At 33.4% G+C, this 72,089-nt stretch overlaps 5 protein-coding genes and 1 long non-coding RNA gene across 7 annotated transcripts in view; 5 read left to right on the top strand and 1 right to left on the bottom strand.

Moving 5' to 3' along the window:
* LOC138347730 (uncharacterized) overlaps positions 1-558 on the top strand; it is a 1,320-nt gene extending 762 nt beyond the window's left edge. The window contains exon 2 of the long non-coding RNA XR_011220269.1: positions 305-558. This is a non-coding gene — a long non-coding RNA (uncharacterized lncRNA). The remainder of the gene's footprint in view (positions 1-304) is intronic.
* A 28,337-nt stretch (positions 559-28,895) lies between these two features.
* Positions 28,896-36,322, top strand: LOC101257637 (uncharacterized). Its single transcript, XM_004234523.5, has 10 exons — positions 28,896-29,303; positions 31,132-31,227; positions 34,119-34,203; positions 34,378-34,499; positions 34,696-34,720; positions 34,812-34,895; positions 34,980-35,009; positions 35,082-35,187; positions 35,290-35,354; positions 36,101-36,322. Exons 1-9 carry the CDS (start codon positions 29,211-29,213, stop codon positions 35,351-35,353), a joined length of 705 nt encoding a protein of 234 aa, XP_004234571.1. The 5' UTR covers positions 28,896-29,210; the 3' UTR covers position 35,354; positions 36,101-36,322.
* Positions 36,323-37,779: 1,457 nt separating this feature from the next.
* Positions 37,780-42,676, top strand: LOC101257339 (protein ABA DEFICIENT 4, chloroplastic-like). 2 transcript variants are annotated; one of them, XM_004234522.5, is made up of 6 exons: positions 37,780-37,999; positions 38,511-38,664; positions 39,353-39,453; positions 39,626-39,757; positions 40,835-40,923; positions 42,406-42,676. In XM_004234522.5, exons 1-6 carry the CDS (start codon positions 37,952-37,954, stop codon positions 42,545-42,547), a joined length of 666 nt encoding a protein of 221 aa, XP_004234570.1. In that variant the 5' UTR covers positions 37,780-37,951; the 3' UTR covers positions 42,548-42,676. The 2 variants fall into 2 exon arrangements, with proteins under 2 accessions (XP_004234570.1, XP_010317724.1); XM_010319422.4 differs by having other exon boundaries at positions 37,824-37,999; positions 38,517-38,664.
* An 805-nt stretch (positions 42,677-43,481) lies between these two features.
* On the top strand, positions 43,482-46,596 carry LOC101256848 (uncharacterized). The gene is made up of 3 exons (XM_004234521.5): positions 43,482-43,742; positions 43,864-43,927; positions 45,988-46,596. Exons 1-3 carry the CDS (start codon positions 43,669-43,671, stop codon positions 46,273-46,275), a joined length of 426 nt encoding a protein of 141 aa, XP_004234569.1. The 5' UTR covers positions 43,482-43,668; the 3' UTR covers positions 46,276-46,596.
* A 311-nt stretch (positions 46,597-46,907) lies between these two features.
* LOC543974 (ribulose bisphosphate carboxylase small chain 2A, chloroplastic) lies at positions 46,908-49,297 on the bottom strand. Its single transcript, NM_001308944.1, has 4 exons — positions 49,030-49,297; positions 47,896-48,030; positions 47,745-47,797; positions 46,908-47,309 (listed from the first exon to the last, which is right to left on the bottom strand). Exons 1-4 carry the CDS (start codon positions 49,204-49,206, stop codon positions 47,132-47,134), a joined length of 543 nt encoding a protein of 180 aa, NP_001295873.1. The 5' UTR covers positions 49,207-49,297; the 3' UTR covers positions 46,908-47,131.
* Positions 49,298-65,662: 16,365 nt separating this feature from the next.
* On the top strand, positions 65,663-68,087 carry LOC138347344 (intracellular protein transport protein USO1-like). The gene is made up of 3 exons (XM_069295464.1): positions 65,663-66,799; positions 66,890-67,414; positions 67,935-68,087. The coding sequence occupies exons 1-3, from the start codon at positions 65,663-65,665 to the stop codon at positions 68,085-68,087; spliced, it is 1,815 nt and encodes a 604-aa protein (XP_069151565.1).
* Positions 68,088-72,089: the final 4,002 nt, after the last annotated feature.

Genomic DNA, 72,089 nt, shown 5'->3' with positions numbered 1-72,089 from the left:
TCACGTACCGACACGAGAGGAATAAAGATAATGAATCTTGAAAGATGTTAATATACTCAATCTAATGAACCTAATTCCCAAATGAGTATGATGAGGAGGCGTGAGTCCTCATTGATGTGCTTGGTGTTGTAACCAAGGGTTATGGTAATTGTAAATGCTGCATGCTAAGGATATTAGTTGATTTTATGATGTTATCTGATATATACTGTTTTCTATTTTAAGTTGGCCGATGATACCTACTCAATACTTGTGTTTGTACTGACCCCTACTTGTATTTGTTTTCTTTGTAAATTGTCAAGTGCAGCAAACGTACCGTCTCTTCAACTCAACCGCAACTCTAGCCAGTCTTCATTACTCCGGATATCAGGGTGAGCTAATGCTTCTAGCTTGGACTGGATCCTCCTCTTCATGTCTTGATGCCTTGAAGTTCCGGCATAGACTAGCTGTTTATGTATTTTAGCTTCTTAGATACTCTTAGATTTAGTAATTTGAAGTAGATGTTCTTGTGATGATGACTTCCAGATTTTGGTGATAATAATAGTTGTTGAGTTTTTAGAAGTTATTGAATTGGTTTTTATTAATGAGTTTAAAGCTTCCGCATTACTTTCTGTTGATATTATATTGAAATGTTAAGGTTTAGATTGGTTGGTTCGCTCACATAGGAGGGTAAGTGTAGGTGCCAGTCACGGCCCGATTTGGGTCGTGATATCATATGTACGATTAGTATTAGAAGAATTTATTTGAGAAACACCAATACTAAATGATGGATCCTAATCCATATGTATCAACAAAAAACACGAAAAAGTCAACAATGGAGAATAAAATTTCTACTTATTCCGAACTTAGAAGTTGATAAATTTGAGAGAGACTCTTGAAAATCAAAATGAATTAAAAATTTGTAATTGCAAAAAAAATGGAGAAAATTTAGGAACTAAATTGAAAAGTGAAATGGATAGTGGAAAATGTGAGTGTTGGCTGAAAAAAAGGAATGAAATCTTTATGTATCCTGAAGATTTTCTTTGAAGTAGGATAAGTGGAAATTAAGGATTTAAGGTAAGTAAATGAGTGTATATATTTTTGCTCCCTATTTAATATCATTAAAATAGTCTTCTATCTATCCATAATTGGAGAAAAAAAGTTTCACATGTCATCACACAAAACTCTCTATTTTTTAGATTTAAAACTAAAATTTTAAAATAATTTTGAACTACATTAGTTTTTAAATTTTAAAATATCATTAGTTATTTAAAAGGATTTAATTTTTTTTAGAAGATTACCACATTTAATATAATTTTTTTCTATTCTTATTTAAAAAAACGGATTCTACGTATAGTTTAAAAAAATTGGACTCTTATTTTTATTTTCTGATTAGAATATTTTATTTTTATCTTATGTTTATGCGATTATAAGTAGGCAAATGGGGTAATGTGTGTAATTTAAAAATTGCCGATTGACCAAGAAAATCTGCTATTTGCCAAAAAAAAAAAATTGCACAAATGTAGAATAGGTCAATTAATTGATTAACAAATATATAGTTTTAAACAAAGTAAATAAAAATATCTATTGATAATGGTTCATCAATATTATCTAATTTTTTTTATATGTTAGCATGTTAGAATTTCATTTTAATTTTTGAATTTGAGTAAAATGACATGTTTTTTTTAAAAATTAAATGAAAATATCTATTGATAATGGTTCATAAATATTATCTAATTTTTTATATGTTCGTATGTTATAATTTCATTTTAATTTTTGAATTTGAGTAAAGCGACATGTTTTTTAATATTAGAGAATAATTATTTATTTAAATAACTAATCCGATAAAAATTAAGTAATATGAAATATTTTGAAAACTACTAATTTGTATTGCATTTTTATATGAGAAGTGTACCACGAATCATTCAATTAGTGAATAATAAATGATTAAGGATAATAAATGATATCATTGATTTCAAAATTTTGAATTAGAATTTATTTGAGATGAATTATCATATATATTTTTTCACGTTATATTCATAATAGCATATTGATGGTGTTTATGATGTTTAAAGTTTATTTAATTAGTATTATAAAAATATTAATTATTTATATAAAATTAGATTATATTTTTAAAATTATATCCTAATATTATCTATCACTATTATGATATATTTATTACTAAAGAAAATAAATCTAAAACTTATTTAAAAATTACTAAATAAATTTAAGTATTCATAAAATAAAAGAACAGACTTATAGTAAATCAATGGAATAGAGGATAATTTGTTTTTTTCTTCTTTCAATTTTTTTCACTGCAAATAATTTCTTTTTATGTTGTGTAATATTAATTTGATTATAGTATTATTTTTTTTATATTGATCACTGATGCTTTCTCATTTATAAAATTATATTTGATTAAATTAGAATAGTTTTATTTTGCAAGATTGAACAAGAGAGCGGAGTGTTAAAAAGGTTTCAACATGCTTTGCAAGTTACATTTATATTTTAGCTAAATGTAGAATCAATTTTATTTGAATACTAGATTGCAGATTGATCTATGAATTTAAAATTTAATTAACTAAAATAAATATTAATTCAACACACGCTACATATGTTTATTAATTTTTATTGTACTGAAAGAAGAAAAAGTTGTTAGAATGATATTTTGTGTCTTTGAAGAACATATCTTTATAGCACATAGATTAAGGTAAATTTTTGTTAGAATTAAGTGTATCTATAAAGTCAAAACATTATATATGATCGATCTCAAACTTGCACCTTTTATTATTCAATAATAATTTGTATTAATTATCTTTAAGTTATGCAAGAGTAATCCATTTATTGTAGATATAATGAAGCACATTTGCAAATGTATATAAGTTATTTAAAGTAAATAGGTTCAGTTAAAAAATAATCTTCTAACATATTTGATAATAATCAGCAACAAAAAAAAAAAATAACAGTGTATGCAAGAATAATACATTTATTGTAAATAGAAAAGATTTGGAAATTTCTTAATGTTCTGATACTAAATAAGTGAAATTAATTAGAAGATAGAAAAGAGTCATTATAAGTGTATCAACATTAATAAAACAATTTAAATTTTAAATTGAGATAAGTAGCTATTAAATTTCCTTAATACTATTTACTCTTCTGTATATAACATTTCTATTTGTTTTTTAACTTTTCTTTCAAAAAAATATAAGCATAATAATATTTTAAAAAAATGTTATATTTTCCATTCAAAATTAGCGGTAATATGTGAAAAATTGTATACACTAATAGTACTATAAACTTAATATTATTAAGATTAATATGAATTTCAGATTTTTTTTTAAAAAAAATATTCCATTATATAATACTATTCTTAAGAATTTTATAATCATTTGATATTTGAAATTGTGTAGACTTACTAATTGAGATTTACGTTTTGTACTACCCATTCAATAAAGAATTATTTTATTTACCATGAATTTTTCTTTACAAAAGTTTAAATTTTGAGAAATATAATTAAAAATAAATAAATTTGGTAAAAAAATGATCTCATTTCTATAATTTCATCTTTTATTCTCATCCATCCCTTTCTTTAATATTTTAAATCAACAAACAACTAATATACAAAAGGAGAAAAGGTATACTAAAGCATTTTTAGATAAAGCATATATTAATATAGAAAATCATACAAAATACATACTTGTAGCATTACTGAAACAAACTAAAACAAAGCATAAAATAAAGCATATTGCGAAATTCTAAAATAATATTAATTTGAAATGATAATAACTTGGGGTGATATCACTTATGAAGTTCCACGTGCATTTTTCAATGATGAAGCCTCATTTTCCAACTTCTCCAAACGATAATTCTCCATAGCATCTAGGCGATTGTTGAGTTGATTCACCTTATTTCATGCTTGATCTGCATCTAGGCGAGTTTTTTCACTTAATTGTGAATCGGGATTCAAAAAACGTTCAATGACTGCTTCACTTGTTGGGTGAAAAAAGGAGAAAGGGTGGTTTGATGGTGAAAATAGTACTATTCCAATATCAACATCACAGAAATCAACAAGTTCGTTTGCCATTCTGTATAGACTCGAGCGACGGTTGAAAAATGTTACATCGCTAACACGTTGATTTTCTATTTTTGAAATTGGAAATGTTTGTCTCACTCTTGTCTTCTTGCTATCCATTGCTAAAATTTTAAAGAACAAGAATAAAATAAAAGTTTATCTAAGGACGTTTTTTTTTTTGCTTGGAAAAGAAGAAGAAGAAATGACACTTGTGAGAAATAGAATACAGAGGCACTATATATATATATACATCAAAAACTTCTATACAATAAATTTATCATCAAATCGTGTGATTGAAAATAGTCAAAGAAATCTGACATTTTAAGCTAAAAAGGTAAATATTTTAAAATATATTATAACATTGCCATCTGTGGTTAGATATTATAAAGATAATTAAAAAGAATACCAATTATGCACAATTTTCTTTAAAAATTTATAGTCAAAGTCAAAGTCAAAATCAAAATCAAATATAATTTATATAAAAATTTGAATAGATATGTTTCAATGAATTAAGATAATAAAAAATTCAAACTTTTCATGTTCACTAATGTTAATCAAATAAAAAATTTTAACTTTAAATTTAATTTGAATAGGTAAATATTTATGTACTTACTAAGTTTAGCACACTTTATTGACTTTTGTAAAGTGACTAGTTTTCATTCTTCTTGCCTTATTTTTAGACATCCAAGTATGAAGTTCAACAGTTCTTCCTCTAATATTTATAGTTCATTCTTTTTCATTTCATCATTTTGTTGTGTTTGTATAACCTTGTTGTTCTCCACTTTTCTTACCATATTTGTTGAGTAGTTGTCTTCTTTAAGAGAATTTCTTTCTTCAACACTCATTATGAATCAACTAATATTTTCACTATACTTTTTTCATTATTAGGATGTGTCATATCAGGATCTATTGCATAAATGAATTATATACATTACAACTATATTGGGTACAGTTGTAATTTTGATACATTTTTCCTTAATAGTGTTTTCGTTCAATTTAATAGTTTGTTATGATTTGCTTGTTGATGTATATGATTATCATATACATTTATATAATTCATGTGAATTATACATATATGTAATTGAGATATGTAAATAAAATTCATGTATCATATACATTAAAATTTATGTATTATTGTAATGACCCGGAAGGTCATTTTTGAAAATTCTTGAATATTTGCTTAACTTGAGTTAATTAATCGATAGTTTATGGGCTAAAGTGATAATTTATTTAAGACCTATACTCTTTAGCCTATATTTAATTAAATATGTGGGTAAAACCTATCACTTTTAGTACTTAAATAATTCAAAAAAAAAGGAGGCGAAGGGTTTCTCTACACTTACGGCTGCGAACTGCTTAAGGTAAGTTTCGTTTTCTTTAGTTTCTTATTTTCTGCACATACATGTGCATACATATCAATATTATATATTAAATTATATATGTGTGTGTGTGTGTGTGTGTGTGTGTGTGTGTGTGTGTGTGTGTGTGTGTATAACAATGAAAGCAGATTGCATGTTAAAAAAGAAAAAAGAAAAAGTCACGTGAACAGTAAAGAAAAAAAATCATTTGGATCAATGATTGGTTCATGATGAGCCAATCATTAGTGGGTCAATGATTGGTTCATAATGAGCCAATCATTAGTGGGTTGAAAGGGGGAAAAAATATAGTGCAGAATACGTTAATGGCATCATTATGCGTAAATTTCAGAATATTAGTTATTATATTACGGTTCAAGTTTTGATATATTGTTATGTAATTTAAATATTAGATGAATAAGATTTTGTGAGTACCATTTAAATTATGACGTTGGAAAAATTTGGGATGCAATCCTATATTTAAAACTTGAAAACTATGATAGTGAAAATTTTAATTAACATCAAGAATTATAAACTTGATTATAAATTTGGGGTGTATTTTTAGTTCAAGGTTAAACACATAAAAGGTGAGCGTTATTAGTTCTGAAACCTTATTGTGAATATATACTTGAATAGATTCCATTGGTTCAGAAGCTCAACGGAAAGGGAAGGCTCAAGTCCAAGAGTAATTATTCGATTGGCTAAGGCAAGTGGATTTCTAAAATCTTGTTAAGCGTACTAAATTCGTGTATTTCCTTGTGTGATGTTGAGAATGATCTGGAGACTTGTTGCTTATTTGTTGGTGTTGTATTCCTTGTTGCAAATTGTGCTTTGATATCAAAATGGCTATCTCCTCATTGTTATTTTAGTATGTAATTCAAACTGCATTTGAAACATGGTTGTGATAAGAGTTATGTGATAAGAGGATGTACCATTTCGAGGGTCGTATCGCGCGCCGCGATGGATATTATATTTCGAGGGACGTATCGCGCGCCGCAATGGTTACTATTATCGAGGGTCGTGTCGTGCGCCGCGACAGATGCATGGACATATATGTCCCCCATGGGTCCCGTACTGAGAGACAGCGGGTGTGTATCGTTAAGAAAGACATGCATCACGATATTTGACATTGCATCTCATGGCATTGCACATTTTTATTATTGATGAACTTGAACATGTGTTTTGCTGATCTTGCGATTGTTTCTCTGTGAAGCTTGTGACTGTTGAATGTTGAGTTGTTATTGAGAAGGTGTAAACTGATAGAGTGTGGTTATTGAGTGGTGTGTTTGGTAAACTATTAGGCTGTAGCGTTGAGGCTTAGATAGGGCGTAAAAAGTACCCGTATTTTGTTCCCTTAACTTGTGTTTAGAGGTTTGCTTGTTGGGTACTGCGTGGTTTGGTACTCACCCCTTGCTTCTACAAATTTTTTTGTAGGTTACGAGCTCAGATTTTTGTGATACCTTCCATTCTCTTCGTTTCCGAGGCATCTTGTAGAGGTTTGTGAGGTAGCTGCTTGTCATCTCAGCGAACTTTCCTACTCCAGTTTATGACTTTGTTTTTACTCGAAAGACAAATTCATTTTAGACTTCTATTTTGTTCCAATTCTAATATTTACATTAGAGGCTTGTGCACGTGATAACCTAGTTTTGGGGATTGGATTAATATGACTTGGTTTCATAATAGGAATTGTTGTTGGATTGTCATTTACTTCCGCACTTTGTTAGATATTGGATTTTAGGCTGACTTGTCTTGGTGGGATAAGACGAGTGTCATCACACTCATTTTTTGGGTCGTGACAAAATGGTATCAGAGCCCTAGGTTTATAGGTCTTACGTGTACACAAGCCGAGTCTACGTAGAGTCTCAAGGATCTGTACGGAGACGTCTGTACTCATCTCTGAGAGGCTATAAAGATTACTAGGTTACTTCCTTTTGTTCACTCTTTCTCTTCGTGCGTAGTTACCTTCGTTAGTACTGAGTTGTTGTATACTCTTTTGACAGATGACGAGGACTAGAAATAATGTTAGTGGTGGTAGAGGGGAGGCACTTCCCGAGGCAGTTGTTGAGGCCCCAGCTAGAGGTAGGGGTAGATCTCGAGCTAGAGGTCGTTATAGTAGTACGACAGTAACCAGAGGTCGTGGACGTGGAGCAGCACCAGTGAGAGGTCGTGCTAGAGAGGTCTCTACAGAACCTCAAATTGATGGCAGAGAGGACCAGGTTTCTCCAGATCCTGTAGTCACACTTTTGTTTCAGGATACACTATTGAGGGTGTTAAGTGTGCTAGAGGGCTATTCTCAGGGTGGTGGGGCGACTACCACACCACATGACTCTCGTACTAGAGGGGGCTCAGACCCAAGAGTAGCAACAAGCTCCAGTTGTTCAGGATGCGGTGGGGCAACTACCAGTAGATCCCACGGTTCAGAATGATGTTGCAACAGCAGTTGGGGGTCAAGTTGCATCGATGGTTGTTCTGACAGAGGATGAGCAGCGTAGGTATGAGAGATTTCGAAAGATGGACCCAACTCAGTTTCAGGGTGGGAAAAGCGAGGACGCTCATGAGTTTCTAACTACCTGCCGAGAGTTACTGGAGGTGGTTGGATTAGCTGAGTCACATGGGGTTCCATATGCTACACTCCAGCTTCGTGGACCAGCGACAGACTGGTGGAGGACTTATTCGGGGTGTTTTCCAGTTGGATCTCCTCCAGTGACTTGGGAGCAGTTTGCTAGTGCATTCCAAGATCATTTTATCCCATGGAGCGTGAGAGAGGAGAGTCGCTTGAGGTGTGAGATTCTGAGACAGGATGGTTTATCGGTTACAGAGTATGAGGCGCATTTTTGCCAGTTGTCTAGGCATGCATTGGCCATTATTCCAAATGAGACAGAGAGGATCCGCAGATTTGTGAGGGGATTGACTTTCTCTATTAGGTCAGCTGTGTTTCGGACATCTAGGGAGGGGACTTCTTTCCAGTCCATTGTGAGCGCCGCCAAAGAGGTGGAATTGATGGAGAGAGAGGAGTTTGGGGACCCTAAAAGAGCTCGTATATCAGGTCAGTTTCAGGGTGCCTCATCTGGAGGTAGGGGATCACAGAGAGTGAGTGGTTCTTTCAGCAGCGGGGACCTATTCATGCATCTATGCCGACATTTGAGGCTGGCCAGACATCTAGGGGTTCTTATGGCCCGGGTCAGGGCTCGTACGGTTCACAGCAGCGACCTACAGGGCGAGGCAATTATAGTGGGTTTTCGGGGTCCACACAGCAGTTTCCAGGTCAGAAATTTTGTTTTACTTATGGAGATCCCGATCATCTAATGCGGCAGTGTACTTCTCAAAGGGGTCGTGGTGGGCCTCGACCTAATTCTTCATTCCAGACTAGACCACCAGCACCACAGGGTAGAGGTCGTGGCAGAGTTCAGTCAGGTAGAGGTACCACCCAGGATGGAGGTGGACGAGGAGGCCACTGCTATGCTTTCCCCGGGAGACCTGAGGCAGAGACCTCCGATGCTGTTATTACAGGTATCATCTCAGTATGCCATCGACCTGCGTCTCTGTTGTTTGATCCAGTTTCTACATTCTCTTATGTGTCTACGTATTTTGCTGCTAAATTTGAATTGATATGTGATAGCATGACTGTAACTATTCATGTTTCTACACCCGTGGGTAAGCCCTTAGTGGTGGATCGAGTATATCGATCCTGTCTTATTTCATTGGCTGGGTATGACACTTGGGTAGACTTAATCATTCTGGGGATGGTAGAATTTGATGTTATCTTGGGTATGGATTGGCTTTCTCCTTATCATGTTGTCCTTGATTGTAATGCTAAGACTGTGACTTTAGCAATGCCTGGTATTCCGAGGGTTGAGTGGAAGAGTGCTAGTGGTTCTTATCCTAGCAAGGTCATCTCTTTTATCCGTGCTCAGAAATTGGTGGAGAGGGGGTGTTTGTCTTACTCAGCGTTTATTCGGGATACTAGTGTTGAACCACCTTCCATGGACTTTGTTCCTGTGGTTCAGGAGTTTCTCGATGTATTTCCTTCAGATCTTCCAGGTGTTCCTCCTGATAGGGATATCGATTTTGCTATTGATTTGGAGCCGAGCACTAAGCCTATTTCTATACCTCCATATCGTATGGGCCCATCAGAGTTGAAAGAATTGAAGGATCAGTTGCAAGATTTATTGAGTAAGGGTTTTATTCGCCCTAGTTTATCACCTTGGGGTGCCCCTATATTATTTGTGAAGAAGAAGGATGGGACTATGAGAATGTGTATTGATTACAGATAGTTGAACAAGGTAACAGTGAAGAATAAGTATCCTCTTCCGCGTATTGATGACTTATTTGATCAGTTACAGGGAGCATCATTGTTCTCTAAGATTGATTTGAGGTCTGGGTATCATCAGTTGAAGATTAGGGCATCAGATATCCCTAAGACAACTTTTCGAACTCGGTATGGGCATTATGAGTTCCTAGTGATGTCCTTCGGATTGACTAATGCCCCTGCAGCATTCATGGAGTTGATGAATAGGGTGTTTCTACCATACCTTGATTCTTTTGTGATTGTTTTCATCGATGACATCTTGGTTTACTCCAAGACTAAGGAGGACCATGTCCGACACTTGAGAATTGTACTTCAGAGGTTGAGAGAAGAGAAGTTGTATGCAAAGTTCTCAAAGTGTGAGTTTTGGCTTACTTCTGTGGCATTCTTAGGACATGTGGTGTCTAAGGAGGGTATTAGAGTAGATTCGGCCAAGATTGAGGCAGTTTGAGGCTGGACGCAACCTACTTCACCTACTGAGATTAGGAGTTTTGTGGGATTAGCAGGCTATTATCGACGGTTTGTTCAGAGTTTCTCTACTATTGCAGCTCCATTGACTAGATTGACTCGACATGATGTGAGTTTTCAGTGGTGTGAGGAGAGCTTTCAAAAGCTCAAGACTTTGTTAACTTCTGCTCCTGTGTTGACTCTACCTGAGGAGGGTGTAGACTTTACTGTGTATTGTGATGCTTCAGGAGTTGGTTTGGGTGGTGTGTTGATGCAGAAGGGGAAAGTGATTGCTTATGCTTCTAGGCAGTTGAAATCCCATGAGAAGAACTACCTTACTCATGATTTGGAGTTGGTGGCTGTGGTATTTGTACTTAAGTTATGGCGTCATTATTTGTATGGAGTGCATTGTGAGATCTTCACTGATCATCGGAGTCTTCAGTATATCTTTAGCCAGAGGGATTTGAACTTGAGGCAACGAAGATGGCTTGAGTTGCTGAAGGACTATGATGTGACCATTCAGTATCATCTGGGGAAGGCCAATGTTGTGGCCGATGCTTTGAGTAGAAAGACTCATAGCATGGGGAGTCTTGCATATCTTAGTGTTGAGGAGAGACCATTGGCTAGAGATGTTCAATTGTTAGCTAACAGTCTTGTCCGATTACAGATCTCAGAGGAGAGTGATGGGATGATTGCTTTTATTCAGGCTCGATCTTCTTTAGTCGAGCAGATTTGTGCACACTAGTTTGATGATGAAAAATTATGTCTCATTCGAGACAAAGTATTGAGAGGGGAATCTAAGGAGGCTGTCCTTGATTCTAATGGTGTCTTGAGGATCGGAGGCAGGATTTGTGTGCCCAAGACAGGTGGGCGATTTGATTAGATTGATCCTTGAGGAGGCCCATTGTTCTCGATATTCTATCCATCCGGGAGCGGCGAAAATGTATCATGATCTGAGTCAGCATTACTGGTGGTGTGAGATGAAGAGAGATATTACAGACTTTGTTTTGAGGTGTTTGACTTGCCAGCAGGTCAAGTGTGAGCACCAGCGGCCTGGGGGTGTATCTCAAAGGATGCCTATTCCTACTTGGAAGTGGGAGCGGATTACTATGGACTTTGTTGTGGGTTTGCCTACCACAGTGGGTGGTTATGACTCTATTTGGGTTGTTGTTGATAGGCTGACCAAGTCTGCCCACTTCATCCCGGTTCGGGTGAAGTATACGGCAGAAAAGTTAGCCGAGCTATATATCAGTCAGATTGTGCGACTACATGGAGTTTCGATTTCTATCATATCAGATCGGGGTTCATTATTTACTTCTCTTTTCTGGAAGGCATTACAACATGGTATGGGTACTCAGTTAGATATGAGTACGGCATTTCACCCTCAAACAGATGGTCAATCTGAGCGGACCATTCAGGTATTGGAAGATATGCTTCGAGCGTGTGTGATCGATTTTGGTGCTAGATGGGATCACATTTACCATTAACGGAGTTTGCTTATAATAACAGTTATCACTCTAGTATCCAGATGGCCCCATTTGAGGCGTTGTATGGAAGGCGATGTAGGTCTCCGATTGGTTGGTTTGATTCGGCGGAGATGGACTCTTTGGATACAGACTTGTTGAGAGATGCTATGGAGCAAGTCCGTATGATTCAGTATAGATTATTGACAGCTCAGAGTCGACAGAAGAGTTATGCAGACCAGAGAGTTAGAGCCTTGGTGTTTATGGAGGGTGATCATGTTTGGCTCCGAGTATCACCCATGAAGGGTGTGATGAGGTTCGGAAAGAAGGGCAAGCTTAGTCCTAGATTCATTGGCCCTTTTGAGATTTTAAGCCGAGTGGGAGAGGTGGCCTATAAGTTGGCCTTGCCACCTAGTTTGTCAGTAGTACATCCTGTTTTTCATGTCTCTATGCTTCGGAAGTATATTCCGGACGAATCTCATGTGCTTTCACTTGACTCTGTGGAGTTGGGTCCAGACTTGGCATTTGAGGAGGAGCCTATAGCTATTTTGGATAGGCAAATTCGAAAGCTTAGGACCAAAGAGATTGCTTTAGTGAAGGTGCAATGGAAGCACCGATCAATGGGAGAGGAAAACTTGGGAGACTGAGTCTGACATGCGTGCCAGATATCCTCAACTTTTTGAAGCTTCAGGTAATTACTTTTACTCTATGTTCGAGGACGAACATGTTTCTTAGTGGTGGATAATGTAATGACCCGGAAGGTCATTTTTGGAAATTCTTGAATATTTGCTTAACTTGAGTTAATTAATCGATAGTTTATGGGCTAAAGTGATAATTTATTTAAGACCCTATACTCTTTAGCCTATATTTAATTAAATATGTGGGTAAAACCTATCACTTTTAGTAAAAAGATTTGGTAAAAAGATGATCTCACTTCTATAATTTTCATCTTTTATTCTCGTCCAACCCTTTCTTTAATATTTTAAATCAACAAACAACTAATATACAAAAGGAGAAAAGGTATACTAAAGCATTTTTTAGAAAAAAACATATATTAATATAGAAAATCATAACAAAATACATACTTGTAGCATTACTGAAACAAACTAAAACAAAACATAAAATAAAGCATATTGCGAAATTCTAAAATAATATTAATTTGAAATGATAATAACTTGGGGTGACATCACTTATGAAGTTCCACGTGCATTTTTCAATGATGAAGCCTCATTTTCCAACTTCTCCAAACGATAATTCATTTTAGAGACGGTGGTTCTTAACCATGCTTCAAATGTTGGTATTTCATTTGCATTTAATTGATCAATCGATTTCCACTTACTTCTTTCGCCATTTTCTTCCGTTTGGCTAAGTTGAAGTAGAGTTTGAGCATGTTCAATTTCTTCTATTTGCTCAATCCTTTTCTCCATAGCATCTAGGCGATTGTTGAGTTGATTCACCTTATTTCGTGCTTGCTCCGCATCTAGGCGAGTTTTCTCACTTAGTTGTGAATCGGGATTGAAAAAACGTTCAATGACTGCTTCACTTGTTGGGTGAAAAAAGGAGAAAGGGTGGTTTGATGGTGAAAATAGTACTATTCCAATATCAACATCACAGAAATCAACAAGTTCGTTTGCCATTCTGTATAGACTAGAGCGACGGTTGAAAAATGTTACATCGCTAACACGTTGATTTTCTATTTTTGAAATTGGAAATGTTTGTCTCACTCTTGTCTTCTTGCTATCCATTGCTAAAATTTTAAAGAACAAGAATAAAATAAAAGTTTATCTAAGGACTTTTTTTTTTGCTTGAAAAAGAAGAAGAAGAAATGACACTTGTGAGAAATAGAATACAGAGGCACTATATATACATCAAAAACTTCTATACAATAAATTTATCACCAAAACGTGTGATTGAAAATAGTCAAAGAAATCTGGCATTTTAAGCTAAAAAGGTAAATATTTTAAAACACATTATAACATTGCCAATTGTGGTTAGATATTATAAAGATAATTAAAAAGAATACCAATTATGCACAATTTTTTTAAAAAAATTTATAGTCAAAGTCAAAGTCAAAATCAAATATAATTTATATAAAAATTTGAATAGATATGTTTCAATGAATTAAGACAATAAAAAAATTCAAACTTTTCATGTTCACTAATGTTAATCAAATACAAAATTTTAACTTTAGTTAAATACTGAAAAAAAGCATTATAAGTGAACTAACTATAGTAAAAATCTAAATTTAATTTGAATAGGTAAATATTTAATGTACTTACTAACTTTAGCACACTTTATTGACTTTTGTAAAGTGACTAGTTTTCATTCTTCTTGCCTTATTTTTAGACATCCTAGTAAGAAGTTCGACAGTTCTTCCTCTAATATTTATCGTTCATTCTTTTTCATTTCATCATTTTGTTGTTCTCCACTTTTCTTACCATATTTGTTGAGTAGTTGTCTTCTTAAGAGAATTTCTTTCTTCAACACTCATTATGAATCAAATAATATTTTCACCATACTTTTTACATTATTAGGATGTGTCATATCAGGATCTATTGCATAAATGAATCACGATAACATTTATGAAAGTTCCTAGATAGTGTAAAATAAATCTTATACAATAACAATAAAAAATCTATGTGAAAAAAGATTTCACAAGCAAATATTATTGTGAAAATTAAGGAAGAGTGTTCTTTAAGAAAAAATATAATAATTTATTATTCCCCGAGCTTCGGGTTCAATTAAAGTGGTAGCTAATAGATCAACTGGCACCCAAGAAGCATTGTTGGCCCCAAACGAATCCTTGGCCTGACTTAACTCTTAGCGGAAGACTTACTCATGATAAAATACTTTATAAAGCAAATTGAACGGCTCAGTAGATAACTTAGAATGTATTAAATAACATTCAACTTAGCCAAAGTGGCAACTCAAGATTCAACATAAGACAGTAACAAGATAGTGACAAATGAACTAACTAATTGTCTATGAAGTCTCCAACAACTGATATGGATGTTGGAACAAGACCTACGACATCGTAATGAACTAAAATACTGAAAAACAATAAAAGGGGATCCTCTGGAGGCAAAGAGGCTCACCATTAACAAACTCTGAAGCTCAATTAGAATCAACCATGCGCTGGATGGTGATTCTGGTTACTTGTATCTGCATCATAACACGATGCTGGCCAAAAGACATCGATACATCAAATATACAAGCATGTGAGGGGAATCATAAAACAATACATAAACTGAAAAGAGAAGTGAAAGAACAAACACGGCCTCAACTCAACTTAATTGAACTGTACTAATTTCAATATAAAGCAATGTTCTATAGAGAAAAACTTTTAAAACAGGTATAACAACTCTGTGCATTTAGAAATACAATAGTAACTATGTATGTATGCAAAGATACATTATAAACTATAGAGTGTATATATAATACAATTTACTTTTGTGTATATAAGAATACATAATACTTCTGTGGGAATTTCTCTGGTCGATAACCATCACTTAAAAGATATTGTGATGATACAATATTTTTTCTCACACTATCAGGATCGTCTCATACCTTACCGAAGGGTATAGAACCTAACTACTAATTGGATCCACTAGTATATGCTAAAAAACACTAAGAGATCTTCTAAAAAGTATGAGTCTTTTTTACCTATAATGGTTACATAGTTTATGGGGGCTGGAATTTTCTGAACTCTCTACTTATCGATGCTCAATACTACTCCCAAAATATAATAGTACCTCATATGTTTAAAAACATAACTCTTTCTGTGGTTTGAGATAATTGCTCAAAACTTAGCTTAAAGGCTCTCTTGGAAATCAAAGTTTCCTCTCTTGCTTAAAAATGAAAGCATTTACATCCTTACTAAAAACTAGCTCAAAGGCTCTATTAAAAATCAAAGTTTCCTTTATTGATTAAATGTGAAAAAATTTACTCTTTTTTCGGAATATGTAGTCCTGATATACTTTTTTGAAGAAATGAACTTTAATACTTACTCTTTACTCAACTAAAAACTCAAGTCTTAAAACAAAGTTAAAACATTTGTAAAAGTCTTTTGAAAAGTCCGTAAGAACTCTTTGGACTTGTGTCACGACCCGAGTGTACACCCTAGACATGACTAGCACTCAAGAACCATTTAATGATCCCCAAGTAAACCTGTTAGGACGGGAAATAAGCAGGTGTAAATGCGAAAGCTAGCAAAGCAAATCTCGAAAGACCACGAGTAAGAAGACAACGAGATATATACCAAAAGACACAAAGATTTAACGTGGTTCAGTCAGTCAACCTACATCCACAAAGGAGATGAGCAATCCACTATAAATATGAGAGTACAAAATACAGAGGGAAACAACCTCAACCAATTCACTCAGAATACATGGGAGGTTCACACAAGTGATAACGTATCAAGCTTGTGACCCATAAATTCTCCCCCTAACCAAAACTCTCAAAGCCCTTAAGACTACATTGTGAATGTTGATTAAGTTAGAAGGAATATTCCTTTATTTATAGAGTCCTAAACCTTTTCCTACCAGAAAAAGGATTAGTCAATCCAAAACCTTTTCCTAAAAGGAAAACCTATTTATGGAGAGAAATCATGACAAATAAAACACAACAAATCTCCCTCTTAGCCTGAATTTCTGACAAAATAAATTTGTCCACCTTCTTCATTAATCTTTAACAACTTGATTCTCCTCTCCATAATCTACTTTGCAAAATTTATGTCTCAACATAGAGAACCTCTCTGAAACAATTTCTCCAACAAAATCTTCATTACTGTCAAAAAGATTTCGGCTAGAACTACACCCGTCAAGATGAACACCTCTTTCTAACCTGATTCAATAATCGATTATCGAACCACTGAACCTGACTTCATCATTGAACCTGGCTCTGATACCACTTGTTAGGACCGTAAATAAGCATGTGTAAATGCGGAAGCTAGCAAAGCAAACCTCGAAAGCCCACGAGTAAGAAGACAACGAGAAATATACCAAAAGACTCAAAGATTTAACGTGGTTCGGTCAGTCGACCTACGTCCACAAAGGAGATGAGCAATCCACTATAAATATGAGAGTACAAAATACAGAGGGAAACAACCTCAACCAATTTACTCGGAATACATGGGAGGTTCACACAAGTGATAACGTATGAAGCTTGTGAACCATAAATTCTCCCCCTAACCAAAACTCTCAAAGCCCTTAAGACTACATTGTGAATGCTGATTAAGTTAGAAGGAATATTCCTCTATTTATAGAGTCCTAAACCTTTCCCTACCAGAAAAAGGATTAGTCAATCCAAAACATTTTCCTAAAAGGAAAACCTATTTATGGTAAGAAATCAGGACAAATAAAACACAACAGAACCATCATCCTGGCTGACTGCAAACGAAAGACTAACTTAAGCAAAAGCTTAAAAAGTAATAAAATTCATAAAACTGAAATACAAAACTTTAACTCAAATCAAAAATTCTGAATAAAAATAATTTATATTCAACTAGGCATAAAATAGGCAACTTAACTCTTTAAAATATTTCATAAAATACATGAATAATATAAACTTCTCAACTATACAGATTGTATATGAAGCTTCTAACTAATAATGATGGAAGTCGAGACAAGACTGTCACGCCCAAAGCCTACATCTTGGACGTGGCCGGTACTTGAGAACCATTGTTGGCCCCAAGAGAACCCTTGGTCTGGCTTACTTAACTCAGCGGAAGACTCAAAGAATTAATACAAAGAATAATATGCACTTACTCAACTGTTTAAAAGATGACGTAGAATATTTTTTTTCTTTAAAAAAATAAACATTTAACATAGCCAAATGGAAACTTCAAGTCTTAGTACATATTAAATGACAATGTAAAGACAACAGACTTCTAACTGACTATCTATGAAGTCTTTAATAACTAAGATGAATATTGGGACAAATCCTACAACATCCTAATAAACTACAACTGATACTGAAAGCAATAAAAGTGGATCCTCCGGAAAGCAAAGAGGCTTAGCAACAGACTATGAACTACTTACTGGATCCTAGTTACATGTGTCTGCATCATAATATAATGCAAACCAACTAGCGTTAGTACACTGTATGTATGAGTATACGAGTTGGAATGTTAAATACAACATAGGCTTGAAAATATTCTGAAAGAAACACTTACCTTCACTCTTCTCAACTATGAATACTTGACTGAAACTTTTTCATTATAAAGCAATTTAAAACAAATGTCATATAAAGAAAAGGAAAGTTGTTTAAAACATGATGACAACTCATGATCATAACATCATAAAAGACATACCATGTGCTCTCTGTCAAAGTCTACTTGTGTAATGTATGAATGAAGTCTCATACCCCCATTCATACTAAGCAGAACCCCTTGAGAAACCATGAAATTACTGGTTGGGAGTTTCACTAACAGAAAATCATCACTTAAGAGCTATAATGATGATACATCATTTTACCTTATGCTTTCAAGGACTATCCTATACCTTACCAGGGGGTATAGGAAGTTAACTCACTAAGTGGATCCACTAGCTTAATTTATGTGATCATATAAAAAGTAGGTACCATTAATACACATGACGACTAATTGGTTTATGAGAAGTTGAGTTAATATGAACTCGCATCCCCATATTAGTGCTCAATACTAATCACAAAAATATACTTAGCTCATATATTTTAAAAACAATTTCTTTCTTTGGTTTGAGATAATTATTCAAAACTTAGCTTAAAAACTCTCTTGGAATTGATGTTCTCTTTTTTTTTTGCTTAAAGACTCTTTTGAAAATCTCAGTTTTCTCTTATCTTAAATGTGAAAACATTTATAAACTTCTTTGGGAATACTTAGTTCGTTAATAGCTTATGAGAAATGAGCTCAACTCTTTAATCTTTTCTTAACTTGAAACTTTTAGTCTTAAAACAAAGTTAAAACATTGCTAAAGACTCTTGAAAACTTTTAATAACGTTGTTTTTACTTGCTTCTTAACTTTTAGACTCGACTCTTAACTTTTTTAACTTTGATCTTAACTTTCCTTGAATTGGATTATAGTTCAAGGTTCATTATATCATGTTTATGGATGATTTCATGATGTCTATATGTACCTTGGAGTGTTAGAATCAACTAGGAAAGATAGGTACATCACTTAGGAACTAGTACGAAAAGATGGGGAAGAATGGGGAAAATTAGCGTCCCTGGCGCTCTGAGAAGTGTGGGGTGCCAGCCCTCATCTTACAGAGAGAAGGCTGGGGCACTCTGGCTGGGGCACTCTGGCTGGCGCGGAACCCCAAGGCCCTACGGACAAAGACTATCCTTTGGGGGCTATGAGAGGGTCAGCGCCCCAACCCCTATCCCTATGTGTTCTCGGCTTTTGTCCTTTGTTTTCTATATCTAAACCCTCTAATTTCCATGGTTCTTTTCCCAAATACTTAGGATTATTAGTTCTATAAATACCCAACGGATCTAGATCAAAAATTCACCCGGGGACACGAATCAAATCAACAAGAGACTTCAACGACACAACCCTCAGGAATGTAATAAATTTTCAACAATGCTCTTGAAGAACTCACTTTCTTAACATTCAATAACTTAAATTCGCAGAATTGAAACAAGATTGGCGTGTGATTGAACTATCCCAACACTATGTATCTCACATATGTTGTAGGATCACCCCAACGAAATCCACAAGCTAAGTGCGACGATCTTGACTGTTCTTCTCCTTCTCCTCTTCTTTTCTTTTCTCAACCCTGACTTGTTTCTCTAAAAGCGTAAATTGAATAAGATCCATTTAGACCCCAATTTATTAGCCAAAATGAAATAAAATAATTGGGTAAGAAAAGACAAATTTGCCTTTCCCGAATCTGGATTGGACTATCCTTAATTCAATAGCTCAACTTCCAAAAGGCATAACTCATGCATATGAACTCCAAATTTCCCAAATTTAGCGGTGTTCGAAAGTTTATTCCAATAGATTTTCAACCATATCTTAAACTACACCTAACTCATCGTGAGCTAGGAGTTATGATCATTCGAAGTTTACCAAAAACACATTTTTTAACTTAGATAAATTTTTCAAAATTTTCTTATTCTTTCCAAAAATAAGTATTTTCAGATTTTAAACCTTTTTGTAGTGCCTTGTAGTTTCGAGATGTTACAAAGACCCACAACATTTTTACTAAACTGAAAATAAATGAAATACACTGAAAGCAAGGAGATTAGATACTCAATGATAATATATGAGACTCAACACTGTGTACTCGACTCAATATAAAGCAACAATACACATGCAATATATGGAAAACTTTATAAAACAGTAACAACAACAACTTAGTTTGTTAAAGAAAATGCAATAATGAACTCAACTATACTTATATAATAAAGTAATATAGTTAGTGTGTGAGTTTCTCTAATCGACAACCACCACTATGAGCCTAAGTGGTGATATTGCACGTCACCTCATGTTGCGAAGTACCATCCAAAACTTTGTCATCAGTATAAGACCTAACTTAACTTAGCTGATCCACTAACTTATCTTAAGGGATCAACTAAAAAGTATGATCCTTTAATACCCATAATGGCTATATGTTTATGGAGACTTGAGCTAATATAAACTCACGTTTTCATATTGGTGCTCAATACTACTACCAAAAATACACTTTAACTCATATGTTTTTTAAAACAACTTCTTTCTTTGGTTTGAGATAATTACTCAAAACTTAGCTTAAAATCTCTCATTTGGAATCGATGTTTCCTTTCTTGCTCAAAACTCTTTTGAAAATTTCAGTTTTCCCTCATCCTAAATCTGAAAATATTTACTCTTGGCAATACTCAGTTCTCATATATCATTTTAAAGAAAATGAACTTTAATCTTACTCTTTACTCAACTTCGCAGCCTAAGTTGTAAAACAAAGTTAAAACATTTAAAAAGAACTTATTAAAATATGGTTCATGCCAAATTATGGACGTGAACGACTCAATACAGGATTTTCAATAACCATAGATAAAACTCAATAATTGGAACTCAAGAACTTCAATGATATTGCTCATTTCAAGAATGTTCAACTCAGACGGGTTCATGCGGAATTATGAGCATGAACTGCTCAAGCTCAATTCAAGGACTTCAAGAAAACATATTGTGGAATCATGATTAAGAATATAATCTCAAAAGACTTAGAAACTCAATACTCAAGACTTAGAACTTGAAGATACTACTCATCTCCATGTACTCAAATTTATGGAGTCCATCCGAAATTTATGGACATGAACAACTCGGATCAAAGGTCTACATAACTACATGTAACTCATCTATACAACTATTTTCATTCTCTTAGTTACTTCCTAAATCTTAACTCAAATCAATAGTTGATCTAAAAGGACTCACAATTGAACTCAAAGGCTTTCTTGAACTCTAATTTTAATCTCTCTTAAATGTGAATTACAAATTCAAGAGTTATGGTTCATTATATGAAAGATCTCGTGATGACAAAGTAGACTCATGAACATTTTTTACTCATCCTCTTACTCACTTACTCGATCCTTGAAACAAATTATTAGAAGTTGCAGAAGACTCCTTAAAATGGCTCAAAGAGACTTTCTTAGAATACCCGAATGAATTTTCAAAACTTAACTCTTTACTCTACCTTGAGTGTAATTTATGAATTCAAGGTTGTGATTTGTGGTAGGAAAGATCTCGTGATGTTTAGGAGTATTTTTAGATAGCTAAACATGAGAAGCGGTCACAAAATTACCGTCTTGGAACAAGTCTGCAACATAGAGTTGCATTAAAATCTTTGATCGTGAAATAAATTTTGAGACAGAGGAATCCATGTTCTAATCATGATGCGGAGTAAATTTTATATCACTGGTGGATCAAGTCCACGACATGGACTTGCGTGCCAAAATCTAATCAACTTTTCCTTCTTCATTTTCTAGCCACAATTCGCCTCAATTCTCTTTCTCAATCTCTCTTTAGATTTAGATACCCAACACATGAACACAAGGACCTAGTCATAAAAAACTTTAAAATCGACATGCTTTCATCAAGAACTCAATAATCTTATCTAAACTCAAGAACTAAAGTCAATTTCAAGAACATCATACTTTAAACTTTCTAGAACGAATTTAACATTGAAATTAACATGATTGGCGTGTCGGTGAACAAATCCAAAACTATGGAAGCTTGCATACATGAAGAAATCATCTTTTTAAGAACTTGAAGGAAAAACTTGAAAGATGAACCCTAGCCTTAACGTTTCTTGATTTTCTTGAGCGTAGAATCTTTGGAGTGAATGAGAGGGTTTGATTTATGAAAACTAATATTCTATACGTTTAGGGAAATTTAGATGATCTCGTAAGCGTTTTTAAGACAAAAATACCCTTATATAAATAAATAAAACAAGCTGGGAGTCGAAATTATTTTTCACCGGGCAGTGAGGTTCGTATTGACTCCGCGTCGCTAAGCCATTGCAAAGTTGTTGCCAGGTTTGTGCGTCGTTAGTAAATCAACCATAATTTTTTACTCATAATTGAGAAAACTAGTGGCGTTGGAAAAAGGACTCAAAGGGATTCAGTTTAATATCTTATGGTCTCCTAACTCAATTTGTACTAAAAGTTATGACCATTCGAAGTTGACCCAAAACTTAAGAAAACTTAGGAATGACTTGAATGCTTTTGACTTTGGTTCTTCTTGGACTTAAGGTGCTACATCTTGTGACCTTAACACTCAAAAAAATTTAAATTCCTTACAAATAACTCACTCACTACGACGGATGATTCAAATCTTAGTTCGAAAAATTTTCTGAGGTGTTACAACTTGGCTCTTAACTTTCCTTAAATTTGAAATTAAAGGATTACGGGTTGTGATTTGTGATAGGAAAGATCTTGTGATGTTAGTGTTTTTAGATAGTTAAACACGAGAAACGATCAAGAAATCACTGACTGGATGCAAGTTCGCGATGCAGAGATACATTTTAATATTTGATCGCGAAATAAATTTTGAGGCAAAAGGGTCCATGACCTATCCGCTTTGCCGAGAAATTTTTTTACAATCCTAACAGGTTCGCGACGCGGACCTGGCAGATTTGCTCGAATTTTTCCATCTTCATTTCTAATCCCGATTCTCTTAAATTTGATTCTTTTTCTCAATTCCTTTTTAGATTCAAATACCCACTATATGTACACAAAATTCTAATCAAACACAATTCTAAAACCAACACGATTTCATCAAGAACTCAACAATCTCAACTTAACTTAAGAACGAAACTCTATATTCAAGAACACAATTCAAAATCATCACCTTTCAATTTTCAAGAACGAATTTCATTGAAATAAACATGATTGGTGTGTGAGTGAATGATCCCAACGCTATGAAAGTGTCACATACCTCGTAAGGTCAAATCCTTGATGAAATCCACGTTCCATTACTCATGAAGACGACGAATATTGAGGAGTAATTACTAAAATAAAATAAATAAAAAGACAATCATACCCTCCTAAAATTTGATTTTGACTTTCCTTATCTAGACAACCCAACTTCAAATTGGCATATCTCCCTCATACGACTTTGAAATCACGCAAACTTTGCAGCGTTGAAAAGATATTTCAGAAAACTTCCATACGGTATCTTGTATCACACCTAAATCATCCTGATCTAGGATTTATGATCAATTGAAGTTGACCCAAAACTCATATTTAACTTAACTTCGTCAAACTTTCCAAATTTGACTATTTTGAACAACGGTTTCTTTCAAATTCCCATTCTTTCTAGTAACCTGTCTATCAAACATTATCGACTTACAATAGAGTTTTACGTTTCAATAAATCAAGAAATTAACGAATCACATTGATCATAACAATTTTATCAAGATTAAGAGTATAAATATATGTAATAATCTAGAAAGTTGTTTTTGTTAATATTCAAAACATAAACAATCATCTTTACTCAGTCCATTCAATATATACACACAATATATGCATGTGTTTATATAACTAATTGAGACTTGTTAACCTGATAAAGATGGAAATTCAAGGACTTGGTGGTATTTTGGTTGCTTTCACTTTTTAGCCTCTTTCTAGCACTTTCGTGAAGTTCACAGTTGCGACCAATTTCAGGTGAACATACTTTACAGTGGTATTTTTGTTGCTTTGATTTTGATTCCCCAACTATACTTCTACTATTTGGTACTCTAAGAAAATTCATGGTTGTGACAACTATGGTGTACTATTTATGCTTTTCATGGGGTTTCTGTATTTTGTTATGGTACTTGGAGTTACTTCACATAAAGGGGTTGTTGTTGTCGGTGGCAGATCAAGAATTTTCATAAAGTGAGTTCAAGATATAAAAAATAAAATTAAAATGTGCCAATAGGGATTCAAACGTGGGTTAACGGGGAAAATTGAACCTCTTCACCACTCGACAAAAGGTCACATTTATGTTAGTAATGTCAGAGTTAATATATATATATATATATATATATATATATATATATATATATATATATATATATATATATATATATATATATATATATATATATATATATATAATTTAAAAAATGAATTAAATACATATATATGTGGGGTGTTATTTTTCAACGAAGTCTGTAGGTCCGTGTTGGGTTTTATTTGCCCTGATTTCTTACCATAAATAGGTTTTCCTTTTAGGAAAAGGTTTTGGATTGACTAATCTTTTTTTCCGGTAGGAAAAGGTTTAGGACTCTATAAATAGAGGCATGTTCCTTCTAACTTAATCAGCATTCACAATATAGTCTTAAGGGCTTTGAGAGTTTTGGTTAGAGGGAGAATTTGTGGGTCACAAGCTTGATACGTTATCACTTGTGTGAACCTCCCATGTATTCTGAGTGAATTGGTTGAGGTTGTTTCCCTCTGTATTTTGTACTCTCATATTTATAGTGGATTGCTCATCTCCTTTGTGGACGTAGGTCGATTGACCGAACCACGTTAAATCTTTGTGTCTTTTGGTATATTTCTCGTTGTCTTCTTACTCGTGGTCTTTCGATGTTTGATTTGCTAGCTTCCGCATTTACACCTGCTTATTTTCGGTCCTAACAAGTGGTATCATAGCCAGATTCAATGACGGAGTCAGGTTTAGTGGTTCGATAATCGATGATTGAACCATGTTAGAAAGAGGTGTTTATCTTGACGGATGTAGTTCTAGCCGCAACCTTTTTTGACAGTATTGAAGATTTTGTTGGAGAAATTATTTCAGAGAGGTTCTTTGTGTTGAGACATAAATTTTGGAAAGGAGATTATGGAGAGGAGAAGCAAGTTGTTGAAGATTAAGTGAAGAAGGTGGACAAATTTATTTTGTTAGAAATTCAGGCCAAGGGGGAGATTTGTTGGGTTTTATTTGCCTTGATTTCTTATCATAAATAGGTTTTCCTTTTAGGAAAAGGTTTTGGATTGACTAATCTTTTTTCTGGTAGGAAAAGGTTTAGGACTCTATAAATAGAGGCATGTTCCTTCTAACTTAATCAGCATTCATAATGTAGTCTTAAGGGCTTTGAGAGTTTTGGTTAGAGGCAGAATTTGTGGGTCACAAGTTTGATACGTTATCACTTGTGTGAACCTCCCATATATTCTGAGTGAATTGGTTGAGGTTGTTTCCCTCTGTATTTTGTACTCTCATATTTATAGTGGATTACTCATCTCCTTGGTGGACGTAGGTCGATTGACCGAACCACGTTAAATCTTTGTGTCTTTTGGTATATTTCTCGTTGTCTTCTTACTCGTGGTCTTTCGATGTCTACGTTACTAGCTTCCGCGTTTACACCTGCTTATTTTCGGTCCTAACAATCCGCCCCTAGTTGTTGTTATTCAATTCTTCCAGTGATATTTTCATGGCGATATAGATATTCAGTTCTCTTCTTCTACTTCTGTATATATAATCGCATGCATATATATATATATATATATCAACATATACAATATTATCAACATGAAGAATCAACAACACATTTCACATTATCATCACATCGTTTGTCCTCTCACAGAATCCAAACTCAAATAGTTAGCATGCCGGAATGTGGCAATTCAATCTCATACTTATGCCAAAAACGTGGCAATTCGATCCAATATTATATTTGAACGTGGCAATCCGATCCAATATTATGTCAAAAACGTGGCAAACCGATCTCATTCACACACCACAAGTACATCATCAAGATCATACATTCAAGTCATGATTTCATGGCAATGATATTTCATCTATCTCATTTACAACAAGTTTGATCGATATTCCAATATTCATACATATACAAGTATTATAATGAAAAAAGAACATCCATACTTCACACAAACATAGATCGCAAACATCAGATTCACCTGCCTCATAACAAGCTTGAAACTCTAAGAAACTTGATCCTTCCCTTTGCAGATTTGTTTTGCTTGTTCTTGTTCTACAAATAATCATAGTAACACGGGAAACAAACAATCGCTAATTACCCAAAGCTATAATAATTCTATGAACCCTAGATCAAACCCATGATCTCAATTATCCAATTTAGGGTTGTTTTCACCATTGACTCTATAACAAACCCGTCCCCACCAATAGTAACTCATTCTATTACATTCGACGAATTGAAAAATGGATTAGGAAATGAAAAACTTACCTTTAGCCTCAAAATGGTGAAAAACGAGTAGGAGTCGTGTGGGGTTCGTTCCTTAGCTCTAAAATTCTAGAAGTGCCAAATAATGTAATTTAGGGGTTTATGAACGATATTAAGTCGCGTTTGGCCGCCCACAGTGGCCCTCAACCCGTTGTAACGGTGGTGCCAGAGTGACCGAATTCCCCGCCATACCGGCATTCTCGAATCAATGAGTTATTCGTCTTTCACCTACGATTTTACGTCTCGTCGTACCCGTCATAGTTCCCCATATCCCACTGTAGTAGCCCCGCCACAGCGGCCAAACTCAACACCAAAGTGGCCAAAATGAAATAGAGAGATTTTTAAAGAATTCCAAAATTCCCATTTCACAACACACCTCTAACTCATGACGCTCAGAAAATACCCTTTGTGCTAAGATTGATTACGGGAGTTCCACTCCCCCATATTCAATTCCGTAAAGTCGTACGGGTTCTTTGACAAGTTATCTAACACCTCATGTAATCATATTCATAATTAAGTTGTCCGATTGCTATCAGATTTCTCTACGCTTCGACGACTCCAGTTTCGTCTAAATCTAGGATAGGTCGGAAAAATACAATTACTACAAAAAAAGTTTTTCAGCCCCAAAATTTCCCCCTTTGACTTTTCTATAGCGACGAAACCTGATCGTTATAATTTTTGAAATTGGAATTTTTTGTTTTCCTCTAGTCTTTTTGCTCTCCATCACTAAAATTATAAGGAATGAGAATTAAAAAATTGTCAATGAATTAACATATTTCACGAAGAAATGACACTTATGAGAACTAGAATACTATAACATTATTTATATACATCAAGAAAATCTTACCAAATTCTATAATTGCAAGTAGGCAGAGAAATACATTATTTTAAGCTACAAAAAAGGAAAATATTTGAACATATTTTTAATAAATTACCGAATGTGGGTAGATAGTGTATGGATATAGTTTGAAGAAAGACCAACTATGCATCAAAATCTTTAAAAAAAAATTGACTTGCATAACAAAACACAAATTGTGTAATTGCAAGTAGTTAGAGCAATCTATCATTTTAATTTAAAATAGTAATTATGTAAATATATTATTATAATTGTGATTCGATAAGTGTGAATATAGTTTGAAGAAACACCAACGAAGTACCTGTTTCTTTTAAATTTCAAAGTCAAAATTCAAATTGTTGACTTGCATTAACCATAAATAAATGTTGTGATGAATCAAAACAATGAAAACTCAAGCTTTCTACATGCATAAATTGTGATTAGATAGTGTGAAAAACATTGAAAGTCTGTAATACAAATAGAGACATTTATATTTTGTGGTTTAATATATTATGATGCATTCTATTTGGGGTACTTGAACGAGCTACAATGCTTGTACGACATTATTAATTTGTGCATCAAAGATTATTGTAATTGTGTGGAGAACTTGATGAACTTTCTTATGAATCTGAGGAAGATTGTGTATCAGGTGGGTAGGTTTGTGAAAAAGATCGAAAATGTAATTATGTAAACTACACCCATATAATGTTATTTAATAAATTATGTTTGCTATATATGAAATTTTTCCAAAAATAAACTCATGTGAACAAAGTCAATATGTAACTTTGCTTGACCCTCTGGTAGCGACAAATAAAGGGCGTCTGAGATCTTTGAGGATGAAAGATTCTCTAGAAGTTACTCAGAAGGTCAAAAAAATTTCTTCTCCAAAAATAAAAAATAGTAAATTGCTTTGCCAATCGATAAATTGTGCTCTAAAAATAGTAGATAAAATCAAATGTTTGAATACAATCATCAAAACATATGTGTTTTGTCCAAAAGTTTCATCCACATAAAAGTTAACTCATTTATTTTGAGGTGTGTTTTGATAAATAGTTAGAAAACACAAATACTTGATAGTTAGGATTAGGAACTCGCAAGAAAATAATCCCGAGAAACCTATGGTAAACCTCATTATTGTAATTAAGTTTGGAAAGAAATAGTTCAGTTATGAGGATAAATTTGATTAGAATCTAAGAGCCTGTTTGGCGTAGATGTTGGGAGGTCAGAAATAGTTTGTTTTTATTTAGAAAATACTAACACTTAATTTGAGAAATTCTTAAAACTTTAAACGGTAGCATAAACAGTTTTTCTACATTTGGGGAGAAGCTAAAATTTTCTGTTTTTTTTACTAGAAATAGAAAATTCGTTTTTTTAAGATTAAAATATCTCTTACATATATACATATCTATCAATATATCTCTTATTAATAAATCAACGTATCTCATAAGTATGGTTGATTTTTTAATTTTTTATTCAAGAATTATATTTTTATAATAAATATTTTATTTTACTTATGTTTTATATTATTATTATTATATATATTACTTTATGTATTATTTTTGTAGGATTTAAAATTTTTCACTAGATACTCGATATTCTATTATGGTGTAAAGTGTGTTGGCATTTTAAAGCGCTCTTAGATGTAAGAGAACTTACTAGTCCACCACAATCTCGCTAGTATGCATTTAATTATTGGATGAATTTAAAAAGTTTTAAATATATAAAGGTGTTTTTATTATTTGACAAAAATATATCCACGTTGCAACCACCAATTGGTTTAAAAGAAGAAAGATGTTTACAAATGAGTAGTCTTCAAAAGTTTTGACATAGTAAACGACAAAAGTCTTTTGCTGTTGTGTTTGAAGAGATGATTGACTGAGAAAAAAAACGGCACCGTTTCATCACCATTCTTGTTGCTTCTCTGGTCATTGTTCTCTTTCACTTTCGTAGAAGTTACAGAGCAAATACACGTAAATTCCCAAACTGGGTTGTTGACCAAACCCCACATTCAACGCTGAAAATTTCAAACTGATTTGGTACAAGGAAACAAAAAAAAGTTGAAATTTTGGGGTTTAGGAGTAAGAGTTGAAGGATTTAACGATTTGGGGTTGTAAAAAGAGAGATGAATCCGAATTGGGAGCTTCAGAATTGTTGTAATCGTGACCAAAAACTATTTCTTGTTACCATTGGTGTTTTCACTGTCGCCATTCTTGTTGTACGTTTCTCTATCTCTATCTCTCTTTGTGTATTTTTTTTTCTACATTGTGATTTTAGGAGGATGGAATGTTGTTTTCTTTTTTCTGTTTTGGATGAAGTTTTGGTCTTTGTTGGTAGATTGGAGACTTGTAAGCAAAGAGCTTAAATTTTGCAGTTATATGTTCCTGTTTTGATTTTTGTGGCTAATTAGTAGAGGAATGTAAAATTTCAAGTATTGATAAAAAAAAGTCGAACAGGGAATTTAATAATTCGTTTGGGTCCTTCTGAAGCTTGATTGAAATTTTAAAGCTGGCTCTGTTTAACTAGTATATCCATCTATAGCTTTAGGAGTCGTTTGGTTCGCAGACTAATTTATCCCATCCGTTTGGTGTGCTGAGATGATTCCGAGTTTGATGGATAAAATGGGTCATCTAGGATTAAAGTTCGGATTTATTACTAATTAGAGCTTCTGAGTAGTATTGTTGGCCTTTATTTGCTTCGTTTTGTTGTCAGAAAATAAATAAATGAAGTTTGGGTATAAGAAGAGAATGTGTGAAAACTATTATGAAGTCGGATTCAGTTTGTATGGAGGAGCAGACTATTATATAGAATATATTCTATCTTCATACTTTTTTGTTTAGTCCTTAACAGTCAACACCATAAGAAATTACTGATCGAGCAGTGGTCATCGGGAAATGGTTAGTTTAGGAGTCCATTCTCAATTATGTGTTGATAGGAATAAGGATTTATGTGTAGGTGAAATGTTCAGGTAGCACTGAAAGGTGTGGCTTAATGGTCGATTAAACTAGAATGACACCATGGAGGACTGAGGTTTGAATCCTAGTATAGACCAAAACATGGCATGATACGAAAAATTGGAACTTGTTAGTGTCAATTTTCTTTGTAAGTATGAATATTGATATAATGATCAATGAGGTTTTTAAGTTGGTAATTAGTTCTAATCTTCTCTTTGCAGCCGTGCATGAAAAGATGAAAGCCTAAAAAATGAGGATAGAAAATTGACAAAATAAGCAAATAATATTACTTGATTAGAACCTTTATTCATTCAATAGGTCATAGCAGCGTTAGGATGGGTACTGCTTGGCAATTCATGAATCTCTTTAACAAGAATTTTGATTGGTCGACATGATGTGTGTCGTCAAAGTGGTGAAACGGTATCTTATGACTCAACATATTGTATACGTAGTGAAAGATAGGAAAATCTGTCTACCTGTTTGTGTTCGAAGTCACTGTATATTGTGTAAAATAGTTTCTTTAGTACATTTTTTTAAAAGAAAATCAAAGTACTGAGGTATGTTCGCATGTGTATGCAAATATCTTTTAGGTTTGAGCATCATTTTATCGGAAACCTACTGCTTTATCCCCATGTAGTTGAGCTTTTTAAATTGTTAAGGTCATTTAGCAAAGCAAGTCACTATTTCCTCAACATGTTCGTAAGGTACAACACTGCATTCATCTCAGAAGCATATGTGTAAGTTACTTTGATGTAGCACTTGCAATTGAGAAGATACTCATGATATATGAATATGGTCATAACACCTCATGTGAGTTGTTACTGGTCTTTTTGAGAATAAATGTAAGATGTGTAAGCCTGTTTGCATTAACAAAATGCAATACCAACTCGTGTGCAAATAATATACATGAGTTTCTATAAAAACCAAAGATTCTTTTTATCTTTCTATATTTTCCATAAAATATCCCCAACTGTTCTGTACTTCTCTCTAGTTTTTTCCTAAAGATTTTTGCATTTTCATTTTGCTATTGTTTTTTTTTTTTTGAGAAGGTAACATTTTTGCTATTTTCCCCCCTTCTGAATATCAAAACAGTTATGGAGGACATTTCTTCTGACACCTTTCAAGCTCATTACTGTATTTCTTCATGAAGCAAGTCATGCTATCGCTTGTAAGCTCACATGCGGTCAGGTAAATGCTCTTTTATCATGTATTAGATGCAAATGATCTATAATCTCACGAGATTACTTGTTCATTGGGTGAATCTCAGTCTAGTTTTATTCTATTATATGATGGTTTAGAGCCTTCAAGAGCTTCAGGTTGTATTAGAAGTACTTATTTCTAATGTCGCCGTACTGCAGTCCCATAGACTTAGGTGAACTGTTCTAGTTTTTGGTTCAGATAAAGAGATATAAGACTTCAATATTTGCAGGAAATAACTGATGAGACTTTACTTAGTTTTCATGGCATACATTCCCTTCAGAAAGTAAGCCAATGAAGATGAATTTTACCTTTTCTCTTGAACTTCAAGTTTCTGCTTTATTGCTCTTTTCTTGTGTCTATGCATGTGTAATTTTAAGAGATAAAAGGAAAAAGACTAGACTTGTGTTCTTGGAATTTTTAGTTCTGGGTTACTTGTGTAGTTCTATCAGAATTTCGCCAAACTAGTTATAACTAGCCAAAAAAGATCAAACATATTTATAGCCTGTTTGGCAATGTTTTTTTTTCAACGGTGAGGTATTCAGCCAAGCTTTTCGGAAAAGAAAAGTGTTTTTGAGAAGCGAAAAACTAGTTCTTCCTCATAAGTACATTTTTGAAAAGCATCTTTAAGAAAATATATTTTGAAACCTTTTTTAAATACTTGGTCAAACACTAATTGTTGCTCAAAAATGCTTTTCAAATTGATGAAGCCAATGTCAAACACAAGTTGTTTCTCACTAAAAGTACTTTTTTTTTAAAAAAAATACTATTCAAAATAAATTGAATTTAGAAATCTGGTCAAGCAAGCTACTATTTGTTATTAACAGGCATAAAACTTGCCATATTACTTGTTCAAGTTTAAAAAGTGTTAAAATTTTATGATTTCTAGAAATAATTGTAAAATCATACTTAATGCTTTCCTCCTTTCAGTTTATGTGATACAATTTCCTGTTTAGTTTGTTCCAAAAAAGAATGAGACACTTGTATATTTGATAATCCTTTACTTTTAAGATTTCAATACCATAGCTGTCATTCCTTTAGAAGAATGGCATGGACCCACTGAACTTAGAAGTAAATAATTTATGATAAACTTCATTTAGTAGAAAAGTCGATGTTTAAAAGTAAAGCTAGAGAGTGTAAATTTTCCATGCTTGTCAAGGTTGGTATTTCCCCTTTTGGTATCATTTTACCTTCTTTTTTTTGAGGGATTACACTTATTTTCCCTCAAAATGAAGCTATATCCTTACATTTCTTCGTTTTCTTATCTTGAAACTACCACTAAAGACACATTGAAGATATAAAGAGACATTATTTAACTAGGGTCACTAGAATATCCACCACAAACGCTCACTTAATTAAAGTGCTCAGTAATGGTACAACACTAATAAAAATTTCCAAAAATCTGCAACTGCTCGTAAAACGAATTGTACTCTCAACCATAACAATTATAGAGGACAATACAGTCTTCTATTCAATCAAATGATTTTAGCATCTGTGTCTTTAGATGAAGAAAAGCAACTCTCCAGAAATTTGGAATTTCTTCATATAAGTCCTCAAACATCTTAATTGTAAAAACATGTACAAAAGTTCCCTTATAAAGTGCATGAGCAACAACAGTCCTATCTCCTTTGCTAAATGATTTTAGAAATTTTAATTTTTTTGTCATAAGTCTTCAAAAGTTTGAAGGTATCAACGAAATAATTTCAATAAAAATTAACGAAATAATTTCAATAAAAATTCTTCTTTTTCAGTATCACACCATACTAAAGTACATATTAACTAGATTGCTAAAACGGTGGATGAACAAGAAACAATGAGGTAATTTCCATCGATGAGACCAATCTCCGCCTACAACATGGTCATATTTATAACTTCTTTAAATGCATGTGTCCTTATAAAGAGAGAAGTTATACAAAAACTATAGTCTTAGTGTTCACAAACATCTTTAAATACATGATTCTTAGCAAAGAGAGGTTATAAAGAAACTACAAACTTAATGTTTCTAGCTTGTTTAAATGCACAAGTCTAAACAAAAGAGAGGTTATACAAAAACTACGTGATAGCCAAGGCACAACAAACTTGAATGTGAAGAGTTCTCTCTCGTTCTAGCTTGTCTTTTCTCATATGTGGCACGTTGTAGTTATTCTTGGTGATGGATTCAAGATTTTCAGTAAGGGAGTTTGAAAAACAAAAATGTAGTTCCTGAGATTTGAACTTGGAACTTCTAGGCCCGCTAGTCTTCAGGCCTCAGGAGATTCAAAATCCATACATCAATGTTGAGTCTGGTATACTCCATCGTAGGTTTTTAAGCATGTTCATATTAATGAAAATTGGTTGTTTCTGTCCAAAATCTGAAATGTTACATCTCCTTTTTGAAGAATAGGAGCCAAACCCATATAGATTTTGCAGACGTAAGAAAATCATAATAAAATTTATGTTTATGGCTACATGCAATTCAATAACTGTAGAAGTTAAGTTCAGAGAAAAAGGTGAGATGGATTTAACATCTTCAAGGATGACTGGTTTGCACCTACTGAAGGAAGAAAGGAGAATGATAGGTTTTCAATTGAACGAGTAAAAGAAGAGGAAGACAAAACTAGCATGGGAAAAAATAGAGTGAAAGATGCATCAATTTCGTATAGCTGGAAGGTGTAGATGATACTAGATTAATTTGAAAAAGGGAAAGCGGAAGTTATTTAACTAATCTTGTATTATTCCATATGACTAAGTCTAGGAGACTGATAGGGCAATGCTTTAGTTGTGCGTCCCTTCTAAATTCCAGCATACAATTTTGGTTTCCCTGGTAATTTCAAGTTCATACTATTTAGGAGATACTGAGATCTGTGATTTTATATTCTAAACCGTATGTTTTGTGATTACAGGTGGAAGGAATGAAAGTCCATGCCAATGAGGGGGGAGTAACACAAACACGTGGTGGTGTTTATTGGTTGATCTTGCCTGCTGGATGTAATACTTTCTTTTTAAAAATTCCAAAATCTTATTGAAGTGCATGCTTATTTCGTTTTTAGAAGACAGTGAAGTGTTCCCTATAAATTCCTACTCAAGTTCCCTGTTAATTGCTTTGTCCATTTAATTTCTGGCTCCCTTTTATTTTTCTAATTAAAGTTTACTTTCCTGAAGATCTTGGTTCGTCTTTTTGGGGGATGGTTCTCATACTTGCATCGACAAATCTTCTCACTGCAAAGATTGCTGCTGGTTGTTTCATTGCTGCTCTTCTCATTGTGCTCTTTATTGCCAAAAATGTAAGGAACTAAGTTTTTTTAAAAAAAAAACTTGAAATTGATCTTGTACAGCAGATAATTCACTCTTTACATTATTTTTTCACAAGATAGTATAATATGTCCATATTCCCAAATTTTATGTTGTAGATCTAGTCTAAAATTATTATTTTCTTAAAAAGGACTTCAAGAATCTTACATGGTTTACTTTCTTGAACAGTGGACACTGCGAGGACTTTGCATAGGTTTGTATATTCAGGATCTTGATCAGTGTCAATACTTGATATGCATTTGCTTCTGTAATTAGTCACTGATCCCACAGAGTGGACTTGCCAGGATTTATCATTTTTATTGCTGCAATATGGGTTCTGCAAGAACTAACAACAGTTCGCATTCTTCGATATGTAATTCTCTTCATAGGTATGGACTTATCTAGTCTCCCACCTTCTCTGCATTTTAGTTTTGGTTGTTGTGTTGCTTACATTCCTTCTTGGTGAATTGCAGGTGTTATGAACAGCTTGTTTTCAGTTTATGGTAAAAACTACCCATTCTCTAGGATCTAATTTTTCCCAGATTGCAAAATCTGACATATATATGACAATGCAGATATATATGATGACTTAATATCTAGAAGAGTGAACTCAAGTGATGCTGAGAAGTTTGCGGAACTCTGTCCCTGTCCTTGTAATGGTGTTGGTTGGGGAATTATCTGGTTAGTCGTAGCTTCAAAGTGAATTTGAACTGAAGAATGGTAGGCATTTTTCTCATCATTTGTGAATCACAAAATCCTTCTTTTGCTTGGACTGTTTTGCAGGGGGATGATATCTTTTATATTTCTTTGTGGAGCGATGTACCTTGGACTTGTCATTCTCTCATGAGGTATTATCTTCGTTGCTGGTCTAATTATGGCTTTACTTCCTTCTGGTTTTGTTGGATTGTTATCTGGCTTTACTTAATTCCAAGTGCGAACCTTCAAGTTCAGTTAATAGATACTAATCACTTACCAGGTTCTCAATACGTTCATTGTTATCACGTTCTCCAGAAATTGGGTTATTTTTTATTAGTTTCTCTACTGATTGATTAAATTCTAGCATTTTTCAGCAAACATAGCATTTGATAGTTTGTTGTGCAATAAACAACCATATTAATCGGATCAAAGCGCCCTTCACCTACTTGCATACCCATTCTCATTTTAAATTTTTTAAGTAAAATGGAAAGTGATGATTTATATAACCGATTCCAGGTAAGCTTGGTATTGAGCCATAGTTGTTATTGCATTAATGAACCCTCTCATATAGTCTTCACCAGCACGATGTTTTAGTGACTAAATAAAGGAAGTAAAGAGAAGTAGAGTTATCTATTGGCACTTCTTAGATATAAACACAGAATAAATGCCATGGAAAACTAACTCAGAGTAGCGATATGTGCTTAGCTTTTCCTTCAACTTTGTTGCCTTATTTTCCTCTTTCGATTTAAGGTTTCTCTGAACCAGAATCCAATTTATGATTTGAACTTGATCAATTCAACTTTTAAGGTTCTTAGCGCTGATCACATTGTAGCTGCTCAGAACATGTAAACACCTTGACTTCTTCACAATCTGATTCAGAATATGTTAATCTTTTCAGGTTCATGCAAATGATGACATTTAAGGACCTTACAAATCCTGAAGAACAAAGTTAGCTGCATTTGTTAATCTCATATTCATCTCCATTTCTTCAATGATGTTGTATAGTTTTTAGACATCTATTTTTGTTCCCTATGGGCTCATTCTTTTACACCCTTTCTTTTGTGATGGGGCTAACATAGTCATGACTCTGTTTATATACCAAAATTCAAAGTTTATCTTACCTTTATATTGTGGAAATTGATTGCTTAGCATGTGTATGCCCTTGTTTTACTAGTGATAAGGGTTCTTTCATGCCTGACATGTAATGATTATGTGAGCGTTTAAGCTGGTCAAACTAACATATAAATATTGTTTTGGCTTTTATGAGTTAAGCATCAAAAGTGCTTACAAGTTAAAATAAGCCAAAAATCATATGTTAGTGACTTCTACTTGTGATTTTTCAGTTTATAAGCATTTTTAGTTTGATTAATATTTTTCACTATTTCGTTCCTTATATATATATATATATATTTTTGCAATCTCAAAAATTCATTTCCAAAATGAAATCTCTAACTTCCTTTTTCATTCATTTTCCACAATTTGTCTTTCTTTTTTTTCTTTTTTCTTTTTTTTGGTAAAGATTAGATATTTCTATGGGCGTGTTTGGTACGAAAGAAAATATTTTTCTAAAAAATATATTATTGTTTCAGTTTATAAGCACTTTCAGTTTTTTGGTCTTAAAGATTAGATATTTTCAAATAGAATATTTTTTGTAAATAGTTTTAAGGGCATTTTACTTGTGTAAAAAATAGCTTGAATTTTTAAAACTCTCTCTTGGTAAATGGATCTAAGTAAGATGTTGTGACCACTTTCTATAAACAGAAAAAATGTTGTGAACACTTCCCATGAAATAGGCTGTGTGGCTGAATTTTAGTTAAATTTTATTATATGGTTTTTTTAAGTTGGGCACTTTGTACTATGCAAGAAAGTTGGGCAATGTCTAGTCCATTAATAGTGGCTATAAAAAAAAGAAATTAAAAGATACTTCTTTTTGTGCTTGCCTTTCTTCCTTTTTTGTATTTATATGTTTTTATAATGTATCTCTATTTTATAATTTTATGTATTTGTGTATTCAATATTAAATATGTATTGATGTACAGCATCAATTTCATTTAATGTATCATGTATGCAAACATCAATTTGATGTATTTGGTATCAATTTCATATGGTGTATCTAATGTCAATTTCATCTAATATATTCAACATTCGATATTAATTTCATCTTATGAATTTAGTATTAAATATCTAGTGTATAAAAATACTTTGATATAACCTATGTATAGACATAAGTATCTGGTATTAAATATGTTTGATTAAAAAAAAAGATGAAAGGAAAATGAGTTTTATAATGAAAATAGTAAAAACAATAAAATATGTATCGAATGTATCATGTATCCAACATCGATTTGATGTATTTGGTATTAATTTCATATTATATCTAATGTCAATTTTATTCGATATATCCGAAATAAATTACCTAAACCGCCTTCCAACCCCTTTACCATCTCACCCTTACTATCCCAAAATCACTTTGTACAACTAGTAGGACTTGAACACACGACTTCAAAAAACTTTTACAATATCTTAACAACTAGATTAAATTTTTGACTTATCTTTATCTCTAAGAGGTGTCAGTGTGTATATGTGTGTATACATATATAATTTTTCTTTGTTTTTTGGTCACATTGGTTAGTTAAAATTATCAATAGCTTGCGATGTGCAACAACTTTCTTTTTTTTGTTACGTGCACTCTTTAAATTCAACTCTCTTTGTTAGACTCTTCTAAATTCTTGGGCTCTCTACTTGAAACATGGCCTTCTCTTCTTCTTGTTTTTGCCACTTTTCAATTCCACACAAGGTATGTTATCTCCATTACTACAATATTACTTAATTACTCTCATTTTGAATTACCTTTTGTTAAATTTCCTAATTTGGTTCTCATTTTAAGGCTCCAATAACTTGTTCTTATTGAGTATTGACTATTGAATTAGTTTTTTTTTTTTATAAAAAAAAATTTCCTCCGGTTTTTGGTATCTACATGGAGAGATGTGGATGTAGACCGATGGTATCATGTTTATCTGAACTCAATATATTTTATGTGACATATACATTTATGTGTAAAAGTTTGTAGTAAGTGATAGATATGAACTCATGACTTTTATACTGTATTTTTTTTAAATCTTTGAGTAAAAATTCTAGCTCTACACGTTTAGTAAAATTAAAATGACAAAGTAAAAGATTATACAAAGAACTCACTATACATGAAAATAGAGGGTACCACTTAACTTTTCTTGCTCATTTATATTATAATTGGAAAATTTAATAATATATTTTATTAATTAAAATTTAGAATTATTTTATACAACTAGCTGCAGAGGAACCAAACTGCCCCTTTTGGTCATGGATCAAAGAGCTCTGTTCTTTCAAGGCAACAATATTTTCTTGGAGGATCAAGAGTCATTACAAGTCCATATCTTCCAAAAACTATTTTGCAAAGAAGGAGCTCAAGGGTGTCTGCTTCATGTAATCACTTTCCTTCTTCATTCATTAAATATAGTTTTATCAATTCTTTTCTTTTCCTACTCGAACGATGATGATACTTCAAGTAGGTAAAGAAAATAACTGATAGTTAGGTGTATTTTGGTAAATAGTTGATGACAGTTCATGTAGATAATTCGCATACTTAATAATTCAAATATGAAACTAAAAAAAAAAGAATACTTTAAGCGTGTATTTGAACAGGGATAAGACACAAATATCCCTAAAATATAACCGAAATCCCAGAGACGCACCTTAACTAAACTAAGGTCTAATTATCCTAATGAACTCATTTTTCGGTAACTACACAGTTTGGCTTATGTAGTAGTTGGCACACTCCATGACTCCACACAGTTGAGGCGCGTGAGCGGTATTTGGACGCTACGTAAGTTAAAAAGGTGTAAAAAATTAAAAAAAAAAGTGAGTTCAAGGGTAATAGGACCTTAATTTAGTTAAGATTTAAAATTGAAATTTCGATCATACTCTAGGGGATATTGGTACAAATAATTTTACTAAATAGTATTGAAAGAAACTGATAAATTTTCTTAATTTATTAAATACAAATAATCTTTTATTTTATTTCTACGTTAATATAAAAGTCAAGTAAAATAAAACGATACTGGTAAATTATAAAATATTTGGGTAAATTAAGTTTAATCTCCTTCTTTTGCAGGGTTAGCAAGTTGTGAAGTTGTTAAAAGTGTATTCCCATTGGGAACAATTGCAGTTCTTCCCTTTTATGTCTTTATGGTTGTGGCACCTAAAGCAAAACTTGTAAGTAACATTATCAATATAAATAATTTTGTAGTGTTAACTATTTTGAAAAAAGATAAAACTTTTAATTTAAAAAATAATAATTTTGAAATATCAAGCCAAAGAAAATATTGACAATTGCTTAATTGTCTCATAAATATCATTGTTTAATTTTATCATATGCTAATTGCAGACCCAAAAAATGATGGAAAGCAACATCCCTTATATTGTGCTTGGACTTTTGTATTCATATCTCTTATACCTTTCTTGGACACCAGATACATTACAACTATTATTTCCTTCTAATACATCTTGGATTCCAGAGGTTTGTTCAACTATATTTTTTACGGATTCGGAATTTACGTTTACCGTTCTTAAAATTTATTAAGTTTTGAATATATTATTTATATATATACACATTGTATGAAAATTTTAAGGCATAATACATATATTTGGATCCTAAACTTGACTTCAAATTTTAACTTTGACATTTAACTTTTATAATGCACAAACAAGCACTTTAACTGTCCAACTTTTAAATAAATAAACACATGAGTCCTACATGGCACAATACATGTAGGATGAAAAATAACATGTAGGATGACACGTAGGACATGTGTGTCAATTTGTTCAACTTTATACAAGTTTAAGTGTTTACTTGTGCACACCCAAAGTTAAAGGTCATAAATGTAATTCGAAGCCAAGTTAAATGGCCTATTTATGTATTATGCCAAATTTTAATATTGTTATAGTTTTAGTTAAAGTTATTGAGTTTAATCAATCACGTAAGTTAATTAGTGTATTTACCCCTAGATTCTATCTCGATAAAAAATCATCTATATTCGGTGTTTACATCGGATCATATTAATAAACTGAAATTATTTATTAATCAATTACTACTTCTATCTCAAGTTATATAGTACTATTCAAATTTTTAGATTTAAACAAATTTATCATTTTGATTGTTTGTTTATGCATATTTTTTAAATATTTTAAATTGTCAATTATTGTGATTTATAGTACTTTTAATATTGTTTCAAAATATATAAATTTTGTTAAAAAAGAAAAATTGAAGATTCTTAACATGAATTCACACTCAAAATTAAATTGACAAAGTTCAAACGATGCCACATAATTAAAACAAAAGGAATATCATTTAATGATATAAGCGTAGATATATTTATTAAATTGATATAAACATGTATATTAATATTATTACCTTCCATGTGTTATGTTTTACATCAAACTCCATTCATTTAGGTTTTTCTTTTCGCCTTTAATAACATGCTCTTATAATTGTTTAAATATTTTTATAATATATTTAAGATCATAAAATTTAATATCTATTTTTTAAAATTTCGTGACTAATTAAATATTATTCTAACATTGTATTGTCATTCAGTTGGCTGGTATAGCTAAGATGTTTTCCAGGGAGATTACATTAGCATCTGCATGGATTCACCTCTTGATTATAGACCTTTTTGCTGCTAGGTTGGTCTATCTTTATCTGTATTTATTTTTTAAAATCTTACTTTAGAAAAAATAACAAAATTTATTCTTTATATATATATGGAAAGATTTAAAATATTCACTTAAATATGTATTGAACACTAATTTTGATTTTTGTTAAGTTTGTGAAAAAAGAATAATTAATAATTTAAGAATAAGGCACAAGTATCTCTATATTTATAATCGAAATTTCAGAGACAAATTTTAATTAAATTAAGGTTCTATTATCCCCTCTTCTCCGCACTTGAACTCTTTTTTTGTAATTTTATACATCTTTTAGCTTACGTGCATACTCTGTAAATCCATATAGTTGAGGCACGTGGTAGATGTTTGGATGTCACGTAAATCAAAAAGGTGTACAAAATTATTTTTAAAAAAATTAAGAAGTAATAGAACTTTGGTTTAACTAAGATGTGTCTCTAAAATCTCGATAATAATCTAATGAATACTTTTGTTTTATCCCAATAATTTATGTTTATTAGTTTAATTAATCAATAAAAATAAAAGGAAAGAAAGATTAACCATAATCATTAAGAAAATACCATCAAATCCTAAGAAAAACTGCACCATGACACTAAAAAGATATTAACATAAATTATACCTTGAAATTATCAAAATTATACCTCTAAATGTGAATTCTCACTAATATCTTTCTTTGTTATGATCTTGTTAAAGTCTAATCGATAGACTTAGATAATATTTGACGCAGACTAAAAATGTTAACTCTTTTTAAGTTACTCATTTTTATTTTTTATTTTTAAAAAAATGGAAAAGGATCAAAAATACTCTTGATCTATTCGAAATAGCTTAAATATACCCTTAAACTATATTTCCGCTCAAATATACCCTTCTCATTAAACTATAGGTCAAAAATACCCTTCTTATTAACACGATGTGTTAATCGCCACTTGGATTCCATGTGGATACCACATAAGCCAAAAGAGTTCCACTAATGCCACGTAAAAAATAAACTTATCCTTAATTTTTCCCAATTTTCTCTATTTCCCTTAGTATTTAGAAACGATTTCACTGAAAAACATAGAGCCCCTTTCCCTTAAAACTTATGTATTTTGTGAAATCGTTCTAAGAAAATGGAGAAATAAGGAAAAAGGTAACTATATTCTTCATTGAAATTGTTTCTAAATTCTACGAAAAATGGAGAAAATTGAGAGAAATTAGGGGTAAGTTTATTTGTCTACGTGGCATGAGTGGAACTCTATTGGCTTATGTGGCATGCCATGTGACATTCACATGGCATCTAAGTAGTGTTTAACCGATTCTGTTAATGAGAAGTGTATTTTTGAACCTATAGTTTGATGGTAAGAATATATTTGAACCGAAATATACTTCAAGGGTATATTTGAGTTATTTCTGATAGTTCATGGATATTATTAACCTTTTTCCGTTTAAAAAATAATTAAAACTCTTATTAACTTTTAGTTTTTTTTTTCTTTTTCAAAACAGGCAAGTTTATCATGATGGATTGCAGAATGATATAGAAACACGACATTCTATTCCAATGATATTATTGTGTTGTCCCATTGGACTTGTTACTCATCTTGTCACCAAAAAGCTCTATTCATTAAGGGAGATAAAAAATAATTAATGTTAAAACAAGTATTATTTCATGTTTGATAAGAATACCATACGATATTTTGTTTCTCAATTGTAATTAAATTATCACCAACAAATTCAAGGAAATTTAATAATTATAATAACTACACATTACGAATGATCCAGGAAAAGAAGTTCAAACATAACTATAGTACACTACATCAACTTGACAGCCCTTTCAATTTTCACTTGGGTTTATTTTCATCCAAGTTCTTCAAATTAGAACATTCAATATGATGTTCCAATTCAATCTTTTAATCGTGAATCATCAATGACACATGAATTGAAAGTTTACTGTTGATATTCAATTTAATAACCACAAGATAATGAGCCAAGACGACAACATTTGAAGAATCGACGTCCACCATTCTCATGGATTATAGCAGGAAAAAAATTCACTAACTACTGACATTTTCCTCTATATACTAATAAAAAAGAGGAGACAAATATATTAGGTGATCATTTATATCTCTCCTATCTTTGATGAACAGAGTTACCTTGTACTTGTTACTATTGGAGGTGACAAATATTTCGTGGAATTAGTTGAGATGTACAACAACTAATCCAATGGGAGATAACATATATCCCGTGAAATTAGTCGAGGTATGCAGAAACTAGCCCAGATCCACCACAGGTAGGATGTGAGAGCAGTGTGATAGGTGACTATCCATGGTTCGAAAAACACTTTTAGTAGGAAGCGACTCTTCCAACGGCAAAATCACCATTGACTCTATTTACTATTATGGCATATCAGTATATCAAGATGCCAATATAAAATTTTATTTTTATTTCATACGTCCTCCAACGAAACTCACGATAATCCAAAAAAGGATTTTAATAAAAACAGAAAGAGATATATATTGCCAACTCGGTTAATAAAGTAATGATAGGATTGAGATAAATATAAGTCCCTACAAATATGGAATGAAAGTAATAGGCATTGTATATAAATAAGGAGTTTTCTTTTTATTGTTAAAAGGAAATTAGGCATTTGCCATAATTGTAGGAAGATAGAAAAATACTAATTAGTTGTTTGTTTATCAAAAGTGTGTAATGGGGCTTTGCCGTTCCCTTGATGCTGACTGAAATTGGGTTACAGCCACATTTTATCCGATGGGTTCACTTATTTGCCCCAAACCTCGTCGGCTTGGGAATATCAATACCCATTCTAACTGCCAACCTTTAAGGTGATTTTATTTTTATTTTAAAATTTATAATCTTATTTTTCAAGATTTTAATGACCCATGTATGTTTATGATCTAGTGTTTAATGGGTTGTTCTTACTTTTTTTTTTAATGGTGGGAAAAGAAATCAAGCTGAGGTTTTTATTTCAAAAGGGGGTGAAGAACTTTTTGATCTCATTAGTAAAGAGGTTAGATTTTCTTTTCATGATTATCAATTCACCCTATTGTATTATTTAATTGTTGTCTATGGTGATGTTATTATTGCTTATGTCTTCATAATGTTGTGATATTGTTTTCGTTAGTCAATCAGAAACAGTCTCTCTGCATTCCTCTACATTGGGTAGGTTGTTGTTGAATGTGAATCTATAGGGATGTTTTAATTCCTTGAGATAGTTTTGTTTTTTTCAAAAAGGGAGGATTTTTAAATGAGGAGGGTTGTGATCAATGTTGCGAATAGTGATCCGGCTGATGATGATGAAGTAAGAGAATAACTGTGATGAATCTTTGAATATTGAATCCGGCATGAATAGAGCATAATGGATATAGAGTATTTATGTAGCTGTTCTCCATCTAGTTTGGGATTCAAGCTAAGTTAATTGATTAGATCGTTATGTTGTTTCTATAGGAATTGACATAATTACTTAGGGATGAATCTTATCGTATATAAGTTTCTCTGCATGAAACTAATTCAACATGTTGTCTGTCAAAGCTTCAGAAGCTAAGGTGATATGTATACAGACTAATACGAGTGTCTTTACGCAACTAAACTTGCAAAATAGGGGCGGAGCCAGGTAGGGGAAAAGGGTTCATTTGAGTCCCGTTGGTGGTAGATTACATTGTATATACACGAATTAAATAATTATATAGTAGATTTTAAATCCCCTTGGCATGTTTGTATATTTACTTCTTTCTATTTTTGAAACCCCTTAATGAGAAATCATGGTTCTGTCATTGCTTGCATATTTTGAGTAAGTTGGGTTTGCATATATCTATATAATCGAAAATATCGTAGCCTGTTTGCATATTGTCAATACGAAAATATCCTCATTGTTGGTTTCAGTTCTCATTTATGATGGCTCAATAGCTATGTGAGTGGTGTTTATGGTATGAGCCTCACGGAGAGGTGCCAATTGACACGTGATTTTACTAGTTCAACGAAGGTAATCAGTCAAGTAGTTGCCCTACTAGAAGGGGATCTTGAGTGGCTAACCCGGAGCTCCTTCTTCTTGGTGGTTTTGATACTTAAATTATTTTTCTTTGAATAGTAGCTTTGATTCTTAAGGGGGGTTGTTTGGTAGCTGGTTTAGAGTTAAATTATGCATAAATTATGAGGCAATCTATATTATTGTTTTACACAGGATAGAAGGTGGAATAACTAAACCCTGCATAACTCTAACCAGTCACCAAACGATAAATGATTTTAAGGTGTCAAGGTGATGTTTAACTGCACAGAAAATATTCAATCCGCAAGTGAAGTTAAACCCTGTTTCATGAGACAAATTGGAAATTGAGGGTAGTTGAATCCAATCAAAGGATAACTGTAATGTTCCCGTCTTTCTGTTTATCCCATTCCTTTGCCCCATCATTTCATCGAATATCTTATTAACCATCTCAATATCGAGCTCTTATGAGGACACTAGATGCGCACTTGCAAAATATTTTTAAAAGGAGCCTTATGGAAACATAATTATGGTCTTGTATGTTTTCTTAATGAAGCATAATTTATCCCAAACCCAAAGCATGTTTTTGAGATGAACAGAAAACTAGAAAAGTAATAGATCTTCAGTTCAAGTCATGTTTTATACCAATTGCATAAGGTAGAAAAAATTGAATTTGTTGGTTATTGTTCTTTCCTGCGGCGTTTAATGATACTCAGGAAATGTTAGGTTGGCAAATGCATTTAATTAATATGACTTGTGTTATGATGGTATCTTTAGTAGATTTGTTTAGTTTATTTAGACTGTATTTTTTTCCGTTTTGCTGATCACATTCTACTGTCAGTGTACCTGTGTCTACATGTATATGCTATGTTGCTCGGACTCTTCAAAAACTTTGACGGATGCGTATCAGATCCTCCAAAAGTAGTGTATTTTTGGTGGATCCAACACCGGTGTAGGCATTTGGAGAGTCCCAAATACTGTATATAGGTGTTTCTTTTGTTGCTTGCCTACTGTTTATGGAAAATGTCACAACACATTCCACTGATTCAACCTTGCCACTTCTTAAAATGATCTTCATGGTCTAACAGGATGACATAGCTGCAAGACAATATGCATCAGATTTGTCATCATCCCCTCCATTCTTCTCTGGTTCACCGCCTTGCAGGGTTATGAATCCATTAATCCATGATGCTCAATTCTCAAATGAAAAGAAACACCGCGTATCTTCATCACCAAGTCCATCTACTTCATCCTCATCTTCTCCATCATCAAGTTGTAAAGGAAGGTGTGCAAGGGCAAGACTCGGGAAACCTCACTCACCAAATAGAGTCGAGGGCTTTGACTGCCTAAACTCTCAAATGGCTGCTATGGCATAAATCTTCCTTACTGAACGGTGTATAAAGGAATATCGACAATGAACTCTGTATATAGAATATTCAACTAGAAAATAAGAACAATTTTTTGGAGAATTTAGGCTAAAGTTTTGGTTTTTGCTTTAATATTACTGTGCAAAGATGTCTCTCTTTTGCACAGTGAAAATAAGGTGGGTTGAGAGGTGTGTGATAATTTTGTTTGGTTGCATATGTAAATGCAATCCATTGTTTTTGGTGGCCCAAATTTTTGATAATTTGAAATTAAACTAGTAGTATTGTATAATGTATATATGTGAAATTTTGGAATAGAAAATATTGATGTAAGTTTTGTTTTTCTCCCCAACATTCTTTCTTAAGGACTCTGGTGTCTTGATTCAAGTACCTCGACTAATTTCACTGTCACCTCCTATCAATAATAAGTACTAGGTTTGTCAACCAAAGTTATGACAAATAGGAAGAATCATTGAGTGTTTTTGTCTAGGTTGAGATTTAAACATATACTTCACGGCTCTCAACTACTTCATTGATCATATTTTGCGTCACTTTTGATTGACCATCTGAACTTTTATTTTATTGATTTGTATTCGGTTCTCCACCTAATCTCCTACCTCTACTCCAATTTGCATTTAGGATTGAAGATGTTATAAAACACAAAAAGTCATATAAACCACAAGAATCAAAATTTACAAACAAAGCACCAAATCATTATCATATAATTAGGTACTCATAAATCCAAAACATAAACCGAATAGTACAAGACACAAAGAGTTTGTTGGAATTAAGACAAAAAAGAAAAAAGACCTAAGTAGCATTTAAAAACAAAGTGTCCCTAAAGACAATTTTGTTCCTAATATGAAACTTAGTAGCCTTCTGGCTTGTAGGCAATGAAACTGATACACTGCACTTGACGCACATTGTCGAATCCAATGATTCTGACCCATGCTTGTGGGTATGCCTTTTTAGCCTCTTGAACCTCAGCCAACACTTGGGTTGCATCAGTGCACCCAAACATAGGCAACTTCCACATGGTCCAGTACCTGCGGATTCAAAATTTTAACTTTTTAACTTTATAAAAACTTAGAAAAAAGGGACAAATATATCCGAACTATCGTAAATAGTATACAGATATTTTTCATCATATTTTTGGGACATTGATGCTTCTGCGGTCCAAAAACTACAACATATATATCAACGTTCTAGTTTTTGGACGGCAGAAGTACCAATGTCCCAAAACTATGACCGAAGATATCTGCATACCACTTATGATATTCTAAGGGTATATTTATCTTCTTTTTTTTCCCTTTTTATACAGACTAGTGATGTTCATAGTATGTTTTATGAGTTTTTTTTTTTTAATAAACGAGTTCGAAACATGATATTTATATTAATTTTCATGATTCTCGTACCTATACCTACGATTTAACTAAAAAAAAGTATGAATGAATTCTTTAACTTATGAATCCGCTACTGACCTTCCATCATAGTATCCTGGTGACTTGTTGTTCTCACGGTAGACAAATCCGTGCTACACATAAAAAAAACATTGAAGTGTTAAATATAAATCGTATCTAAATATAAAAATATATCATTTTTCGATAAAACAAAAGTAAATATGATATTGACCTCAGTCTCAAATTCCAAGCAAGGAACCCATCCATTTTTCAAAAGGTACTCAATTTCACTAAGCAATTGCTCGTCAGACAAATCAGGAAGGTATGAGAGTGTCTCGTACTTCTTCATGTTAATTGGTGGCCACACCTATACACATATCCAAAAAAAAAAAAGAAAAAAAAGTTATCGACTTTCTGAAAATATTGTTACACTCTTATCGAATTATCTAAAAATGCACTATTGTAAAGGATTTAACATACATTCATCAACATTTCGAAAAATTAAGTTGTATATATACATAATAATAATAAGATAGAGATATTTTGAGTTCATCAATTCTAGATCTTAAATTTGTCTTTAATTTTGAACGTAGAGATTATACGTAGGATACACTTTTCATGTGTTTAATATAATCAAAGATAAGTTAAGCAATTGGATCTTTTAACTTCTATGAATTATCAGATAATTTGAAAGATACTCTCTTTTTTTAATTCTTATGTGGAGGTACTTAATGGTAAATGGAATTTTAAGAATAAACAGAGATTTTCGTAGTTTATGGTCTAAGATAATATAAATACTTATGTAATTATAAATCATCTCATTAAAGATAAAATAGAAATTTTTTTCAAACTTAAATCAATACTGCTATTAAATATAAAAATATGTCATTCTTTTAAAACAGACTTAAAAAGAAAAATAATAATGGCATAAACTAGATCAGAGGTCAGTAACTACATATACTCATGTTTCAATTTGTTTATATTACTCTTCTAAAGTCTCTTTTTTTTTTTTTGATAATTATCTAATTCTAATTTTTCACGTGACAGTTAACATGTTTGAAATCACAAAATGTAGGATATTTTAATACATTCTACGTAACTTTAATTTAAAACTACAAATTCAAAAGACTTTTTAATTTTCTTAAAAGTTATGTTAAATTAAGATTAAACAAACAAACTGAAACAAAGTAAATCACTCTTTTTTATACTAACTAAAATAAAATAGTACTACCGTCACATAAATTAAGCCAGAGAGAGTAGCTAACATACATATAACCCTTAGATAATTGAATCGAGAAATAAGACAGATTACATGTTACAACATACTAAGAAAATATCAATTTCGGAAAACCGATGAGTGAGTTACCTGCATGCAGCTAACTCTTCCACCATTGCTAGCAATGGAAGTGATGTCAAGGTTTTGCTTCTTTGTAACAGGGAAAGTGGCTGAAGATTTGAGACCAGTGAAAGGTGCAACCATGCTAGCTTGTGTAACATTGCTGCGTGTGGCAACAGCTGCTGAAGAAATGACAGAGGAAGCCATATTGCTTCTTCTCTCTTTTTTTGGTTCAATATGAACCTTTTGATGTCCACTATCCTTTTATATAATGAAATGATAAGGTTTTTGATATGTTATGTGGTTCTTGATAACATTATACAATTACTTAATATCTACATATGAAAGGTTGGAATTTTTTTTAAGTCACCACAATAGAGGTGACACGTGTAAGCACCTCGTTAATCTTATCTCATCCAAGATGGGGGTAGGAAGAGGATATGAATGTATGATTGAGGTTGGTTTTGAGTTTTTTTTTTTTTTTTTTTTGAGTCCTTCAACTTGTTATTTTAATTTTTTTTTGGTGGGGGAGGAGGGGGGTTGAAATATTTATCATATAGTAGTCCAAAGTAAATTGATAGCTAGAGTACTTGTTTGCTTGCTTATATTGTCCTCAACTTTATGTAATACCATGATTCCAACTTAGACACTCTTTTAAGTTGTAATTTTCATTATTTTCTTTTTTTAGAGTTTTATGTTGAATTCGCATAATTTTCAATCGGATAATACAAGAAAAATAATATTTTAGTATAATTTTATACATGAAATTTCGGGAAGGTAGGATATACGGATTGTTTGTCGGATCAGAGACTTTACTCGTACCTTTGTAACTGTTGATCCCAAATACAGATAGTGACTCCAGAGTTATATATTATACCTATAGAGACTAATATGATTTAGTGTTATTAAAATTAGTATTACTAATTAATTGTAATGCCCCATGAATTCTATGCTAAAGATCCACACCTTTCGCCGTAAGAGTATCAACTTTGAACCAAGTAATGTCCTATTTGTTCATGTGTGTTAAGGTTCGTTACAAGTGTAGGAAGTGTATAGGATTAGCAATTCAGGGCAACTGAATTAAATATGTTTCTCAGTTTTTTCATGTATGTTAGTCAATGTAATATTTAGTAATGTGATTTTTGAGTACTTTTTTTCTAAAACTTTTACATGATCCTCCATAATGACTTGGGGAACAGAACATATAGTCTTACCATGATCATGCCATTTTTTAGCATTTAGTGGTCACTCATTAGGTATTAGGCGATTTTTTTTTAGTTTTTCGTGTGTGGTCAATGAGTTTTAATGGTGATATGATTTTCAACCATTTAAAAAAAAAAAAACTTTGATGGAACCATCCGTAATAACTTGAGAGAACAATATGTATAGCTTCACTATGATTCATGTAATTCTTTTAGCATTTAAGGGCCGCTCAATAAAAATTAGGTGATTTTTTCAGTTTTTCATGTTTGTTAATCAATAAATTTTCTGATGTTATGGTTTTCAGACACTTTTTTATTCAAAACCCTTACATGACTCTCCGTAATGACTTGAGGGAACAATACATATAACCTCATCATGATCCACGCCCTTTTTTAGCATTTAGGGGATAATCAACAAGAGTTTGTTTTGTGTGAGCTAGTCAATGAATTTTTGATGATGCGATTTTGGGCATTTTTTTCTCAAATATTAATTGGACCCTCGACAATGACGTGGGGAACAATATGCAAAGCCTTATCATGATCTGTCACACCCCGAGCCTAAAGGCTTATCCGAAGCGACCGATGATGCTTGAATCGCTAGCATATCTCAAACAATCCTAGTAATGGTCGGAAATTGATTTTCACGATTCTTCCACCATACTAATATTGGAGGTTGAAGTTGTCCTTCTTCATGCCTAATCTTTTCTCATGCCTGATTGAAATACAAATCAAAATCATTATTAGCAGTAGATTCAAGCTCAAGATATCCATCCATCCAATCATCCGTATCATCACTTTTAGGCTTAGAAGATGGAGGTTTAACTATTGGAATATTTATTTCCATAACTTTATATGCATTATGTAAATCTCTAACTTTTATATAAATGCTACTTTTACATTCTTCAACACTAGAAGTTTCATCATCTTTAATTTCTAAATTTACATAAATCTTTTCAACCATTCTTTCAACACCTCTTAATTTATAATTTGGGTTGAAAGTAGTAGCACTCAAATATATTTGAGGAACATGGAAAAATATTTTTTGAATTTTCAATCATAAAAGCAAGCGAATCTTTAAATTGATCTTTTTATAAAAATTTGCAAATTCAGATGAAATAGCACAGATATTTATTAAAAACAGAAGAAACAGTTGGATAATATTAACCAAAACATGCATTTGTTGTTTAATTAAAAAGACTTAAAAATTCAACAAGTTCTTTTGTACTTTCCCAATCTTCAAAGTCAATTCTTAAACTTGGGTGTGCATTATGAGCATTAAAAACTAATTGTATCGCCTCTTGATAAATATAAGCAACTTGAAGCATTTCAAATAAAATATTACATCTAGTGCATACTTCTTTTGGAACTTTTCTATATGCAAGTCCACATTCATTACAATAATTTTTAAATTCTGTAACTCTACCTTTTACTTTAACTTTAAAAATCCAATTACAAGCAAGTCTAATTTTTTCACAAGAAACTCCAAATTGAGAAATACCATCTTTTACTATTAAATTATCGTGCAGCACACTTAATATGAAAAGAATCATTATCAATTGGACAAAGTCTACTTTTTAAATAATCAACTGCTCTTAAATTCTTAGAAGCATTATCTAAAGTGACACTCATTATTTTATCACATATTCCATAATATTGTAAAATAGAGTCTACTTTTGATGCTATATAAGAACCGATTTTAGTTTCTTCAACATATTTATACGCTAATATTCGTTTTTGCATGTTCCATTCATGGTCAATCAATGGATGGTAAGTGTAAAATAATCGTTACCATTATGACTACGTATCGTATAAGAAGTAATAGATAATCTACCATCATAATAAGCAAATAAACAACAAAGAAAATGACAATATTCTTTTTGATATTTAAAAAAGATCACTTTTAATTGTATTTCTTGGAATACTTTCATAATCTAGGTTATATAATTCTTGAATATAATGAACAAAATCAGGATGTGAAGGGAATGAAAAGCGCAAACCACAAACAACAACCATTTTAGTAAATTCTCTACGATCTTTTTCTTTACTATACGTGTGATGTGTGCTTTGACTAGCCGGATTAGACATATTTAATACACCTTGAACCATACTAGAAGCTCCAACTCCCATAAAACTTTCGGGTATGGGTGTTTTATTTCTATTAGCTCTTTATATATCATCTAGGCGAGCAAATTCTTTATTACACTTTCGTAAAGTGTTCTTAGTCGTCTCGTTCCCCCTTATGTACCCGTAGTTACATGTTTCATGACCAATTTACATTTAATGCAAGTAACAGTAGTTTTTGCCTCATTTTGTATAAAAAAAATTTCATATTAAAGATCTTTTAACACGTGCGGCGGCGACATTTGAAAAAAGTAAGTAAAGGGGGACTTCATTTTGTTCCGGTAATTCGGTAACCAGACTAGTAGGGGTAGGGGCCTCTTCATCTTTCTCATTTAAATTCTACTTCTTCTTCTAATTCTTCCTCAAAATTAGTATAACGTCTATTTAAAGTCTCATGATCTACTTCATTTTCGAAATTAAATTCAATAGGTCCTTGTTTTATTTTAAAAATACTACTATTGTGTTTAAAAATGGGAGAAATTGACTATGTTCTGAAAAAATCAATTAATCTTATTATTTAAGAAAAATCAACTTTTCAAATCACGGAGTCGCCACTTGATCTTTGATAAAATCAAGAAAAATTTCAAAAGATTTAAAAACAGATAAAATCAATTGAAAAATGGTTGGAAGTTCAATGTACATCCCGAGAAGGTGTTAGGCCCTCGGGATGCCCGCTAACTCGTGGTTGACCGGCGATTTGACTAAATGACTTTTAAAATAAAATTTTTTATTTAAGTAAAGAGAAAATTCATTTTAATAGTTTTTTATTTCATTTTTTATTTTTATTTTATTTCTAAAGGGAGATATTTTAGAGGGAATTAATTTAAGGAAAACTATATGGTGATAAAAGTAAATAAAACAAAATAAGTAAATAAAATAGTAAAATTTAAAATAATGAAAAATGGCTACCCTTTAGGAGATTATAAAAATTCTACCAAAAATTAATTAACTCAAACAAACAATAAAGAAAGAGGAAAATAATATTTAAACTTGGGCTTGATTGCCCAAATTCATTCAATTGGGCTCCTGCAAAACAAATTTGTCTTTGGGCCTGTCAAAAATCTTTGCTGAAAAGGATCCTGGCCCATTTCATGTAACAAACTAGAAGTATACACAAGATGTATACTACTGTATACAGTGTATATCCAATCCATTTTTAGACTTTTGAGCCCTGCATTTGTTTGAATATATATTTTCAGCTATTTCCCCTGTATTATTCATATCGCTTCTGTGTATTTGTACCTGTACAATTTTAACCTGTTTAACAATTGTATATTGTCACCCAAAAGATGTATACCAATGTATACAGGTTGTATCCTCTGCATGTATTCATTGCCTATTCCTGCATTTTATCTAAAATAGGTGTCCCTGTACGTTAACCTGCAATTCACATTTTTTACACATATCTAAGGTATATCGTCCCTGTATATTAGTGTATACATGATGTATATCGGCCTGTTTTCCAACTTTCAGAAGTTGAAAGTTCCTTTTCAGCAGCGTATTTTCACTGCTATCAACCCAGATTTTGAATGTGGCCTCCTGTACGTCTTTTGTACTGTATATCAGTGTTTACATTGTGTATATAGCTGGTATACAACTTTCTGTAACACCTATAATATAATTTTCCAGCAGCTTTCCAGGTTCTGACGAACCAGAATCACTTTTCAGCAATGCATTTCTGCTGTTTTCGACCTGAAAATCAGTTTTAGCCTTCTAGACTTTTGAAAAGGGCTGACTCAAGGATTTGTGCAACTCGGAGGAATGCGAGAATGGAGTCCAAAGTGGACTCGAATCGATGTCACACAAAAAAGAAAACAAAAAATAAATTAGCAAGGCTGAATGACAGCATCTAAAAAGAAGAAAGAAAGAAAGAAAAAAAAAGGATTTCACCTCCTTCGGGGCAGCGAGCTGGAGACGAAATGAGCAGGGGAGGCAGCGAACATCCAAGCTTGACGTTAAACTCAGACACCTACGTATATCATATATGTGTGTATTTTATGCTATCAATATTTCTTGCACAAAATTTCTAAGAAAAATGATGAAATTTTCAAAAAAAAAGGCTCTCATCCCCTCCTCTTCTCTTTCTCCCTCTCCCTTCCTCCTCTTCTCTTCTCCTCTTTCTCTTTCTCTCTCTTCCTTTCTTCTTTTTTCTCTCCTCCTTTTCTTCTTTTTTCTCCCCTCCCCTCTCAATGAAGAAGATGAGGATATTTATAAGCCAAATTAAGGCCAAAAGAGGGGGAAACTTGTTTAAATTTTTGAATTTCAAATTTGAATTATAAGGTTGGAGGGAAAGAGAAAAAAGGGAATTGGGTGATGTTGCTGTTTTGTTGGCATGGGTTTTGAATTGGGAGTGAGCTGCTGATGATGTGCCTGAATTATTTAATAGGAGATTGGGCTGAAGGGTTGAGCAATTAGGTAGGTTGGAATGGGAATGGGCTGGGAATTAAAGGTTGGGCCTGAGAATTAAAGTGGACTGGGAAAGGGAATAGAAAGGAATGGCTGGAAGGGAATAAAAGAGAATTTGTGTAAATGACCCAAAAATGGTTTGTCCAAATTGGTTTAAGGATTTCACTAATAACTAAATAATCGGAATCAATATAAATTAATTAATGAGCTTCTTAATCTTAACAAAATAAAATAATTATTTTAATTGAAAAATAATTACATAAGTTATTTTTAAAACCACACTAGTTGTCTAAATATTTTACTAAAACTAAAATCTTTTTTTTGGATGATTTTTGAATAATCATAAAATATATTGATTATATACATAATCATGTAAAATATATATATTATCTAAAAATTATAAGAAAATGGCAAAGTATCCAAAAATAACGCAAAATTCATATATTATTATTTTTATTCGCAAAATTTATAAAACTAATTATTTTAAATTGTTTGGAAATTTAAGAAGCTCGAGAACTAATTTATACCGAGGAGGGTCGAAATTGGGTGTCAACAACTGTCACTCATTTTACTTGGATTGATGCAAGCAATTCGAGGAAAATAAAATTGACCAAGCCAATTTTGACCAACCCCATTCATCTTTAAGGGCAGGATTTGGCAAAGGGTTTAGGAATTATGGCCGAACTCTTGAAACGGGTTTCCTACATATCTCAGGCTATATGAGAATTCAGGCCACTTGTAGTTCGATAAGCTTGATTTAACGCACGACTTTGAAAGAATTCAAAAGCTACCTCGATACCGAACTATGAAGGTATCAAAATGTTCGAGAATAAAATTGAAGAGTGAATGTTGGAATACAGCCGAGTTTTCAACATTGAATCCGCTTACATATCCTTAAACCTTCAGAAATCAGGTTGTGTGTAGTTCGACTCGATCGATTTAAAAGGAAATCTATTATGCTAGATAACCTTCGACTTTGGACAAGTTACAAATTAAACGAGTATGAAAAAGAGGCTTGTAACCTCTTAGCCATGAATGTGGCGCGTTTCACACCCATAATTAAGAGCTTACACGGACATAATTTTTAAAGCTCTTGGCGCATTGTCACTCAGATTGAAAACTTGCTTCCGACATATACCGAAATTTCCGGATGCGAGACTGAAACTGACAGACCTAAAGAAATACCCACATGCCTTAAGATAGGGGTGTGGTTTGATTGTGGTGGAAGTCGCTCCTCTACTTGCGTCCTAAGAGTTTGACATTCCTCTTTGGACTATGTCCCAGTTCGCTGCTAAGAAAAAGTTTCACGTTGTGCTGCATCCCTTTTGATGTCGTCCGCACCTGTGGTTTTGGAGAATTCATCCTTTTGGATGCTCTCGACAAAAACTGAGATAAAACTCGTCAGTTTAAAAATGTAATTAGAATGGGAGACAGTGTCATTTTTACCATGTCGACACTTCATTGTTCTCCTCAATATTCGACGTCGACTCGATCGGTATGACGTACAGAAAATAAAGCTTATGACTTTGTGTTTTGCAATAAAATCTTCAATGTACTCTTCATTGATGTTAAAATAAATAAATGCTGATGCGATATCGATATTTCTTTTGTTGTCATCTTCGATGCTCATCTTGATGTTTACTTTTTATCAAAAATAAAAGAATGCAGTTGAGGCCGATGGATAAATATTCCTCTTGGGATATGCGGTTTTCCTTTCTTTATCCATGCATACCTTCTTGCGGGGCATGAATATCTTCCCGCGTTACATAAATTCCTGCGAGGTATGAAATCTTCTCGCAATGCACAATTATCGGCGAGGCATGAAATCTTCTCGCGATGCACAAATTTCAACGAGGTATGATGTTTTCTCGCGATGTCTAAATTTCAGCGAGGTATGAAATCTTCTCGCGATGTATAAATTTTGACGAGGCATGAAATCTTCTCGTCGTGCATAGTTATTGACTCGCGATGCATGATTTTTGCGATGCATGATTTTTCGCGATGCATGATTTTTCACGATGCATGATTTTCAATGAGACCTGGATTCTTCTCGTAATGCATAGATTCCGGCGAGGTATAAAGTCTTCTCGCGATGTCTAAATTTCAACGAGGTATGAAATCTTCTCGCGATGTATAAATTTTGACGAGGCATGAAACCTTCTCGTCGTGCATAATTATTTTGACGAGGCATGAAATCTTCTCATCATGCATAATTATTGACTCGCGATGCATGATTTCCGCGATGCATGATTTTTCGCGATGCATGATTCCAGCGAGGAATGAAGTCTTCTCGCGATGTATAAATTTGACGAGGCATAAAATTTTCTCGTGATGCATAAATTCCAGCGAGGTATGAAGTCTTCTCGCGATGCACAAATTTCAGCAAGGTATGAAATCTTCTCGCGATGTATAAATTTTGACGAGGCATGAAATCTTCTCGTCATGCATAATTATTGACTCGCGATGCATGATTTCCGCGATGCATGATTTTCTGCGATGCATGATTTTCAACGAGGCATAGATTCTTCTCGTGATGCATAAATTTCAGCGAGGTATGAAATCTTATCGCGATGTATAAATTTTGACGAGGCATGAAATCTTCTCTTCATGCATAATTATTGACTCGTGATGCTTGATTTCTGTGATGCATGATTTCCGCGATGCATGATTTTCCGTGATGCATGATTCTCAACGAGGCATGGATTCTTCTCGTGATGCATGATTTCCGCGAGGTATAAAGTCTTCTCACGATGTATAAATTTCAGCGAGGAATGAAATCTTCTCGCGATGTATAAATTTTAACGAGGCGTGAAATCTTCTCGTCATGCATAATTATTGAATCGCGATGCATGATTTCCGCGATGCATGATTTTCCGCGATGCATGATTTCCGCGAGGTATAAAGTCTTCTCGCGATGTCCAAATTTCAGCGAGGTATGAAATCTTCTCGCGATGCATAAATTTTGACGAGGCATGAAACCTTCTCATCGTGCACAATTATTTTGACGAGGCATGAAATCTTCTCGTCGTGCATAATTATTGACTTGCGATGCATTATTTTCGCGATGCATGATTCCAGCGAGGTATGAAGTCTGTATAAATTTGACGAGGCATGAAATCTTCTCGTGATGCATAAATTCCAGCGAGGTATGAAGTCTTCTTGTGATGCATAAATTTCAGCGAGGTATGAAATCTTCTCGCGATGTATAAATTTTGACGAGGCATGAAATCTTCTCGTCATGCATAATTATTGACTCGCGATACATGATTTCCGCGATGCATGATTTTCAACGAGGCATGGATTCTTCTCGTGATGCATAAATTCCAGCGAGGTATGAAGTCCTCTCGCGATGTATAAATTTGACGAGGCATGAAATCTTCTCGTGATGCATAAATTTTGACGAGGCATGAAATATTCTCGTCGTGCATAATTATTGACTCGCGATGCATGATTTCTGTGATGCATGATTTTCTGCGATGCATGATTTTATTCCATCTGTAACGAGGCGGATGACTCGATAATATTCCATCTGTAACAAGGTGGATGACTCGATAATGTTCCAAATGTAACGAGGTGGATGACTCGATAATGTTCCAACTGTAACGAGGTGGATGCTCGATAATGTTCCAACTGTAACGAGGTGGATGCTCGATAATGTTCCAACTGTAAAGAGGTGAATGGCTCGATAATGTTCCAACTGTAACGAGGTGGATGATCGATAATGTTCCAACTGTAACGAGGTGGATGCTCGATAATGTTCCAACTGTAACGAGGTGGATGGCTCGATAATGTTCCAACTGTAACGAGGTGGATGATCGATAATGTTCCAACTGTAACAAGGTGGATGCTCGATAATGTTCCAACTGTAACGAAGTGGATGGCTCGATAATATTCCTGCAAGATAAAAAGAAACTTGTTTAGAAATCACTTGAGGCAATATAAAGGAATAGAGAGAAAATAAGGTGGAAGATTTTCTAGGTTTTGTTGAGGAGTCCACGATGGGTGCAAGTGACGCCTTTTGTCATTCTTGACAGCTTTATATAGCCATTTTTGTGACTTCAATGTTCCTGCATCTAAAGAAAAATTCTTAGTTTGAAAGACTGATTTGTGTTGGTTTTGTCTCCATGCTCCTTCTTGCAGTTGGCTTGCACGCTCGCCCGTTCGCCGTTCTTTATATGACATATTTGATGGAAATTTTTGAGGACCCTCCTCAAAAATTTGTCCCGGTCTACAATATATAAGAACTCTCATAACTTGCTCTGTTAACTTTGAGGTTGCTCATTCTGGAATTTTGAGACCCCTCCTCAAAAAAAATTTCCCAGTTTACATCAATAAGTAACAGATGACATTTGTGGAATTTTTGAGATCATCGCAAAAATTCTGTCCTAGTTGCAAACTAGATTATCGTAATTTTTAAGATCCACCCAAGGCTAATCTCCGTAGAATTTTGGTCTTCTGTTTTGACTTGTTAAAGAAGTCCAACTTCAAATGAATTTTTGAGATCCTCACAAAAATTCTGTCCCAGTTTCCATTATGAAGAGAAATGGAAATCTTATTGGTATATGACCGAGCCGTTGTGGCGCCTACGTATCCCGTTGGAGCAGGAATCAGGTCAAACGTAGTTTCCCCCTCAAGGGTTAACCAAAGTAGGAAGTTTTGATAAAGAAACGACTGAGGTCAACACAGGCCGCCTACATATCTCATTCTTGAGAAATCAGGTCAAACATAGTTAAAACAAGAAATGTGTGATACATTTTCAAAAGAAAGGTAACAAAACTTCATATGCAAAATTTTGGCCAACGCTAGGCATTCTTCTTCTCGACCTTTGATGATGAATATCTTCAAATGACTCAGTTCAGAAATGTCTTGTACTCACTCTTAAGCATCCAATATGTCATCCATTCAGGTGGTTTCCTCAATATTGATCAAGTTGTTGTTGATCATGTTTTGAATCTTGTGCTTCAGAGTTGAACAATTCTCTGTGTCGTGTCCAACAACTCCTGAATGATAAGCACATCTGTGGTCGGCTCTGTAAAACTTTCCCAAAGGATTGGCTGGTCTTCCTTCTATAGGATAGAGCATACTTATTGCTTTCAACCTTTCATAAAGTTGAGTTTGAGATTCCCTTAATGGTGTAAATACTTTAGGAGCCTTCCTAAATTTTGAGCGAGGAAATTTTTCCTGATTGACATTACGGTTTTGATTTTTCCTTTGAGTAGCTGGCCTCATACGGGTAGCCGTGATCATACTTACCTCCTCCACTTTTCCTTTTGATTTATCCATATCACTAATTCTAGTAAATTTTTCATTAGATCGCAATGCGATAAGTTTGGTGACCTTTCCAGTCTTAAAACTGTCTTCCAAAGCTTCTCCCATTTTGACAATCTCGACAAACTTTTGTCCCATCATACACAATATTCTTTCATAGTACTCAGGCTCTTGAGTACGAATGAACATTTCAGTGATCTCACGTTCGGACATGGGAGGTTGAACTCTTGCGGCCTCTTTTCTCCAACGAAGAGCGTACTCTCGATAATTTTCTGTAGATTTCTGTTTGATCTTCTCCAAGTAGTAGCGATCTGGGGCATCTTCTATGTTATGTCCAAATCTTTTCGTGAAATTTTTTGCGAGTGCATTCCAACTTTTCCATTGTTTCAGCTCTTGTGATGTAAGCTACTCCAGAGCTTCTCCACTTAGACTTCGACTGAAGAGACGCATCAATAATGCTTCATTTTTGCCAACTCCCACGAGTTGATCACAATAAACTTTCAGATGTGCTAGAGGATTTCCTATTCCATTAAAAGTGACAAACTTTGGCACTTTGAACCCTTCCGGGAGGTCGAGATTCGGATGGATGCATAAATCCTTATAGCTCAATCCATCGACTTCGGAAATATAGTGCAACTCCTTCATGGCTTTCCTGATCTCTTCTTTCATATTCACCTGACTACCTCTTCTTTTGACCTCTACTCTCTCTCCTGTTCCTTATAGTAATCAAGCTAGGAACAGTCGGCATAAGGTTCATTTGGAATTGGGATTTGGAAAGTAGTCTTTTGAGGTATGGGTGGAACAATGGAGGGATTTTGGGTATTTTGAGTGGATTGATAATTTTGGGGGGAAGTTTGAGGATCGGTATTTTGGTTTTGAAGATGGGGGAAGGTTTGAGCATTGTTCGTATTTTGGTTTTGAGGGAGATGGAGGATTTGAAGGTTAGTATTTTGAGGATGTTGTGGTGCTTGACACGATGTGGCGTGACGGAGATTGGGGGTAGTTAAGTCAATGATTGGAGGATTTTGAGTAGGGTTAGAGAGAAGGTTATGAACCTGTTCCGTGCTTGGGGGAGGAAAGTGGAGTGGAGGCCTTCCATCTCTGAAAGGGTTGAAGGATGAAATTGGATTAGACAAATCTCGCATTCTTTGCATTTCGGCAATTTGTTGCATCAACTGCATAATCAATTCATTTTTATCAGCGGCGGCGGGTTGAGCCATGACAACATCATTTGTGTCAATCTCATCATTGTTATCCCCCATTGTTGTCTTTTCTTTTTTGCAAATTTGATTGAGAAAGGAATCTTTAGGGGACTTAAACCTTGTGAAATACGGATGATCAACCAACTTATCAACACAGATCAGTTTTAAATACCTGACAAATGAAAAACTCAAAAGACCAATATGTTAGTGCCTGGAGGTGGTAAATAATACAAGATATCACATATAGGTGTAAACACATAAGAGTTGCTTTATTTAGAGATAAACTGACTCATCGATATAGAGAAACCAATAAACAAAAATGACTAAATAGACAGAAATTTGTCTACTTGACTTTGGGATTAGTGAATAAAAATGTCGACTTGAGTCGAGATAAAGTTGACAGTATCTTTTATTACCGTACTTTGATTTTTGATTGAGATGTAACTCTAATTTCCTTGTAGGAGTTGGAAAAGATAAAATTTCTTTTGAAATGATGAATCTTTTTCTGATATGAGAGTAGTACTAAAGAAAAATGAAGTTCAAAATTTTTTTTTTAAGAAACTAAAGACTCGAAGAGTATTTGGACGCAATTTTGATAGTGACTTGATATTTGTGCTTAGGGATTCTAAAAGTATTTGAAGAAGAGTGAGCTAGAATATCTCCAGATAAAACAACATATTCACATAAGCAGTTATAACAAATAAACAAATATTGCGCGTTCTAAATAGCTATGTGACCCTTATGTGCCAAGGGTGGGCCTAGCGATTTGAGGGATGTATACGTCATTTGAAATATGTCATTGCCCAAAAACTCAAATTTATACAAATTTCATGAATAAAACTTAATGGGGATACATAATAGGGGAAATGTATACAAAATAATCAGTCCCACGCAGGGATAAAACCTTAAACTATGCCTCCACGAAAGATCCTTCTTCTTTCTTGACTCTTGTAATCTTCGGGCGCCAACGTCTTTGGATGGACCAGTAGCTTTTAAACCTCTTTCTTTAACTTATAAACTATAATCTAATCCTTACCCTATGAGACAATGATTTTCTCAAACAACGTATACATCCTTCAAATTTAAACACATAAGTATGAACGTACATTTAGGTTGTGGGCCGTTTTGGACTCAAGGTGGTCTTTTAATGGGTCATCTTAGTTCAAATGCGCTATTTTTGGGATTGGGTTTCGCTCTATCTTAGTTGACTAGGATAGTTTTCAAGTTGACGGTTACCCGATTCGGACAAACATCGGGATGAAGCTACCAAACAACGTCGGATGACCGCATTCCAACTATTTGTTTGATACTTTCAAATGAATTCTTGTGTATTTTCTGAAGAAAGTCGTGGAAAGCCACGTAACTTTCATTTTCCTAATGCATATTACTTGCCGTTTGGCGGGAATATGCCATGAAATGCAACAGTTTATGAAAAATTAAACACATTCGGCACAAATAATATCTTAACAATCAAAACAAATAATCAAACAGTCAAATCTTATGGTTAGAACTTAATTAATCCCAGCGGAGTCGCCATTTCTGCTTTGTTTTAAAAAATACAATTATTACTATTTTTTGTTAAATGATGTGAATTGACTAAGTTTTGAAAAATCAATTAATGTTATTATTTAAGAAAAATTGACTTTCCAAATTACGGAGTCGCCACTAAAAATTTCAATAGATTTAAAAACAGATAAAATCAATTGAAAAAAAGGTTCGAAGTTCAATGTACATCCCAAGATGGTGTTAGGCTCTCGGGATGCCCGCTAACTCGCGGTTGACCGGCGATTTGACTAAATGACTTTTAAAATAAGATTTTTAACTAAGTAAAGAGAAAATTCGTTTCTGCTATATTTATTTCATTTTTTATTCCTTATTATTTCTAAAGGAAAAACATTTAAAGGAAATTAACTTAAGGAAAATTAAATGGTGATAAAAGTAAATAAAATAGTAAAATTTAAAATAATAAAAATGGCTACCCTCTAGGAGATTATTAAAATTCTACCAAAACACTAATTCAAACAAATAATAAATAAAGAGGAAAAATATTTGAACTTGGGCTTGATTGCCCAAACTCATTCAATTGAGTTTTGGCCCACCTGTCCTGTAATAAACCATTTAAGTTTGGGCCCTTTTCAACAATTCAATCCTGCAAAACAAATTGACCTTTGGGCCTATTAAAAACTTTTGTTGAAAAGGGCCCAGGCCCATTTCCTGTAAAAGAGTCAAGGTAACAAATGATGTATACTGTTGTGTACGGGTTGTATATCAGCCTGTTTTCCAACTTTCGGAAGTTGAAAGTTCCCTTTCAGCAGCTTATTTTCACTGCTATCAACCTAGATTTTGAATGTTGCCTCCAGTATGTCTTTTTTCCTATATATCAGTGTATACACTATGTATATAGATGATATACAACTTTCTGCAACACCTGTAAATTAATTTCCAGCAGCTCATTTGTTGTGTTCAACCTGCATATTGACTTTAAGGCTCCCTAGACTTTGAAATGGGTTGACTCAAAGATTTTTGCAACTCGGAGGAATGTGATAATGGAGTCCAAAGTGGACTCGAATCGATGTCACACAAGAAAGAAAACAAAAACAAGAAAAACATTAGTAAGGTTAAATGGCAGCATCTAAAGAGAATAAAGAAAGAAAGAAGAAAAAAAGGGATTTCACCTCCTTTAGGGCAGCGAGCTGGAGACGAAACGAGCAGTGGAGGCAGCGAACATTCAAACTTAACGTTAAACTCGGACACCTACGTATATCCTATATTTGTGTATTTTATGCTATCAATATTTCTTGCACAAAATTTCTGAGAAAAATGATGAAATTTTCAAAAAAAGCCCCCCGCCCCCCTCACTAAAAAAATTTTTAAAAAAAAAAGGCCCCCCAAATTTTCTCCCAACCAACCCCTTTAACAATGAAGAAGATGAGGATATTTATAAACCAAATTAGGGCCAAAAGAGGGGGAAACTTGTTTAAATTTTTGAATTTCAAATTTGAATTATCTTCGAGGGGTAAGGTTGAGGGGAAAGGGAAAAAAGGAAATGGGTCGGCTGAGGTGGGCTTGGAATTAAAGTGGGCTGCTGAAATCTTAAAGATTTGGGTTTGGAAAAAATTTAGGCCTGGGGTTTGGGTTGCTTTAAAATTAGTAAAAAGAAAAGGGAATAGAAGGGAATGGGCTGGAAGGGACTAAAAGGGAATTTGTGTAAATGGCCCAAAAATGATTTGTCCAAATTGGTTTAAGGATTTCACTAATAACTAAATAATCGGAATCAATATAAATTAATTAATGAGCTTCTTAATCTTAACAAAATAACATAATTATTTTAATTGTAAAATAATTACGTAAGTTATTTTTAAATCACACTAGTTGTCTAAATATTTTACTAAAATTAAAATCTTTTTTTTAGATGATTTTTGAATAATCATAAAATATATTGATTATATACATAATCATGTATAATATATATATTATCTAAAAGTTATAAGAAAATGGCAAAGTATCCAAAAATAACGCAAAATTCATATATTATTATTTTTATTCGCAAAATTTATAAAACTAATTCTTTTGCAAATGTACGTAGCAAAAGAAGCCAAGATCGAGTCCAAGATCGAGTAAAATGGGTCAGCCAAGTAATCAAGAAAATAGAGTTATTTGTCAAAGTCAAAAATAATATATTAAAGGTATAAGTTGATACAAATAAGGAAAACCTTAAATATATTATTAAGGAAGGAAGTTGTATATAATAAGGATGGTACTTTAAAAGGGAATCCTTGTTTAATAATAACTTCCTTACCTTATCTGATAAGGACTGAAGGAAAAAGGAACTCTATAAGAAGAAGAAGACGCTGATGAAGAATACGACGACTTCACGCAGAGAACAAGGGAGAATTATTCATCAAATTAAGTCTTCAAGGTTGATAGGATTACTATGTTTAAAACATTCTTGAGTAAGAAGGTTTTATCGTGTAGAACTATTTGTCTTGTTTTTGTTCTTAATTGTAGTTTACAGTTTATTGTACAAAGGGTGGGTTTGGCTCTTTGTAGGGTTGAGTGTTAGTAAGAGTTGTAGCAAAAGGTGGGTTTGGCCTTTTGGAGAGATCGATTGGAGTCAATCGAGGGAGTAGTAGAGATAAGACTTTTGATTATTGAGTTGTAATCACAAAATCTTATAGTTGAATTAATAAAACAAGGTTTTTCCTTCCTTGAGTGAGGAAGGTTTTTAATTCAATAAGTGTTTGTGTCTTTACTCTGTCTTTACTTAAAAGCAACTTACACGAACCCGGTTTGTGCTCTGGGGTAAGGTTTCTTCAATTGGTATCAGAGCAGGTCTTTTCGTTAAAAAGATTCACACCTTGAAAAGACTCAATGGCAGCACCACCTACCCCACAAGAGGGAGCTTCACAAACACGACCACCACTGTTCAATGACAAATATTATGGATGATGGAAAAATCGTATGATGGACCATCTTATTGGTGAAAACCCTGATCTATGGGGAGTAATTCTAGATGGCCCAACCATACCTATGAAAACCGCAACTGATGGAATTACCAAAATCCTAAAGGAAAGAAAAGAGTGGAATGTTGAAGACAAGCTTGCAATTCAAAACAATGTCAAAGCCAAGAAAATTCTGATATGTGGCATAGGACCAGATGAATACAATCGAATCTCGTCATGGCAAGATGCCAAAGCCATATGGGAAACACTGCAAACAGCTCATGAGGGAACAACGCAAGTCAAGAAGTCTAAAATTGATAACTTGAACAAGCAATATGAGCTGTTCAGGATGGCAGAAGGGGAGACTATTCAAGACATGCACACCAGGTTCACCTCCATCATTAATGAGATGTACTCTTTAGGAGAGATAGTGCCTAATGGAAAGGCAGTAAGGAAACTCTTGAGTGTCCTTCCTGAAACTTGGGAAAGCAAAATCGAGGCTATCACTGAAGCCCGCGACCTAGACTCACTGGCCATGGATGAGTTAATTGGTAATCTAATCACATACGAACTCAAGAAAAACCAAGAAAAGGAAATTGGAGGAAAAAGAAAGGAAAGGAACCGGGTTCTAAAAGCTACTACATCGGATGATTTTGAAGAGGAAAATATTGCCCTCATAACCAAAAGGTTCACCAGAATGCTAAAGAGAGGGCAGACCTTTCAAAAGAAAGCTTCTCAAAAACCATCTGAAAACACTAAAGACCAGGTTTGTCATAAGTGTGGGAGCCCAGATCACTTCATCAAATTCTGTCCACTTTGGGCCTTAGAGCAGAAAAATGCAAACTCTGAGAAGGGCAAAGACATTAAAAAGGATAAGTTTGTCCCCTCAAACAGAAGAATGACAACTCAAGAGGCAGATATGTCAATGAAGAGGGCCTTTGCAGCAATGGAGAATTCATCTGATGAAGATTCTGAGGGTGATGAGACAGAAAACCAGTCTCTTCTTGCACTAGAACAAGAAGATGATTATGACTTTCTTGCCCTTGTAGCAGTGGAAACCAAGGAAGAAAAGGAAACCTGCAGATCACAAGAAACCATACTAGCACTCATGGCTGGATCAGATTCTGAAGATGATGAAGAAGATGACAATCAAAGCAAGGTAAGTTTTCATCACATCAAAGTAAATATTGAATCATATTCTAAAAAGGAACTAGATTCCTTATTGAGTATTCTTATAGATGTATATCAGTCTGTCAATTCTGAAAGAGAACAAGTGATGGAAAACTATGCATCTTTAAGAGAAGTCAATGACAATCTTGAGAAACACAATCACTTTCTTCAAAATAAATTAAAAGAACATATTAAAATTTCAGAGTTAAGTCACAAGGGCAAAAACTCTGCTACTGAACTTCAATCAGCTCTAGAAGAAAAACTGAAATTGTTAACCATAAAATATCAAGCTTTAACAGAAAGAGATAGGTTGCTACAAGAAAATCTTGATCATACCAAACTGGATCTGGAAAGAAATCTTAGATGGACCAGGTCCTCTGAAATTTTAATCCAGATTCAAGAAAAGCAAACCACTAGTCGAAGTGGGATAGGTTTTAAAAAACAGAATAATCTTGTGTCACACACTATTCACATGTCTAAAAGTTTGTGCACTCATTGTGGAAACTCAGGTCATTTAAAGAATCAATGTAAAGCTTTATTTGAGGCTTTTCAGAAAAATGTTAAGTTCACCAAAAAGGAAAAGACTGATACGGCTAAGAACCTGGTTCGAAATAAAAATGCTCCAAATAAAAGGTTTTCTTATTTGCCTTTATGGACTAGAAGAAATCTTATTCATCCTTTTACTCACATAAAGGGGCCCAAGCTAATCTGGGTTCCCAAGACTAATCTTTGACTAGTGTTTCAGGTGAAGGTGAGAGGGAAAAGACCAACTTGGTACATGAATAGTGCATGCTCCAAAATGGTGCTAAAAATGGTAGAAAATTTCCTCTCGCTCTTTGATTTTCAAGGAGGCAGTTTATTCCTTGAAAAGGATGAGAAAAATGAAAAAAAAAGGTTGAAGAAAGTGACATGATATCAAACATCTTTGATGATGCAAATTTAGGGAACACTGCATATGAACCTGGTTCACAGCTAACAATCATTGATGCACCTGCAACATGAATTACTACTTATCTATGGTTCTGGAGATTGGATGAATATTAGAGCAATCGAGACAGTAAGAGTATGGCACACCTTTGGGGGAACTTTGTTGTGTGAACATGGTCCTTGTTGTTCATTGGAAGGTATTAAAAATTGACAAGGGTTGGTTTTCTGTGAATCAGCTTGAGATTCATTTGATCTGGGAGAATATGATGATGCGACATTCTTGTGAAGGCCTTGAATATGAAGAAATTGAGAAAAATCAGTCAAAGCATGGTGTTATCGAAACAAGTTGATGCATTATCATGATTTCCTTTAATAATTGGCTAGTAAAAGAATAATCTTACGCTTGAGTAATTATACAATGATTATCTGCTAACTCAACCTCGTACTGTAACAGGTACACACTCAAGTCACATCTCAAACAATGCTTAGAAAGTTTGCGGATGTTATCTCTTCTCTTTGCTAACACCATTAAGTAAATCATGAAGAAACACAAAAAAAGGGAACCTGGTTTCTCTGTAATACTCAGGTATATACCATCCTTTTTCAATGCATTAATTTCCTGAGTTTGGGTCAAACATAAGCACTAATGAACCTGGTCGATCATCAAAAATTCAACTTTCTTAAAGATCACCAAGAACCCTCTTTTACAATAAGCATCGTTCAATCTCAAACTGCTCTAATGATGAAAATCTCAGTATTGAAGTCACTCATGCTTTAATTTAGGGGGAACCTTGCTTTACCACCCACATTTGAACCAGGTTCACAAACTCCAAATTGATATTTCATTCATTCCAAGTGTATAACTTGTCTATCTCTCAGGGGGAACAATTCTCACAGAAATAAATTGTTGCTTGCTTTCATTATTGATAAACACATCTCTTTGTGCACCAAAATGTGATGAATCTCTTACTGGTAATTGGTACTCCTTCAAAGTTGTCATTAAGAAAAAGTCTATCACAAAAAAAAGAGAAGAAAATCATGGAGGAATGAAAATGTTACGGAGTAGAGTTGAAAAAAAAAGGTGATGATGTATCTCATGTTTCTCTTGATGAAATTTCACATTCTAAGAAAACTGATCAGAATAAAGAAGCTGGTGCACAATGAGCATACTGAAATTTTTTTTATCAATGGCACTTTAGTAATCTTTGTCCCAATCCTTATCCTCAAATTTTACACTCTTTTGACTCTTTGATGTGCTTATGTCTGTCTCATACTCATGATATTATATGTTTTTGATTAAGGGCATAAACTGGTACATATTTGTTTATTTCGTTTCTCATTGAAGATCTTAATTGTGTATGAGTGTAAGATGACTAATATCCTCAGATTAACTAACCATTTTGTTAGTAGAAGTGTACTTGAAAGTGTTGCCCAAGTGGCTATGAGTTAAAAATGATATTGCACTCATTGAATGTTATTCGAGTTCTTTGGTTATTGATTTTCAATGATGCCAAAAGGGGGAAATTATATAATGTGGATAGACATATGCATAGTTTGTCATCATCAAAAAGGAGAAAATTCTTGGGGAATGAGAAAACATGAAGTTTGTAGTTTTGATGGATGACAAAGAGAATTGAAGTTTTTGGAAATCTGTTAACTAGAGTGTTTGATGCATTTGAAGTACCATTGGGAGAAGGCAGGATTTTAACTCGTGCAGATATGTTCACTCAAACCATTCTTGCTGATTTTGGCATTCCCATGGAGTCGGAGCAGGTTGCAACTGCGTCTCCACGTACATCTGGTCATGTTGCTCAGTTACTCAAGGAACTTAAAGTAGCTGAAGAAAAGAATGCCACTCTTGAGTTCTGGATATGCTGGCTTCTGCTTCAACTAAGCCTGGTCAACCTTCACATTGAAAAAATATCTTATTTGAACCTGGTTCTCTTAGTTGTTTAAACTTATTATGCTCAATTGGCTGGGCTTATATTGTTGCTATGGATGTTGATTGGGTTTGTTTAGCCGCTGTTGGATTCTTTTTTATTTGTCAAAAGGGGGAAGAGTATTTGCGCATGCATCACACAGAAAGATTTGTTTGTCTTCATCAAAAAGGGGGACTATGATAGAATATGATGGAATCGATAATTCATGTTTTGATGATAGACAAGAAGCACAAATAATCAATAGCAAATGTACGCAGCAAAAGAAGCCAAGATCGAGTCCAAGATCGAGTAAAATGGGTCAGCCAAGTAATCAAGAAAATAGAGTTATTTGTCAAAGTCAAAAATAATATATTAAAGGTATAAGTTGATACAAATAAGGAAAACCTTAAATATATTATTAAGGAAGGAAGTTGTATATAATAAGGATGGTACTTTAAAAGGGAATCCTTGTTTAATAATAACTTCCTTACCTTATCTGATAAGGACTGAAGGAAAAAGGAACTCTATAAGAAGAAGAAGACGCTGATGAAGAATACGACGACTTCACGCAGAGAACAAGGGAGAATTATTCATCAAATTAAGTCTTCAAGGTTGATAGGATTACTATGTTTAAAACATTCTTGAGTAAGAAGGTTTTATCGTGTAGAACTATTTGTCTTGTTTTTGTTCTTAATTGTAGTTTACAGTTTATTGTACAAAGGGTGGGTTTGGCTCTTTGTAGGGTTGAGTGTTAGTAAGAGTTGTAGCAAAAGGTGGGTTTGGCCTTTTGGAGAGATCGATTGGAGTCAATCGAGGGAGTAGTAGAGATAAGACTTTTGATTATTGAGTTGTAATCACAAAATCTTATAGTTGAATTAATAAAACAAGGTTTTTCCTTCCTTGAGTGAGGAAGATTTTTAATTCAATAAGTGTTTGTGTCTTTACTCTGTCTTTACTTAAAAGCAACTTACACGAACCCGGTTTGTGTTCTGGAGTAAGGTTTCTTCATTTTGTTTTGTAAGGAACCACACATGTAAGGCTATAAAAATCAGATCAGTCAGAGATGGCTCTGATACCATGTCAATTTTTCTGAATGTCTCTCAAATTGAGAATTCTGCCATTAAATAGAAAGAATTCTGATTTTGCATCCCTAAAAATCTGCTATTTCTACCTTGAATATCTGCTATTTCTAGTTGTAACATACTGTATAGTGTCAAAAAAAGTTGTAACATACTGTAATTATCCCTGAATATCTCCTATCTCTAACTATGGAAATATATTCATGATCTTGTCCACTATGCTAACAAATGTTAGTTATATGTGATATGTAATGTGTTGTCAAAGTCAACACAATTGAGGAACATGCACTTTTTTAAGCCTTCTTACTGCTTTGAGAGGTTTCTGTTATGTAGAATTGTAACAAGTAGATGCTCTAAACTGGAACAAGCAAATGTACGGGACCTGTTTTGCAGATATGTGTAAGTTGTAGCGTCATTTCATGTATTTCTATTAAGTAAATTTCACTAATTTGCGATATCTATTCTTTTTCAGCTTATCATAAGAATTATCCAATTCTTATGCCCATTTTTAGTTGTTTTTCTTTTATATGTACTTATTATTGCGTTGTATTTGCGTGTGTTAGTACATACACACACACATCCATACATACATACACACACAAATATATTCCTTTATCTGCATCTTTCTTCATTGCCACACTTTGGGGGATTTCACTGGGTATGTTGTTGCATCTTTCTTCATTAAAGGGAATACTTTTATTTTTGCGCAGAAAGTCTTGACATTTTCCTAGGATTTTCACCTTTTGCCAATAGTGCTGGATCAACAGTATAGAGGCGCTTTTGTAGCTCGCAGAATCTCACAGTATCCATCTCTTTTTTGTTTCTCTTTCCTCCAGGGATATGTTCTGTAGAATGCTATGGATGCTTTTGATACTTGATGGAACTCATCTGTCTAATTTGTTGTTTAAAGAAGGGAGAAGCCTACTTATTTGAGAAAGTATGTTTAACTATTAATTCATTCCTCTGGTTACATACCTCATACCATTGACTTAACGTGAAGTGCATTAATCTCTGATTATTATTAAGCATTTATACACTACAAAATAGATGGGGAGAGAGTGAACTACCCGGGGAGAAAGGGGCAACCTGGTACTGGTAAAGCAACAAACTCACGAGAACAATGCATTGGCAGGTCTCTAAATTAAATTGAGCTGAAGACACTCTGCAATGTTGATTGTTGACACCCAATTTTGGCCTAACATTTTTAAAATTTCGTAATTTTGGGCCACAATGTTAAGCCCGTCATTTGAGCCCATTTTGTATTTTTTATTGGGAAAATTATATGAAATGACAAACATTCATAACTAATTATATCATAGGGGTATAGTTTAATTTATTTACCTTATATAATTAT

This window comes from Solanum lycopersicum, chromosome 3 (assembly GCF_036512215.1).
Source record: "Solanum lycopersicum chromosome 3, SLM_r2.1".
Taxonomy (NCBI): domain Eukaryota; kingdom Viridiplantae; phylum Streptophyta; class Magnoliopsida; order Solanales; family Solanaceae; genus Solanum; species Solanum lycopersicum.
Note: the sequence above shows the minus strand (reverse complement) of the source record. Positions and strands in the feature narration are given on the sequence as shown.

Coding starts and splice junctions, on each gene's coding strand:
- LOC138347344 (XM_069295464.1), top strand. CDS start 65,663: ATGGACCATCTTATTGGTGAAAACCCTGATCTATGGGGAGTAATTCTA. Junction 66,800..66,889: donor AAGATGACAATCAAAGCAAG/GTAAGTTTTCAT, acceptor GATGTATATCAG/TCTGTCAATTCTGAAAGAGA. Junction 67,415..67,934: donor CTGATACGGCTAAGAACCTG/GTTCGAAATAAA, acceptor GTTCATTGGAAG/GTATTAAAAATTGACAAGGG.
- LOC101256848 (XM_004234521.5), top strand. CDS start 43,669: ATGGGTTCACTTATTTGCCCCAAACCTCGTCGGCTTGGGAATATCAAT. Junction 43,743..43,863: donor TCTAACTGCCAACCTTTAAG/GTGATTTTATTT, acceptor TGGTGGGAAAAG/AAATCAAGCTGAGGTTTTTA. Junction 43,928..45,987: donor TTGATCTCATTAGTAAAGAG/GTTAGATTTTCT, acceptor ATGGTCTAACAG/GATGACATAGCTGCAAGACA.
- LOC101257339 (XM_004234522.5), top strand. CDS start 37,952: ATGGCCTTCTCTTCTTCTTGTTTTTGCCACTTTTCAATTCCACACAAG. Junction 38,000..38,510: donor ACTTTTCAATTCCACACAAG/GTATGTTATCTC, acceptor TTATACAACTAG/CTGCAGAGGAACCAAACTGC. Junction 38,665..39,352: donor CTCAAGGGTGTCTGCTTCAT/GTAATCACTTTC, acceptor CTTCTTTTGCAG/GGTTAGCAAGTTGTGAAGTT.
- LOC101257637 (XM_004234523.5), top strand. CDS start 29,211: ATGAATCCGAATTGGGAGCTTCAGAATTGTTGTAATCGTGACCAAAAA. Junction 34,204..34,377: donor GTTGATCTTGCCTGCTGGAT/GTAATACTTTCT, acceptor ACTTTCCTGAAG/ATCTTGGTTCGTCTTTTTGG. Junction 35,010..35,081: donor CAGCTTGTTTTCAGTTTATG/GTAAAAACTACC, acceptor ATGACAATGCAG/ATATATATGATGACTTAATA.
- LOC543974 (NM_001308944.1), bottom strand. CDS start 49,206: ATGGCTTCCTCTGTCATTTCTTCAGCAGCTGTTGCCACACGCAGCAAT. Junction 48,031..49,029: donor GAAGAGTTAGCTGCATGCAG/GTAACTCACTCA, acceptor ATATGTGTATAG/GTGTGGCCACCAATTAACAT. Junction 47,310..47,744: donor CCAGGATACTATGATGGAAG/GTCAGTAGCGGA, acceptor TTGAATCCGCAG/GTACTGGACCATGTGGAAGT.